Source organism: Homalodisca vitripennis, unplaced genomic scaffold, assembly GCF_021130785.1.
Source record: "Homalodisca vitripennis isolate AUS2020 unplaced genomic scaffold, UT_GWSS_2.1 ScUCBcl_1127;HRSCAF=4363, whole genome shotgun sequence".
Classification (NCBI taxonomy): Eukaryota; Metazoa; Arthropoda; class Insecta; order Hemiptera; family Cicadellidae; genus Homalodisca; species Homalodisca vitripennis.
The window spans coordinates 4788-76876 of NW_025777243.1; the positions used below are offsets into that span (position 1 = coordinate 4788).

Consider the following 72089-nt stretch of genomic DNA (forward strand, 5'->3'; position numbering starts at 1 on the left):
CTGCCATCACTCGCCCTAGTGCCAGAGACGGCATACTGTGCAAAGAAGAAGTTTGATAAATCTCACGAAGCGTCTGTGGTTAGCGAGAACGGCGTTACAAAGACAAAAACCCGCTCAAATAGAAAACGAAATGAGTTGCACCATTCGTGGCGAGGCGAACCACACGCAAAGACGGACGACAGAAACCAAAATTGTCAAACCTAACGTTCAAAAAGATAAACGTGAGCTTAACGTGAGGTTCCAAACCCCAGCTAACACGGTGAGGCGTATACGCGACGACGACACCATATGTTGGAACTGCGAAAAAGGGGGCATTTTTTCGAGAGTGCCAGAGGCCCAAGACCTTGAGGTGTTTTTATTGTAAGCGACAAGGTATAGCAACTACCGCTTGCAATTGCCAGACGGGAAACGGTCGGTGGACTCAGCCGAGAAGGGGTCACCTGAGTCCCAACCGAAGAAATTAAGAACGACCCCAGAAGACTGGCAGAGTTGGCTTCGCACAATAGCGAATTTTTCTGGATCAGTACAGAGCAGCAGAAACATGGACAGCAGACCACACATCGAAATAGAAATCTACGGTAGCATATTTTCTGCTCTAATAGATACTGGAGCAACGATTTCAATGGTGGGAAAGAGACTAGCTGAGCATTTGGGAAGAAACGGAAATGTACCATTTAAACGCCCGATGAAAATCCGGATGGCTGATGGCTTACAGACATCGTTAGAAGAATATTATACGTTCGAAGGCTTGATCTCCTATAGAGGTACGACGCATACGTTCGAGGCACTTTGCGTGCCGTCACTTACTTCGGACCTCATAGTTGGTGTCGATTCGATTGAATCGTTGGGGTTGCTGACATATGATTTCCCTCCCCAGACGCGACACGAACGTAATATCTTCTTACAGAAGAGTGATGTAGGGGATGTTAACGGATTGAATCAGCTATCAGAAGATGAACAAGAGGTCTTAGAAAAATTTCTAACAGAGGAGTTGCCTAAATTCGATGATGTTACGGGGTTTAAAAATTTAAAACAACACTAGTTGAACACAGATTCGCCTGATCGATAATACACCTATTAAACAAAGGTACTATACGAGAAATCCGGCAATGCAGGCTGTACTAGAAAAAGAGTTAGAGCGTATGATCGAAGCTGAAGTGATCGAACCGTCTTCGAGCCCGTGGAGCTCACCGATTGTACTTACCAAAAAACCATCTGGTGCATACAGAGTATGTATCGATTTTCGGCGTCTAAATGCAGTCACGGTGAAGGATGCTTACCCCTTGCCACAAATCAACCCCATTCTAGAAAAACTCAAGGTAAGCCCGCTATATTTCGACCATCGACCTCAAAGACGGATATTGGCAGGTCCCTTTATCAGAGGAAAGTCGGCCGCTGACAGCATTCACTGTACCTGGAAAAGGATTGTTCCAATTTCGCGTCATGCCATTTGGTTTGCATTCGGCTGGGGCTACCTTCCAGCGCCTCTTGGACACCGTTATAGGACCAGAATTGGAACCTAAAGTGTTCGCCTATCTGGATGACTTGGTTATCGTGAGCCCTAACTTCGAGGCTCATCTAGAGCTTCTTCAAGAGGTTTTTCAACGACTAAGAAGAGCAGGTCTGAAACTTAACCCTGCCAAATGTCACTTCTGCAAAACTGAAACTGAAGTATTTGGGTCACGTTGTGAACGACAGGGGCATTAAGACAGATCCAGAGAAAGTTCGAGCCATTGTAGAATTTCCTAGGCCGTCCAATTTGAAAACTCTAAGAGGCTTCCTTGGTATGGCCTCGTGGTATCGGAGGTTCGTCCCCAACTTCGCATCTCTGACCACCCCCCTCACGAGACTGTTGAAGAAAGATACTAGATGGCAATGGACGGAAGAACAGGAGAGTTCATTCAAGACTCTTAAGGAAAAATTAACGACTACGCCTATCCTAGCCTGTCCTGATTTTGGACAAACGTTTGTTTTACGAGTGGACGCCTCGGGCGATGGCCTGGGAGCATCGTTAACACAAACACAGAACGGAAAAGAAGTTGTGATTGCGTACGGGTAGCAGATTGTTGACGGGAAATGAACGCAAATTCTCAGTCACAGAAAAAGAATGTTTAGCGCTAGTCTGGGCCGTAAAAAATTTCGCCCATACCTAGAGGGATATCACTTTATCGCAGAATCGGACCATCAGGCTTTGAGATGGTTACAAAAGTTAGAGACTCCTTCTGGTCGGCTGGCCCGCTGGGTGTTGGAACTCCAGCAACACGATATGGAGAGATACGATACCGAAAAGGAGCCCTAAACAAAGTGGCTGACGCTCTGTCTCGGAACCCGGTATATGAGCAACAAATTGAGCATATAGGATCATTTACGGCTGAAAATTGTCCAGCTCAGAAAAGAAGGCAGGTAAACGGAAGACCACGTCAGGAAGAAATTACGGATGAATCCAATGATGTAGTGATGGTTGATAGGAACCTATGGTATAAAAGGCTATACAAGATGGCCACAAAGGGTGACTCAAATCTAATTATAAAAGATGGGAACCTCTATCGTCGAATAGTAGTAAAAGGAAAATAAACGGACGCAGACAAGCCACTGGAAAATGTGTGTGTTCGCGAAGAAGACCGCCCGAAAGTACTGCAAGAAAATCACGATAAAGAAACTGCAGGTCATTTGGGTGTTAGAAAAAACCGCCTTAAAGCTCTCACAATGTTACTACTGGCCAGGTTGGTTTCGTGATGTGAAGGCATACGTTAGAAAATGTCTTACATGTCAACGATATAAAGTTGAACAAACCAAGCCCGCCGGGAAGATGTATTTTCGTAAGCCCCAAGGTCCGTGGTACACGGTTACCGCAGATATAGTCGGCCCCTTACCAAGATCGAAGAGTGGAAATCGGTTTATACTAGTATGTCAAGATTACTACAGCAAGTGGTTAGAACTTAGTCCACTTAGATCGGCCACAGCAGCTAATGTGGCAAAGAATTTCAAAGAGATGATTTTGTTCAGATACGGTGCACCCAGCGTTTTAATAACCGATAATGGGTCACAATTTGTTTCGAAAATTTTTCGGGATCTTTGTAGGGACTGGAACGTCCGACTGTCAACTGACGGCCCCTTATAGTCCTCAGAGCAATCCAGTAGAGCGTTCTAACCGCGTCATCAAAACCTTGATATTCGCAATTCGTCGGTGAGGACCACCGATTGTGGGATGCTAAACTAAGTGAGTTTAGGTATGCATTAAATACAGCGAACCATGAATCGACAAAATTCACGCCAGCCATGCTTAACTTTGGACGCGAGCTGAGACTGCCTAAAGCAATATGTGGACCTGCATTTGAGTACTCCGTCGACCAGGAAACGACTACACGAGAAGAACGACACGAACAACGAATGGAAGAATTTAAAAGGATTTATCAAAGCTGTCATCGCAATTTAGCCCGTGCCTTCCAGAGGCAGTCACGATATTATGACCTCAGGCGACGAGATCATAACCTCCGTGTTGGACAATTGGTCTGGAAAAGACACCATACCCTGTCTTCAGCTCCTGACGCGTACGCATCGAAGCTGGCGCCTCGTTTTGTAGGCCCATTTGAAGTAATTAGGTTTAAAAGCCCAAATATCGTAGAGTTGAAAGACCGCTCGACGAACAAGACTCAAACGGCCCACGTAAAAGACGTAAAAACGTATACGGGATCCAACTGATGGAAATCAATCTGCAGTTTTCAGTTGTTTCAGAAGAGTCCTTAAGTTTAACTTTTTTCTCGTTTTGTTTCCCCGAAGTGGGTGGGGGATGTAACATGTCATTTTTATAGGGGGTTTAAATAAGGCATTTTTATATTTTTGAGAGGAGAATATTTTTTTAGTTTAATGACATGTTATGATTTTTTATTTCTTCCACCTACAATTATACTCCAGTAGCTCAACACCATCGCGGGAGACGTCAGCTGGCGGGGTCCGGCTCGACCGGGTAAGACGTGGAGTTTCAGGATACATCCGCCGGAGTTCGCTTCAAGGGCTGAAGCGCCTTACAGCGGACGACTCCAGTACTACAGTACGTAAGTACGCTGTGCCTGGCTTCCTCGCTCTCTCGGTCGCTGTCTCTCGGTCGCTGTCTCTCGGTCGCTGTCTTTCGGTCGGTGTCTAGCAGTGGAAGTCGTCGAGTCGGAGTCGCCGCCCCCACACACGCCACGATAAGGTGCAAGTAAGTAGGTACTTATTTACCTGCCAAAACACGCTTTTACCTGAATTGCCTAGTCACTAACGATAGGATAAGTACATGATATTACGTACTTAAGCTGCTAACAGAATATAATTATAGATATAAAAGTGTAAGCAAGAAAATAGATCAGTACGAATAGGATTAGATTCTATTACTAGTAAAGAAGAGTTTGAATTTAGTTTTTACTCAATTTATCGTTTCTTTTCGAGGCCGCTGGGTCGCTTGACGTACGTACGTTGGCACCAGCGCTCCTGAGCTTCAGCCTAAGAGTAATCTAATTTAGTTCTACTTAATTTATCGTTTCTTTTGGAGGTCGCTGGGTCGCTTGACGTTACGTACGTTGGCACCAGCGTTCCTGAATTTTGGACTAGGATTGAACGTAGTTTAATTTAGTTTATCGTTTCTTTTCGAGGCCACTGGGTTGCTTGACGTACGTTGGCACCAGTGTTTCCTGAACTTCGGGCTAGGCGTAATTTAATTTAATTTTACTTAGTTTATCGTTTCTTTTCTAGGCCACTGGGTTGCTTGACGTACGTTGGCACCAGTGTTCCTGAACTTCGGACTAGGCGTGATTTAATTTAGTTTTACTTAATTTATCGTTTCTTTTCGAGGCCACTGGGTTGATTGACGTACGTTGGCACCAGCGCTCCTGAGCTTCAGGCTAGGTTAAATTTAATTTAATTTTATTTAGTTTATCCTTTCTTTTCGAGGCCGCTGGGTCGCTTGACGTACGTTGGCACCAGCGTTCCTGAGCTTCGGGCTGGGCGTAATTTAATTTAGTTTTACTTATTTTATCGTTTCTTTTCGAGGCCGCTGGGTCGCTTGACGTACGTTGGCACCAGCGTTCCTAAGCATCGGGCAGGACGTAATTTAGTTAAGTTTTTATTTAGTTTATCGTTTCTTTTCGAGGCCGCTGGGTCGCTTGGCGTACGTTGGCACCAGCATTCCTTAGTTTCGAGCTCTAGGCGAGCTAGGCGCGATTTCGAGCGAGCTAGTGTTTACATTTAGCTTTTATTTAGTTTATCGTTTCTTTTCGAGGCCGCTGGGTTGCTTGACGTACGTTGGCACCAGCGTTCCTTAGTTTCGAGCTCGAGTCGAGCTATGTGTGATTTCGAGAGCGAAACTAGTGTTCGCATTTAGATTTATTTAGTTATCATTTCTCTTTTTTGGCCGCTGGGTCGCTTGTCGTAAGTTGGCTCCAGCGTTCCTCGTTTCGAGCTTCAGTTGAACTAACAACTGTCGTATTAGGGGACGTTTAGGTAGTGGAACAGTCATCCTAAAGCAAATGCTGACGCCTTCCCTTTATTCCCTTTCGTTTCCGAGTCTGCTATGATGAAAGCATGTTGATCCGTTGATCATCGGTGCTGTATTTGCTTCGGCTTTTGGTTTCACATTAATTCGGTTCTGAGCTGAAACTTGGAAACTACCTCTCCCTTTCGAACCCTGGATTTTACCCCTCTCGACTGTTCTATCCGGTGTCTTAGGGTTATATATTTTTATAAACTATCCCTGACCCGATTAAACGTTATAGTATGTGACAGCGAAAGATTTCAGGAGTCAAGTATGTGACAGCGAAAGATTTCAAGAGTCAAGTCTGTGTTCGGGACAGATTTTAGACGCTGCACACACATTTATGTTTGAAATTAATTAATAGTTACAACAATACATATCAATAAAAGATTTATTTTTCATATTCAGCCTTACTAATCAATATCAAAATGATAAAATTATTTCAAATATGCATTGTAATTGTAATATTAAACAATGTAAAATATCTAATATCCTGTCAACCGTTTACATTAGCTCTAGTCAATAAAAAAATATTAACAAAAGAATTTCAGCCACAATTATATATCCGCCAGAAGAAAGTATCCACCATAATTTTAGACTTTAGCAAATATTGATATATAAATAATAATCGCAAAATGAGAATACAAAGATTAATTGGCGGTACTAAAAGTTGGAATCCGTTTAAAAAAATAAACTTTTAGATTTACATAGTAACTTATTAGAAGCGAAGTCCGATGGAAAAAGTTACATACGTGTTTATAAGTGGAAAAGTTATAGAGGTGTTTCACATATCCAACGAAAAGGAAAGTATTCCCCAAAGTAACGGTGACAGTGACAGATCACCGTGACAATACTTGTATAAAACTTGTTATTCAAGTTAACAGTGACCGTGGGTTTTGCTATTCTACAACTACCTTATAATACACAGGCATGAATGTACATTCAAAAATTACAATTCTTAAGACTTTTAATTGATATCCAACTAAATGAGAGTATTATACTCAGTGATCCTCAGAGTGAGTTATGATCAATCAATACATCGATTCAATGCCACATTTACGAGTATTTGTATTTTAGGTCTACTACATATGAATATTATTATTGTATATTAATCACACAGATTCAGTTAATTGCGAATTCAAAAAAAATTGTATGCCGAATAGATGCACGAAAAATTGAATATTAATGTTAATTAAATATGTAACATTTGAAAAATATATTTTAACTAAGATTTGTCGGGTAAAATACACATTATAATTTTAAAATATTTAGAAGTTGAGATGTAACGATATAATTCATTTGAAGCATGTTTAAACTGTACAGGAAATAAATAGCAAACATATTTCTATTATTTTATCATTTTCACAGTTATTTACGTATTGTAGTACACAGAAATACATAATCGAGTTAACACTAATATACATAAGTTATCTAATGTTATGAAACAAAATATTGTTTTAATTATTTTGTAAGACCTTAAAATAATTAATTGTATTAAAAAAACTATTATATTAACTCAGGATAAAACATTGTCACGGTATATCAATATGGGTAATGATTCAGATGGTTCAGAGAGACCAGGGAAAAGGCGGCCAATGTCGTTAAGAGATAGAATATTTATAAAGTGAGGGAGTTAAGGAGATTGCGTCTGCAACCCATATATTTGGTTTCAGTTCTTAGATTTGTTCTTGGAGAGTTTCATAATCTAATGTGTGACGATGTCGTATTCTTTAATTCCCTAATCATGTTTATATTTATAATGAACATAAAATATACAAGATGTCCATAAATTACACTATCAAACCTTCCGGTCATTTTATTGTTCCAGTCAAAATAAGTAAGAGATGTCAAGTGTAGATCTAACTTGCCTAGTTTGCCGTCTATCTGCAAACGAGATTGCAGATATCTATAAAGTTACGATAGATTTTGTCGTGTGATTGGAGAAATTTATCTTTAAAATAAATAAAAGTACAAAATTCTAACTTTAAAAACATTTAATCTAATTAAGACCTGTTTTTTATTCATAACAATTCATCTTAGGTTACAAAACGGCGACGGGAACACATTAAAAAATTCCATTAACTCAAAAATGAATATTTTATTTAAGATTTATAAGAACATGCGACAGTAAGATACTTTTAGATAAATATTTTAATACTTCGTTTATTTCGTTGTGAAAAAACATAATACGAAGTAGTAAATGTTTTACTGAACGCCATCCCTCGCTTAAAATAGAATAATTGATTTAATAATGTTGTTTTAACCTGTTGATTATTAATCAGCTAATTGCTGCATTTCACTGCTCAAATTACCAACTCGTTGCTGTCATTTTAGCACTTGCTCTGAAATTTGATTCCCGAATTGTTATTTAAATTTCGCTTTATTTGAGCATTTCAACTAAATACTGCTTAATTAGAATATATTTAGTTAGTTTACACAATATTGTAACTATATTTCTTCTAATTTTAAATGATTTTATTTACTAAATAAAATCAACAAAATGTAACGGCTACTAATTTAAGCTAAAATATAAATATTCATACAAGGAAGTAAGTAATTAAAGTTTAACTTAATTTATTTTATTTGTTAAATCAATTTAAAATAGCTTAAACTACACTTTAACACCCTCAAACTTTCAAAACCATTGCTAATAAATCGTTTGTCTTTGTTTTATGTTTTTTAAATCCTTCATTTCCAAAACAAATTTATAATTCCAAGCCCTTGGCACAGCACGCGTGGAAAACATTTAAATATATTAAATGTGTGTGTTTGTGTGTGTGTGTGTGTGTGTGTGTTTGTGTTTGTTTGTGACGAGTGTGTTTCACTCAATCACGTAAAAGCTGATATACTGAAATTTTACATGGAAATTCTAGGATCCGTGGTTCATATATAAGCCAATTAATATTTCAAAAGGCCGTCATTGCTACGCCTCATTGGTCTCTAAAGTTGCATTACAGCAAACAAATAATATTAATTGACGGAGCCTGTTAAATGTAATTATTTTTCTGTGTAAAAATTGTTCTATTACAGAACAACCATACGCTTAATTTATTTACCACTATTTTCAATTTTTACAGTCTGGAAAGCATAGAGTAAGCTTGATAATTTCTTATTTCAATATTGTTGGCAACCCCTGCTAATTACAGAGTAAAAAAATCCAGATAAAAAAATTTAAAGTTTTGTTAAAATATTAACGCAGATACCAAAGACAAAGTTACTATCTATCGTTTACTATAAATTCGAGGACTGTCATAAAACTCATCTTAGTTATGACGAGCAACGGCAATATTTCTCTAAAGTCAAGTTGTTACATCAGTTCTTGAAACAAATCATTATTTATATTTTCGTTTATTGTAGCAAAATACACTAGTGACTATTTGACGCATCGCTAGAAGATAACTGTGAGAGTATTCCAATAAAATGAACGGGAATTAAAACTTAACTGATTTATAGGAAAGAAAAATTTAGAACTGTTCTTAATACAACTGAACGTTCTGTCTTGCTAGTTTATTGTTAACCCTTTCCTGTACGTTAATTTGTAAAAGACCTTTGTAAGACTTAAAGCACACATCTTTCTGGACATTGGTAGTTACAGAATCAAACAATGTTTATTTTGTTACTAACAATTGTCTAGTTACATAAAAAATAACTTTTTACCTCTTCTTCTTTTAACAAAATTTGGTAAAATCGTAATTTATTTGTTTATTTCAGATGGGCAGGCATTGCATTCACCAACAGTTATCACGACTACTACAACTCCAACGAAGAGAACAAAATATCTAGTAGAATGTATAAGCGTTTCCATAATCCCAATGATGAAAGTGATGGAGATATTTTTGAAAGTAGTATCAGCTGATTGTTGAAACTATGAACACTTATTAAACAAATATTACACACACCTCTTTCGTGGAAATACATATAATTTTTATATACAAATTAGTTTCATTCATTTGTAATCATTTATCAGTTCCAAATTATTCAGTTCGGTGTCCCATCCTGATACTTTATGTATGTACAAACTAAAATATTAAGAATGCGTGTAAACCACTTATGAATATTCTCCCACCCCAATCAATATCCCAGAACTTAATCCCAATTACCATTATAAAGTAATTAACTTGATTTTTTAGATTAGTTATTTTGTTTCCTGTCATCGAAAAACTTTTTAATAATTTGTTCATTTTTTTAACATGTTTACCAATATTTTCTTAGTTTTAAAATAATTTTGTTTAAATTAAGTAGTTGTATGCTTACCTCCAGAGACCAGCATAATTTCATTTCTATCTGTGTGCAGATATCTTGAGAATTAAATCTATTGTCTTGAAGTTTTGGCGGAAGATTCATTCTACATATGGCTGTATAGTGACCCATTTGTTTTGGCTGAATGTCAGCAAATATTTTACACTGTTTTTATAAGTAATTATAATGGAAACGAGAAAACTTGAAGGATAAATAAATTTTAAATCAAACTAAGTAGAATCGTAACCAAATAAAATAAACTTTGGACTAGTAATGTTACATGCAACCTCAGTGATCCCTGTTACGCAACACAAGGTGTAGCGTACTCTAGCAGTATAGTAAATAGTTACAAAACATATGATTTAATATGGTTACTTTTCAACTTACTTATAAAGAGAACATCAGACCAATTTAGAAACACTATTGCCTACTATCGTAACCTTGAATGCATTGAATGCATTTTCCTACCACATATGGTCATAATTAAATTTAAAAAATCTTAAATATGAAACGATTAATAAATTTATAAGTAATCCCACGGGTTTTAAATAGATAACTAGTGCGGAGCTCTGGAGACAAATGTTTGTACTTTTTAATATTTATTGTTACAATCAAATCTATATTGGCGTTTGGATTTACATACAAAAATGGCTTTGTCTTTACATTAACATTGTAGATATGTTAGAGATTAAGTCCTAGTTTAGGAACTCTATTGTGTCCTTGGTTTAAGCACGTGTTCACACGAATTCAAAATTAAATGTAAAAATATGTCATGCAGATAAGTTTTATGATATTTCTAACCGTATCATAAAAAGCAAAAATAATTGTCTGCTAGAAGGTTGAAAGGTTTATCTTGCTTTATCTATACTTGGGACCTATTCCAAATCAGAACTATTGTACTCAATTTTGAATCATAAATCAATTAATAACCAATTACTTATTTTGTAAAGTAAAAACGTGATAATAGAGTGTATTATGACATGTTTTTTAAATAATTTATTCATATGTTTAGTATCAAAATACCTGCTTTTTCAATCTCGTAAAAATTCAATCAGTTGACTTGTTATGGTCAGGTCTAAGTACGCTCAGCTCAACATTTGAATATTTTCACTGTATAAATCAATTCGTTTACTGGGATATAACAATAATTCTCCTACGCAGGGAACATTAATATGAATGGTTTTTAAACAGTAGTATAAAAAATGCTTTTTTTTATATATTTACTTAATAATATTTAACAAAAACTATAAGGCATCTTCTAAAACTATATTTCTGTAAATTAAAAGAAAGAGCATACAATAGAAGAACACATATAGATATGTGTGTGTATAGATTTGTAGAAGTACATTACAATTTACGAGAGGCCAATAGATATTTAAAATACATAGAAATCAAAGTAACCTAGAAAAGTATGTTACACTTTAGACTTTATCTCCCTAACTTTTTCAGATATATAATCGTAAACGCCTAGCTTGTCGTACACATCAAGAATCTGTGGATAATACATGTCAAAGTAAAGGCCTGTGTAATTAGTTTTGTAGAAGCGGCTATCCTTGACTGATTCAAATGAGAATCTGCCGCTTATATATTCTTCAAAATCCGCAGCAGAGTCAGTTAAAGTTATAGGCAAACCGCAAAGCCAAAGGAGAATTACTGGACTGAGATGAGTGATTTCTGTTTCCAACTCTTCTATAGACAACTTTTCAGGACATCCTAGTTGTGCGAGATTGCCATTCAGTGAGTCACAGTAGATTTTGTACAGGTCCTTTAACCTATGTTCACGTACTTCCATGTTGGCTGCTGATACTAAGAACATAACAAACTCGAGTAGTGGATAGTTCAATTTCACACACTGGAAATCCAAGATTTTTATTCCCGCAGCTCTTCCCGAGTCGTCATATTTAAACATCATGTTCGTGCACCACGGATCATCTTGTGTTATAGTTCTAAGAGCTTTTGATTTGCAATCGTCCAACATAGTCTTATACATAGTATAAAATACATCATTCTCACTGGCTTCTCTGATAACTTGATACTGTTTTTTGTAGCCCGGTTTATCTTCCAAATAAGCAGCCATACAAACAAGAGAGTTAGGCATAGACATTTTTAATGTTTCATTTACTGCAATACTTTCCGTACCAAAACTTTCAATCAATTCAGGATTAATTCTGTGCACAGCAATTCCAAGAGCGTGAAGCTTAGCTGAAGCCTCTGTGAAAAGTTTGCAGTGGTCGAAATCAAGCAGTTTGCGACGATCAACCATTTTAAACCCCGATACACTAAGATCTTCCATTACCACGCATAATGAATTTGGAGATTTGTAATGTTTAGGGACTACGTCATGTTTAAGAAGCTTGTACGTTTCAGAGATAAACTCACAATAGTACTTTATCTCATTGCGATACAGTTGGTGCAAGACATCTCCCATCTGTTGCACTACAACCAAATCTCCAGACAGAGGTGCTTTTAAGATTAAGGATATTGTATGTTCAGCAGTCTGCTCGTTGGGTTTCTTATACCGGATATTTGCCCTGATTATATTACTCCCATAGTTGTTCCCAGGAGCGACGGCACACTCGAGCTCGTGACTTGTCACAGTAATCCCACCAAAGTTCTCTTTGTCGGACTCGAGGCAGGATTTAAAGAAATCGGCAGTTAACCACTCAGGGAAGCTCTCTGCCGTCATGTTTCCTGAAACAGATATGCTTTGTTGTAAACTGTGGATAATGTAAGAAAACAAAAAATATTATTTTAATAACAATTTGTTTATAATAAAAATTAATATAAAGTATGTTTTATTATTTGTTACCATGCGAATTAGGGGTTAAGAGTAGCGGCAAAGGGTACATTTATTCCTTTAGAGGCCTTATTTTTTCTGACAGAATTTAAGTTTTTATATATAAATGAGCAAAAATATTTGAGACACTATTAAATTATTAATTTGAGCGGAGTGGAGTGATAGTAGCGAGTGAGATGTTCTTTATTTTTAGAAGTCCCATAACGCCATAGGTATGACATCTTATAATTCAAGGCGATTGTTATGACTTTATGAACATTATAACAAACAGGTCTCGTGTTCGAGGTTAGAACTAGATAGATTTAATAGAAATGTAAATATTGCAATGATCCACAAGACGGAATTTCCGAGAGATTTTTTTATTGTTTCTTATTACCTCCAAAATTCAAAACCACCATAATCAAAACATTTGTGTACATATAAACATATATATATATATATATATATATATACTAGCAGACCCGACAGACGTTGTCCTGTACACACGTCTCTGATTTTTAAAATTTGATTGATCTGTAACAACCTGGGCTGTTTTGATAAAAATGTCTATTATAAAGTTATTACAATATCTAACTTCAGAATATGTAATTTTAATTAAGTTACTTCTAGATAAAAATGTATAACAATGTAGACTATCTAAAATACTAAATAAGTACCTATTCCCTATAGGGCTGAAGTATAATAAGTGGCCTCCATCACAATCGAATTATTTATATTTCAGAATAGCCTATCTAAACTACTAAAGTGACGATCTGAATTAGATTATAGTTATTTTAAAGGCTGAAGAAGTATAATAAGCGGCCACTATACACACACACTGGGGTGGAACTTATCCTACAATATTGATGCCCTTACAATTAATCCAGAGATTTGCTGTTAGGAATATATGTTTATGGAAATAGGCATCTTAAATTTACAGCAACTCTATGTTTTTTCTCTATTAATGTATACAGTGAACAATAAAGAAATGTTTGAAAATAAGGGTTTTCTCAGAAATACTCGAGCATCCGTTACAAATACTCTGGTTATGCCATTCTATAAACGGGAAATTTCCAGAAAACAACTGAATTATAAATTGTTAGAAATATTTAATAAATATTCAAATGTTCTGAATGTTGTCCGGGGCAGTACCTTGCCAATTCTGAAGAGGACAATCAAAGCCATGGTTTGCAATGCATAATGATATTTTGTTGTTTATTTTTGGTTTGGTTACTAATGTTTATTTAAGTTATTTAAAGTTGCTGTGAAATGTAAAAATATTTATTATAATGTTATTAAATTAAATTCTATGATTGTTGACATATTTAAGTTTATTTGTTATGTACTAATTGTTATTGTTATGTTACTTATATTGTTAATTTAGCTTGTTTGTTTATTAATGCTTATTTATTGAAAGGTTGCAATAAAATATTAAATATTTATTAGAATGTATAAAATTAAGTTCTATGACAGTTGAGTTATAAATAAGTGTATTTGTTATGTATTAATATTGTTATTGTTATGTTAGTTATATTGTTAATTTGTTGTTATTCCTTCTTGTAAGTTATTATATATGTATAGTTTGTTGTTATAAAGTCATATTGCTTATAAAATACAGGGAGATGGTGGTACAACAAAGCCATATAGAATGAAGTGTATAATAATTAAATTATAATAACCCCGCATGTGCAAGTGCAGTTAAAAATTAACTGATCAATCGCTGCACACCTAATATTTACTAGGAATTTCAGTTAAAAGTATAGTTTACTAAAACTTCTATTTTTATATCTGGATAACCTCTATTACATTTTTAACCGAATTACATTATAGTTATTTAAAATTACAGCATAGTATCGAAACTGGCCAACAGAATATAATTGATCTAAATTACTAAATAAGTCCTCCCTATAGGGCTGAAGTATAATACGCGGCCACCATCACAATCGAATTATTGATATTTTTGATTAGCCTATCTAAACTACCGAATTTCATTATAGTTATTTAAAATTACAGTATAGTATCAGAACTGGCCAACAGAATTTAATTTAAAACCAATTTCCTATACTATTAACAATAGTTATTCACACATGTGATTTGTATGCTACTTAATTTGAACTTTAACTTCAATAAATAACTATAGTTTTTTATGCACTTCAAACATCTTCAATCTCTATTAATGTATTATTACAATAATTGTAATTATGCTAATTGCTAATTATTAGCACTTAGCACAATAATTACACGATGTTACAAAAAAACACACAAATTTGATAGCAGCACAAACTGTCGGATGTCGGGACAACCTGGAATTAAGATAGATAAACATTATGGCTATGTTGTAATATTGTAATGTTTACATAGAACAATTATTGAAACTTCACCTTTGCAATCTACATTACACTACTGGTCAAGCACTTCATAATAACAATTTTCTAAATTTTAAATGTAAACAAATATTTCTGCCTCTTTGATGAACTTCAGCTGAAAGTATTAATAGCAGAACAGCTGTTAAGTAACAGTACAGTTCGAGTTTCGTCATCATTCTGATTGGTAGTCAACGTACTGTTAAAGAACTTCTTTGCAGCCTCGTGAGATTAGTGTCCATCCCTTGTTTGTCACTGTGTGGTAAATATAGTATTAAGTATGTAAAAAGTTAACATTTATTTTTTTTTTTGTATCAGTGAAATTCTTAGTTTATATTATACATTTTAAACATATCCTTAGTCTATAAAATATCAAAAGAGAGAGGTAACCTTTTCACAAACCTGTTACGGCTGGACCTGACAAGTCTGCAGGTCTAGCCAACCAAGGCCGCACTATACACCAGGCCGGAGCCATCCACCTGTGACGTCACAGTAGAAGCCGTACCGGCTTGGAGCAGCCGTTACATTCAATGCAAAATACGCAACCTACAACCTGTCATTTGACAGCTTAAAATCTGGAGTAAAATTATGTATGTTATATCAAATTAAAGCTTACATCATCCTCTTTAAATCTGTGGCAATATTGTCTTATTTCGGCATGTATAAAAATAATAAAATTGATTTGAAAGACATGTACTAAAATTAGAACATTTCACTTCATGCTGTTTATAAAGCTACTTGATGGCTTAAACTATCAAAAGACTTATTAATTTGTTTCAATATTGGGAAGTTGGGATATAAATGAAGATTAAAAGTGAGTTCAAAAAACTTATTTTAATTTATAAAAGTATGCTTATTTTGAGTAGGTATTCACAAGTTGCAAAGGTAAAAATGACATATTAGTAAAACAGTGTATGTAGGTATCATCAGATATTACAAAGAATTATAAATACCAAATAAACATAAACAATACTTGTTACTTGTTAGAATAAAATTTTACAAATTCAATTTTGTTTAGTGTTTTGTACATTTTAGTTTGAACTTAACTTAGAAACTTTTCTCTTTTTGTTAGATTTTGTTTTTAAACTACAATTCTTTTCAGACTGTTTTCTTTTCATTGAATCAGTTGCTGATCTGGAGTAATTATTCAAAAGAATATTACAAAATGAAAAAATGAATTGTACTGTAAGTTTACTTTTTTCTACATTACAACTGTTACACTTTTCATTCTCATTTAAGGCCAAAAATTCTAAGATAGTCTGTTTTAATACTACTCTCTGATTATTTCTCAGAAGAAATTTACTTTCATATCTATCAGATAAACAAATTTTAAAAACTTTAAACGATGTAACAATAACCTGCATAATGAAATCAGAGGGGTATTTCAAGGCACCCCTATCAATTAAGTTAAAGTAAACATTATCCTTCCGTAAAGGACTGATAGAACAATTTGAGTCAGAACCAAGGGTTAACAATTCTTTGCACGATTTACATGATATATTCTTTAAAATAATATGGCTTACATAACCACCAATATATACTAAACTTAGCATATCATTCTCTGTAACTATAACTTCATTCAGATCTACTTGAAACTCGTCAAAAACTGGATTAACAATTTCTTTTTTCACATTTCTCTAAATCATCGTTCTGAGAGAATATATCTGATATACATATTTCAGAATGTTTTGCAGAGTATAATTTAATGAGACTTAATATTTTCAACTTTTTTCAGATTGTATTACCTGATTTACTGAAATGTTATAGCAGGCCCCACTCATTTGCCTAAATTGGCCAAAACGTGCTTCCAAACTATCTGCTTGAAATTTTCCTAGTAAGATGTAGGACAATTTTAGGTTCTTAGTTAAGAATTCGACTATTTCTAACAGAGTTTTTGTCGTATGTAACAAAGCTTCTTGAGTTTCTTTAGATAATTTACCATTCCTACTACCTACTTTTTCTCCTTGAATCTCTATCTTATTCCACTTAACTAACCATGAACAAAATTTTTCTAAATATAAACTGGTTTTGTCTGTCATTGAGTTAATTGGCTTGTAATATTCATCATTAAATCTTACCCATTTATAAGCTTGTTTTACATTCACAACTTTCCACCATTTTTAAAATGATGTCCATGAAATAAGCAGTACTAGAGCTTATATTGGTATTTTTTAGAGCTGCAATGTTTTTTTCGTCAAATAATTTACAACAAAGTAAAACATTTTGCCTTTCTATCGAAGTGGGATAGAGAACTTTCAGAGACAAAGCAGGTGCTAATTTTACATTTTCATTTTGTTCTTTCTTGTGTAACATTTTCAAGTCAGATATACATGCAGTTTGTTTAATATTATAATTGTCGAAATTTCGAAACGTAAATGTCTGTTTGCTATCACATTGATTCAGCCAATTGTTCCTTATACATTTAAATAAATGGACTGGATCAAAAAGAGTATATATATTTTGTGACTCACAGTATGGGTTACAAAATTTAGACATCAACTGGCCATTACAAAATCGCACAAATACATTTCTGTTTACTTTATTGTTATCGGATATTAAACATGTTATTCTAAAACCTAAGTCAGTGAGTAATTTTATAACTTGATTAGTTAGGCTGAACAAAGTATCTGTATTCAAGTTTTTGACAGGAAACCTACGATTTCTTTATATTTTGACAAAATAGAAGTTATCATAAAAACTTGTATAGTACTCGCAAGTTCAAGCTTATCGTCGTTTAGAAACCAACCCCTCTATTTTACCTGCACAGTATTTAACTTGTGGTTTTACATAAATGTCATCAAGTAAAAGACAGCATACTTTTTCACTATCATTAAGAAGGCTTGCTTTCTTACATAAGTAATTAATGTGCCCAGATTCTAATCCAGTGTTGTTAAGCGTGTACTTACTAAGATATTTTGGGTGTGGCATAGTGAATATCTTTGCCGCTCGTATGTAATTATAAGCAGCAGGATAAGCAAACAATACAGTAGCAAACCACAGAAGAGTATTTATACAATAGCTAACTTTTTCCTTAAAAGTCAGATTAATCTGTTCCTTAAAAAACATCAGTCTCGTTGTGGTTTTTGTGTTGTCAGCATGTTCTGTAATTAAAATGCCAATTGAGTTATTTATTATTTTAATGTGTTCTTCTGTTGTGCTATTTTCTGTAACAAAATCAACATTTTCTTCAAATACACAATTCAACAGAAACGTAAGTTTTTCCCAAGAGTTTAAAATATTTTAACCACCTAAAATTCTTGCAACCTTAGGATGAGTATTTATCACAATATTATTACAATAAACAGTGCAAGAAAGACATTCACTAATACTGATACACTTAGATACTTTCAAGTTACCCTTGCTTTTTATAGACACATTGAAAAATTGTACACTATCCTTAGATTGATATAAAAATACATCGTTTTTTAATAAATCACAACTTTTGTCATATTTATTTATTATTTCATTAATACTAATAATAATATCTAAAGCTGCCAATTTTTCTTTTTTTCCCTCTTGACGTTTCAAAATTTCATTTTCTCTTGTTTCCGGGGTTTTTCTTAGCTGGGGCAAGTTTACTGACAAATACGAAGGCTGATTCTTAAAAATAGTTGGCACAGCATCCGGCGTAAGTTTTACTCGGTCTCTTTTTTACTGTCAATACACTTCCGTCCGGCCTAGTTACTGAGTCTTCTCTTACAAGATAACGTTCACCAAAGTGTTTGATGCATACTACCGAGCTCTTACTTGGTACAAAGTCTTTTCTATGAATGGAACGAAGCCATTGTTGCCTAAACTTAACATCATTAGGGAATTTAAAAACTGCAATTCTACCGTCATCTTTGTAATTGCTGTCACATCCAGGTACACAGCAGGAAGTAGGCATATTTAATATTCACAGTTGTGTAATTAAATCTAACGATACGATCAATTTAGATATTTTGATACATTTTTACCTTCATACTTACACACTGTCAACTTAATAAGCACTAGGTGTATGTGGTTTAACAAGCGAAATAATACAACAGTTGCGACACTACACATATCATCCAAACTAGGAATAAATAACCACAGTCACTTAATCACGTGCAAGCGCAGGGTGGAATGGTTGGTGTTGCCTTGAGCTACTCAGCCAGTGCGCCGTGCGGCTTGTTTCAGCTGATGCGGCCGGCCACTGCGATGACGTGGCGCGCTAAGTGGAGGGGGTGACTCCGGCCTGGTGTATAGTGCGGCCTTGAGCCAACCCAGGCAACATGAATGTTGAAAATGCGGAGGGTGACGAGATCAAAATAGCGGTAAGTTCTATTATTGACCATAATTACTCTGAACTTAACATGGACGTAACTGAGACACACAAAATAAAAGAAAACGTGATCAGACAGAAAATATTTATGACTCTATTGATGTAATAAGCCAAATTAAACTAGACAATCCTTACCAGAATTTTCACAAAATAAAAAACAACATATTGTCAGACTGTATAATGAGTGGAATGTTGGTCATTTTGAAGTAATTGTTCAAGACAAAAATAAACAAAAAATCAATCCTTTTCGTGTAGGCAAAATAATTCAATCCCATCATAACGATGTTGATTTTATCACCAGAGCAGGTAAGAATTTAGTTATAACCTGTAAATCTTATCTTGCGGCTAATAATATAGTGACATTAGTACACTTGACCCAATTCAATGTATTTGTACCAACAACTAGAATTTATACAATAGGTGTAGCATTTGTTGAAAGAGATATTGCAGAAGACGAAATCCTACAAGAGACAAAATGTGAGTACCCTATTTTAGACGTACAAAGACTAAAAAAAAAGAGTTAATGGATCTCTAGTAGACACTAGTTTTGTTAAAATAACCTTTGAAACAGCCATTAAGTCTAAAACCAGAAATACATCTCCTGGAATGGATGGGGTAAGTTATACAATGATAAAGTATTTACCTGATAGTGCACTAGAATTTATGTTAAGTATTTTTAACGACATCTAGAATGGAATATCAAATATTCCGCAAGAATGGAAAAGAGTCAAAGTAATAGCCCTTCTTAAACCAACTAAAGATAAGCTACAAGAAACTTCATATAGGCCTATAGCTTTAATTAGTTGTTTTGTTAAAATAACGAATACAATGATAAAAAATAGGCTAGAATGGATCTCTGAAAAATTAAGAGTGATCACTTCAACCCAATATGGATTTAGGAGAAAACGAGGCTGTAATGATTACCTTGTAAATTTTATGTCTGATATTCTAACAGCTTTAAACATATAATGAGACAACCATGGTAGCCTCACTTGATATCACTGGAGCATATGACAATGTATATATTCCTGAGCTATGCAATAAAATGATTAGACTTAATTTTCCCAGTAAATTTATAAGGTAACATAGCTGGCTAACTGACAGACAGGTAAATGTATCAAGTAATTATATATCTTTATCCAGGACTACAACAAGGGGCCTTCCGCAAGGTAGTGTGCTATCACCATTGTTATTCGCTATATATATTTCTCAAACTAATGTAAGTCTACCCAATGAAATAAAGTCCTTGCAGTATGCTGATGACATAGTCATATACTTTTCACACAAAAAAGGAGAATTGGTAAGTAAAAACTTACAGTGTGCACTAAACAAACTGATTACTGCTTTTGATAGCCTACAATTATATTTTAATGAATCAAAATGCAACACTGTATGTTTTTCAAGGAAAAGACAAGACAATATTGAACAAGTTGAACACCTGATGACCTAGTGTGCAACAAGAGTGATGATGTAAATTCTGTATATAATTTTAAGTCTAGTTTAAGTCACAAACTGGTTAATTTGAAATCAAATAACACCAAAACTGTACGCATCATGCATTTAAATATCCAGTCAATAAGGAACAAGTTAAATGAGTTAGCTGTTATTTTAGATGAAGCCAATTGCGACATTGTCCTTATTAATGAGCACTGGCTGCACAAAATGGAAGTCTCCTTGTATGTTCCTGTAGGTTTTAGTTTAGCTGCTGCCTTTTGCAGAGAAAATGCTTATGGAGGTGCTTCTATTCTTGTTAATGACAATATTGCTTTTGAAGTAATTGATATCGCCCATTTAACCCAAATTGGTTTACTTGAAGCTGTTTGTGCACATGTAAATATTTGGAATGTAATTTTTATATCTGTATATAGGACTCCTAGCTCTATGTGCCAAATGTTTTTGGTTAATCTTGATAATCTCTTATGCTTTATTCAAAGAAAAAAGCCTAAATGTAAAATTGTATTGGGGGGGATTTTAATATTGACATTCTAAAGAGTGGAGAGCAAGACACTGTAATGTTTGTAAACCTTCTAAAATCATTCAATCTTTACTGCGTAAATAAACTCCCAACAAGAAATAACAGTTGTATTGACAATATAGCTACAGACTTAGATAATAATTTGTATAAAAACCGCTTATGGAAGGAGAGAATCTCAGACCATTCTATTGTTTATTTTGAATTCACTGCTCCACTTACTGTTCCCCAAAACCGTTAAAATCTCTTATAGGAAGCTAAGTGATGAAACATTGCAAGAGTTCACAGAAATAAGTTCTTTATTAAATTGGAACTTGTTGTATAACATAGAAGATGTAGATATTGCATATGATTATTTTTTAAGTAAATTATCAATAGTATACAATAACAGTTGTCCAAGAAAAACTAAAAATGTTAAACAGAGAAATCAAAGTAAGAATAATACTTCTTGGTCTGACAGTGGCTTAAGAAAAATGAGAAGCACGGTAATTATGTTACAGGATTTGCTAAAAATTCCTCATTACAAAAACAATATATTACTTAAGAAGTGTTACATTGCCAAAAAGAAGTTTTACAGGAGTAAAATTAAAGAAGCAAAAATCTTGCATAATGAGAACATATTAAAAAATTCAAAGAATAAATGTTCAGCTGCATGGAAAATAATAAAGTCTGAGGCTGGTAATTACTATAAACGGGAAAATCCAATACCACCTATTACAGCTGAAGAATTTAATAACTATTATATTGGCATTGGGAAAAATGTAGTTGATAGTGCTAAGGCAATTAATAAGAATAATATTAGTCATTTTTCCTTTCTAAGTAATGTTGAACAGCCTCCAGGAAACTTTTACTTGAAATATGTCAGCGAGCTTGATGTACTTAAGGTAATAAGATCATTAAAACCCTCTAACAGTGAAGATGTGTTTGGTTTTAGTAACAAAGTTATCAAACTTATTGCTGATGCTATTGTTAAGCCATTAACATTTTTGATCAATCTTTCATTTCACTGTTCTAAACTTCCAGATTGCTTAAAAAAGTCTAGGAGTATACCTCTTTTTAAGAAAGGTAATAAATCATGTATTGACAACTATAGAACAATATGTATTGTATCTGTGTTTTCAAAAATAATGGAGTCATGCGTTAAGAACCAACTGTTAGAATTCTTTGATCTATATAACATTTTAAGTAATAGCCAATTTGGCTTTCGTCCTGGTCGATCTACAACTAAAGCTCTAAATGAAGTTGTAACTAATATCATAAATAGCTTTGAGAACTGTGAATATGTTAATATGACTCTTGTGGATCTCAGTAGGGCCTTTGATAGTATATCACATGAAACTCTACTGAGTAAACTGAAATACTATGGTATTGATGATAAACCGTTGCACTTCCTTAAAACTTATCTTTGTGGCAGATTACACAAAGTCTCAGTGTCCGGTTCAGAATCCTCATTTCAGGAGGTCCTTGCTGGGGTTCCACAGGGGTCAGTTTTGGGCCCACTCTTGTTTATTATGTATATAAATGATCTGCCAACCAATATTCCATGTAAGACTATTCTACATGCAGATGACACTTCTTTTTTAGTTACTGGCAAAGTTTTCTAAGAAGTGGAAGCACAAAGTGACCGAGTGATGGAAATTGCAAACTATTTAATATATGTAAAGGAGAATTTTGAAGACTTTATCTGTTTTGATGAAATTCATGATTATGACACTAGGGGAGCTCGGGATATTGTTGCACCTTCCTGTAGACTTAGGAAAACATTAGTTAGCCATAAATATTTACAAATTAAATGTTTTAACAAATTACCTCAAACGTTTAGAAGCTTAGAACTTCAACCATTTGCAGCTAAACTGTCGAACTGGCTTATATAAGTAAGGCATTTTATTCCCTTGAAGAATTTTTTGCTACGAACTGTTACCTTCCTTAGACCTGGAATGGAGTTGTTTATTAGTTGTAATTTAATTCATTGTTTCAACTATTTATTTTGTTATGTATTTACTAATACTACAGTTACATTTTTTAAATTGACAAATTCACTGTACGAATTAGTTCAATATATTATATCAGTTAATGACATTCAAATAAATTAAGTAGCCTTATAACATTTTTATTTATTATATTAGTTATATTGACGTTGTCTATAGCAATTGTAATATTGACAAATGACAATAAAGATATTCTGATTCTGAAGTTAAAATTAATGGTCACCTGGTTCCAATTAGAGATAATGTTAGGATCTTAGGGGTTAGACTGGATCATAAATTAACCTTTAAACAACATATTATGGACCTAGTAAATAGAGGCTCTAAAGATCTTAATATTATTAAGTCTATTGTTTGTGGAACAAAGGGCTGCAACCCTAATTTCGCCATACAAGTATATAAAAGCCTAATAAGATCAAAATTAGATTATTGTTGTGCATTGTTTGGTCATGTATCAAAAAGTAATTTGGGTAAACTAGATTTAATTCAAAATCAGGCACTCAGACTTGCCTTAAGCTCCTTTTGCTCCACACCAGTTATAGCCCTACAAGCTGAAGCCGCTGTGATGCCATTGGGTATCAGAAGAAGTATTCTTACAGATAACTTAGTATATAAGATACTCTTAGAAAACAGTCATCCAGCATTTAGAAATATGTGTTACTTAAATATCTTAAGTCAAAATAATGATTATTGGCAAAATAAAAAGTTACCCTTATTTATAAAGTCATTTATTAATGTAACTGAAATGATGCCTAACATCATGGAAACTGAAGGACTTAAAAATGACTGGGATTTTGAATTACCTTTATTTAGGGAAGAAAATAGTATAAAAGGCGATACTAGATTACCAAATTTAGAAGTAAGTAAAAATAATACGAGTAAAGAAACTCTAAAAACAATTGTGGTTAGAAAAAATGTCACTATCATATTTAGGTTATGTTTATGTTTATACTGAAGGATCCAAAACTGACGATGGTTGTGGCGCTGCCATCCTGATTCCTCGGACCAATACCACTGCGTTGTATTCTCTTAGCAAATATATGTCTAGTTATAGTTCCGAATTAATAGCTATACATAAAGCAGTGCAATTTATCAATAAAACCCAATATGATAACGTAGTTATATGTACAGATTCTCAAGCTGCTGTTACAGCAATATCTAATTATGGTAAAGATAAGAGTAAAAACCAATTAATTATAAGCATAGTATATGAGTTGAAAGCCTTGAATAAAAATATAGTATTCGTATGGATTCCAGGACATGTCTCACTGGACTTTAATGAAAGAGTAGACAATTTAGCCAGGGATGCAAAAGTAAAAATTCCAGAAATTAATGTCCCGTTGGAGGACTTTAAAGTAGCAAGAAAAAGAAAGGGAATGGAACATTATCAGGTAATCTTTGAATTAACTCCAAAAGCTCACTGGTATAAAAATATTTTTAAAAAGGTAAGTTATGTTTCTTGGTTTAAAAATAGTAAACTATTAAGAAAGGAAATCGTCACAATATCTCGATTGAGACTGGGGCATGCCAGAGTTAACAGTAAGTTGTTTGCAATAAAAAATTGTTTACTCTATTATGCTTAAACTGTTCTTTAGGTGTAGAAGAAACAATAAACCATGTAGTACTACAATGTCCACATTATGAATATGCCAGAAAAGAATGTTTTAAACTAATATCAGGTAAGTTCAAACATGTAAACTATGACATAAAGGATGTTCTTAAAACCAATGATTTAAATATATATAAGGAACTAGCAACATTTTTGTTAAAATTAAAAAAGACATTTAAACATAAAAACAATCCGAACGTTTTAACAAAATAAAAAAAACCGAAGTCCAAATCTTTTCGGATTAGGAAGCTGGCCTGATGGACCCCTGGCCATGAAGATTCCAAAAGAAGCCCTGTCCTTTAAATTCACTCCCTTAATTATCACATTCCTCTTTTAAAACTAACAAACACACAACATTAATGTAAATCCCACTCCATTAACATTGAATAAAAAAATAAATAAATAAAAATAAAAAATTGGAATAACATATATTATGGAACTACGAGGCTGCATGTCTTTTACGAAGCCTGCTCTTTTGAGCAAACCAGAAGAAAAAAAAGTAACAGTTCACTTTGTATTACGTGTCGTAGCGCAGTCTGCCGGATCCAATGTAAAACACTCCAACATCAACAACAATTTATTATTAAAACACTAGCAGTTTCCCGCGGCTTCGCACGCAATTTCCTCTTGAAAAACATTACACTATATTCACGTATTCATTTTCTATCAGATTTTAAACATTCTTGGGATGATTGATAGTCGTTCCTTCGTGAGCCTCTTGGGCGCATTACGAAGGTATGTACCATATTTCCTGCCTCTATCTTTCGTGGTGTTTGCTAGGTGTTTTTATATGGATGATTCTCGATAAACTAATTAAAATAAAAAGAATCAAATTCGGTCTGTTAAAATTAGTTGTCTGTCTAAGATATTTCCAGACTTATATTTCGATCTAACGAAATTAATTACCTTATGCGCAAACATTCACGGTTTTGTACAATGAGGTGGTTTTTATAACGGCGTTTCATAGTATTTTCATTGCATTAGATAGTTTATTGATCATTGGTGCAATCTAAATTTTAAATTAGACAATAACGCCTCCTATGCAATCTGCATTACACTACTGATCAAGCACTTTAAAATAATAATTTTCTAAATTTTTAAATTTAAACAAATGTTTTTTCCTCTTTGAATAACTTCAGCTAAAAGTGTTAACAGCTGTTTCAGTATCAGTTCACTTTGCATTACGTGTCGTAGCGCAGTCTGCCGGACCGAAGGTAAAACATAAATAAAATATAAATAAAACATTCGACAGTGGATGTTTAACCCATACAGTGTTTTAAAGTATGCCTATGTTACTTCCAGGAACATGTAGAATCACTGTACAATATTTCACGATGTTTCGTGCATTGGTTCCAGAGTTATAACAGAACATACAAACAAACATTTGCATTGATATATATATATATATATATATATATATATATATATATATATATATATATATAGATTAATTAAATAAACTATTTAAATTGGACCGAATTGTGAATCTAAACCATTCTCGGATCCACCTGAAGACACACAAAAAGTTTCATTAAAATTGGTCCACCCGTTTAGGAGGAGTTCTGCCCCATACACACGCACACAAGAAATATATATATATACTAGCAGACCCGGCAGACGTTGTCCTGTACACACGTCTTTAATTCGAAAATTTTAAACTTTGATTAATCTGTAACAATCTGGGTTGTTTTGATAAAAATGTATATTAAAAAGTTATTACAATATCTAACTTTATCACATGTACATTTAATCACACTTCGACCAACCGATAGTGTGTGAGTATAACATGAGTGATGTGAAATGTAGAGGATGTTTTAAATGAAAACTTAATCTGAAGGTAAAAAGTAGAAACAAACTACTTTATAACAGGTATATTTTTTCAATTTACAACTTAATTTATCGTTAATGCCATTGAATGTACAATATTTTTTGTTAATCCTTCAGGAGTGTACACAAACAAATTAGATTCGATTGTCCGATAGGGCTAATTAGTATAATAAGTGACCTCCATCACAATCGAATTATTGATATTTCTGAATAGTCTATCTAAACTACCGAATTTCATTATAGTTATTTAAAATTACAGTATAGTATCAGAACTGGCCAACAGAATTTAATTTATCAAAAATACTAAATAAGTATTCCGTATAGGGCTGAAGTATAATAAGTGGCCACCATCACAACTGAATTATAGATATTTCTGAATAGCCTATCTAAACTACTAAAATGACGAACTGAATTAGATTATAGTTATTTAAAGGCTGAGTTATAATGAGCGGCCAACATCGCAATCAAATTATTGATATTTCTAATTAGCCTATCTAAACTACCGAATTTCATTATCTTTATATTTATATTTCTTGTGTGCGTGTGTATGGAGCTGAACTCCTACTAAATGGGTGGACCATCTTGGAATGTTTTACATTGTATCCAGCAGAATGCGCTACGATCACAGTTTCAAATGTTTTCTATTTTAATTCCAGGATTTCCTGACAGTTTGTGCTGCTAACAAATATGCGTGTTGCTTTGTAATTATTGTGTGAGTGATAATTGTAATATTACATTAATAGAGATTGAGGATGTTTGAAGTACATAAAAAACTATAGTTATTTATTGAAGTTATTGAACTAATTTTGAACATTTATTGAACGAAGTGAGTATATTGGTCGCATAACCTAAGTAGCATACAAATCAAAAGGTTGTGTTTCTATGTGTGAATAAGTATTGTTAACAGTTTGGTCACATAAGTTCAAATTAAGTAGCATATAAATCACATGATTGAATAACTATTCGTCCTCTTCCACGAAGACGTGGCATTTTTCTGTAAAAATAAAATTCTGTATAATAGTACACAATGAATATGAGTAAACTTATTGAATATGAGTAACTTATTGAATATGTAATTTTAATTAAGTAACTTCTAGATAAAAATGTATAACAACGTAGACTACGGTATCTAAAATACTAAATAAGTATTCCCTATAGGTCTGAAATACAATAAGTGGCCACCATCACAATCGAATTATTGATATTTCTGATTAATCTATCTAAACTACTGAATTACATTATAGTTTTTTAAAATTACAGTATAGTATCGGAACTGGCCAACAGAATTTAATTTATCTAATATACTAAATAAGTATTCTCTATAGGTCTGAAGTACAATAAGTGGCCACCATCACAATCTAATTATTGATATATCTGAATAGCCTATCTAAACTACTAAAATACGGATCCGAATTAGATTATAGTTATTTAAAGGCTGAAGTATAATAAGCAGCCACCACCTCAATCGAATTATTGATATTTCTGATTAGCCTATCTAAACTACTGAATTTCATTATAGTTATTTAAAATTACAGTATAGTATCAGAACTGGCCAACAGAATTTAATTTAAAACCAATTCCTACAATATTAACAATAGTTATTGACAAATGAGATTCTTTATTAATTGAATATTACAATTAGCACTCACACAATAATTACACGATGATACAAAACAACACACAAATTTGATAGCAGCACAAACTGTCGGGAAAACCTGGAATTAAAATAGAAAAACATTTGAAACTGTGATTGTAGCTGGATTCTGCTGGATCCAATTTAAAACATACCAAGATAAAAAACAATTTATTTATAAACAAAAAATTAACTGATCAATCGCTGCACACTTAATATTTACGAATTTCAGTTAAAAGTGTATTTTACTAAAACTTCCAATTTTATATCTGGATAACCTCTGATTAGCCTATCTAAACTACCGAATTTCATTATAGTTATTTAAAATTACAGTATAGTATCAGAACTAGCCAACAGAATTTAATTTAAAACCAATTCCTACACTATTAACAATAGTTATTCACACATGTGATTTGTATGCTACTTAATTTGAACTTATCTGACCAATTTTGACTGCAGATTAAAAAATGTAAATTACAACAAATTATTTTAAATCCATTAGTTTAAAACTTGATTATCTAAAATGTTAACAATACTTATTCACACATAGAAACACAACCTTTTGATTTGTATGCTACTTAGGTTATTTGAGGTAATGCGACCAATAATCTCTATTAATGTACTATTACAATTTTGGCACTCACACAATAATTACACGATGTTTTATTTTTTATTTTCTTCTTTTTGCCTGTTGGCTGGCCTTTATAAACTTATAACGTGGCCACGTAGTACACTTTTTATAACTTCATTCTATTATATTTTATTGTTATTTGCCGTATTTACTTTTGAAACATGAACCTTACAAAACAACACACACACATTGATAGCAGCACACAAACTGTCGGGAAAAACCTGGAATTAAAATAGGGAAAACATTTGAAACTGTGATCGTAGCGCATTCTTCCAAGATCAACACTTAATATTTACTAAGAATTTCAGTTAAAAGCTAAAACTTCCAATTTTATATCTGGATAATCTCTATCCTCCAAAGTGAGTACAGAATATATTGAAATAAGAAGTGATGTTATTTTTATATGTTTATGCTCTATGCTTTCAAGACTATAATTGATTAAACGTATGGCTGTGTTGTAATATTATAATGTTTACATAGAACAATTGGTGAAAATTTAACTTTGCAATCTGCATTAGACTACTGATCAAGCACTTTGTAATAACGTAATCTAAATGTAAACAAATGTTTCTGCCTCTTTGGTGAACTTCAGCTGAAAATATTCACAGCTGTTAAGTATCAGTTCACTTTGTATTACGTGTCGTAGCGCAGTCTGTCGGATCCAATATAAAACACTCCAACATCAACAACAATTTATTATTAAAAATTTAATTAAATTTGACCAAATAAATAACTATAATGAAATTCAGTAGTTTGGATAGGCTATTCAGAAATATTAATAATTCGATTGTGATGGTGGCTGCTTATTATACTTCAGCCTTTAAATAACTATAGTCCAATTCGGATAGTAGTTTGAATAGGCTATTCAGAAATATCAATAATTCGATTGTGATGGAGGCCACTTATTATACTTCAGCCCTATCGGAAAACCATCTAATTTGTTTATGTACACTCCTGAAGGATTAACAAAAAATATTGTACATTCAATAGCATTAGCCTACGATAAATTAAGTTGTAAATTAAAAAAAATATACTTGTTATAAAATTAGTAATTTAAAATTACAGTATAATATCGGAACTGGCCAACAGAATTTAATTTAAAACCAATTCCTACAATATTAACAATAAGTAGTTATTCACACATGTGATTTGTATGCTACTTAATTTGAACTTATGTGACCAATTCTGACTGCAGATTAAAAAATGTAAATTACAACAAATTATTTTAAATCCAATTAGTTTAAAACTTGATTATCTAAACTGTTAACAATATCCACACATAGAAACACAACCTTTTGATTTGTATGCAACTTAGGTTATTTGAGGTATGCGACCAATATACTCACTTCAATAAATTTACAAAATGAGTTCAATAACTTTAATAAATAACTATAGTTTTTTATGCACTTCAAACATCTTCAATCTCTATTAATGTATTATAACAATTAGCACTCACAAAATAATTACAGAATGTTACAAAACAACACACTGACACAAATTTGATAGCAGCACAAACTGTCGGGAAAACCTGGAATTAAAATAGAAAAACATTATGGCTGTGTTGTAATATTATAATGTTTACATAGAACAATTGGTGAAACTTCATCTTTGCAATCTGCATTAGGCCCGGCCTCCACTTGCGATTTGTTGTCGCGCGATTGTTTTGTCGCAGTCGCAAAACTTAATTGAGGTGCATCCACTTGCGACAGAATCGTTGTAGATTTTGATCATGGATGACATCGAAGCAAGTGTTGTGATCGCGCTTTTACTTCGTGCTAGACGTAAACGGCGAAAACATAATTACTGGGTTCACCCAATAACAAGTCAGCGATTACTAAAAGGGCAGTTTCACAAGTTATTTGAAGATTTGAGTGAACATCCTATAAAATTCTTTCAGTATTACCGAATGACGAAAAATAGTTTTGATGAACTTTTGAGAATAATTGGTCCATCAATTACATATAAAAACACAAAATGGAGATTGTCTATACCACCAGAAGAACGTCTATCAGTGACTTTGAGGTGAGTAATAATTACAGAAAATCAAATTATCTTATTTGTTTATCTATTAAAAACTCTTTATTAAATCAAAACATTTTAAAAAAACACAAGTACAAATTAATAAAAATCAAATGTTATAGGAATAACTAAGGGTTAGTAGTTTACCCATTAAAAGAGTTACGATAAATCAAAAAGATCACTTCCACTTGCAGAGGGTGATGACAAAACACTTCCTGCAAAATCGTTGTAAAAATTCTGCATTGGCCCAGTATTTTGTGGATACACAGGTTGGTTAGAATTATGTCCGTAAGCAGAATGGCTATGCTGTGGCTGTTGTGTATGTTGGGAAGAGCTGATGTAACCAGGGCGTGGATTAATGTTTCGAGCTTGCCTCATGACGTTTTAAAATTTCTATCTTAGCATAATGCTTTTGCTCTTCATTTAATTTTCCTAACATTGGAACCAACATTAAAGCGAAGTGTTTATCTTCATTACCCTCGTCACTTTGTCTTGCTTTCAAAATGTTCAATAAAGATGTCTCATATGAGTTTGCATTTTGTTTCTTACTATTTTTACGCCTTTCACGCTCGGTCTGTGCATTAATGCCAAGTGAGCATCTTGCAGTAGAATTACCTTCTTGAATGTCATCAGATGTATCATGTGGTTGCTTCTGGTTCATATCCATCCGTTTCATTGAGGGAGATATTACTAATAGTTTCTCTTCCTTTTACAAAGGGAACCAAAAACAGCAACGCATCAAAATGGATATACTTTCTTCTTTTTGTTGCTCCTTGGCCTGATGTGGTTTTTCGTTGTGCTGCAATTTCCCTCAAAAAGCAGTCCTTTAAATTCTTCCACTTTTTTTGAACGTCTGTACCTGGAATACAAATTTAGTATTAACCCCCCTAGAATAATTAAAAATTATATTTTATTGATTTCAAATGTAAAACCTATGCCATAACTTCATCATAACACTTTTGATATAGTACCTCCTTATTTTCAGAATTTATTATTTTCAGGTACCTTGCCACTGGGAACAGCTTCATTTCGTTACACTTTGAATATTTATTGGGTGCCAGCACAATTGGTCACATCATTAAAGATACTTGCTCAAAATTGTGGACATGTTTACAACCAATACACATGCCTACCAAATCAGAGGAAGATTGGAAGGAGATAGCAAAACAATTTTACTTGCGAACGAACTTCCCAAATTGCATTGGTGCCATTGACGGCAAACATATAAGAATTCAGAAGCCAAATCACTCTGGATCTCTTTTTTACAATTATAAAAATTACTTTTCGATTGTGTTACTTGCTGTAGTAGACGCAGACTATTGTTTTACAGCAATCGATGTAGGATCTTACGGTAGTAACAGTGATTCAAATATTCTGAAAAACTCCGCACTAGGTGCAAAGTTGATTGATGGCAAACTGAACATCCCTCAAGCTCAAACTCTTCCTAATGACGAAAATGGAAAACCTATGCCATTTGTTATAGTTGGAGATGAAGCATTTGCTACATCAAGAAATATAGTGAGGCCTTATCCCAGGAAGAATTTATCCATGAAACAAAGAGTATACAACTACAGAATGTGCCGTGCTCGAAGAATGGTGGAATGCACGTTTGGTATTTTAGCCAACAAATGGCGAATTTTTCCATCGGCCATTGAATGTCCAAACGAACTTAGCGGATGACATTATTAAATCATCCTGCGTTCTCAACAACTTTGTAAGAAGAAAAAGATGGTATTCGAGTTGAAGATGAATGCTATGAGTGTCCGCTGGTATGTATACAACAAGTCGGTGTACGGGGTACCTCTTCAGGTATCGAAGCAAGAGACTACTTGGCAGATTACTTCATTTCACCTCAAGGCTCATTACCTTGGCAATACGACCATGTTTAAATCAATAAGAAGAAGTTGGCATAATAATACATGGAAGTGATTTACAGAAGAAACCTCTGTTTAAAAAATTGTTTAATACATGTTAAGAGTAACTAAAGTTTAATAATTTCATTATTAATCATTTATACAACCATATCTTGTTAGCCAAAACTACATTTTGGTTTAAATAAATTGCTAATAAAACTATGAACGATGTTTTATTTACAGAAACCTATTAGGTAGACCCTATTAAAATGAAATATTGAAAAAATGTTTCTTGTGAAATAATAATAAAAAATAAACAAAAACTGTTGGGAATAAATTAAAAAAGCATACAATATTTTAATAGACGATAATATAATAGATTTATAAGATAATACAATATCAAAGACGAAAATAAATTGATAATCGGGAACATATAGAACTGCAATGAATCCGATAAGATATAAATTATAAGTTAGTGTAGGCTACATTTTTTAGATATCCTGTAGGTGGTATTTTTAGCCAATTAATGCTATCATATTTAAATCACTCACCTTTATGTTTCTTTTCTTTTGATGTAAGGTCATTCCAGTTTTCTATCACTTTACCACACACTTCAGTCCACAGTTTTTCTTTTATATTTCGGTCACTGTACTCTTTTAATTGTTTATTATAAAGAGCCGGTCTCTTTTCTACTTCACTAATTAGCAAATCAGTATCAATGACTGATAATACTAATTTACTAGTAGAGGTTTCACTGTCAGACATATTTATTTAGTTAACAAACAGCCACCGCTCGACAGTACTCAGTCAAAAATGCGACTAAATAATCGCCAGTGGATGCATGTCGATGCCTGTCCGTGTGACTCATTTTATTTCCGCGACAGTCGCGTCGCGGTCAAAATAGGTCCAGTTGCGTTTTTTAAATCGCAGTCGCATTTCTGTCGCATGTGGATGCGCCTGCATTTAAAACAATAGGTTCTATTTTTGCGACTAAACAATCGCGCGACAAACAAATCGCAAGTGGAGGCCGGGCCTTACACTACTGATCAAGCACTTTACAAATTTAAAATATGAACTTTCTAAATTTTAAATGTGAACAAATGTTTCTGCCTCTTTGATGAACTTCAGCTGAAAATATTCACAGCTGTTAAGTATCAGTTCACTTTGTATTACGTGTCGTTCGTAGCGCAGTCTGGCGGATCCAATGTAAAACACTCCAACATCAACAACAATGTATTATTAAAAAATTAATTAAATAAACTATTTAAATTGGACTGAATTGTGAATCTAAACCATTCTCGGATCCACCTGAAGACACACAAAAAGTTTCATTAAAATCGGTCCACCCGTTTAGGAGGAGTTCAGCCTCATACACACGCACACAAGAAATATATATATATATATATATAAAGATATATATAAAGATTACGTGGGGGGATGTGTGTGTGTGTTTTGTATGTATACCATCATATAACGCGAGCTTGAACACGGTAACTGCCGTATTTTTTTAAACATCAAACTTATTCTGGTACAAAAGTAGTACTTCCACATAGCTTGCATGAACATTATTCAGTCTTAACCAATAATAAATGTTTCAAGATGGCCTCCATTTACATTCGATAAAAAATGTTTACTCATCTTATTTACAATATATACCCACAGAGAAATCTTTAGATAGGATACGATATTTAGAGGGGTTCTTAGCTCCTAACTTTTGAGAACAGTTGATGGACATCTGTGTGCTACTTACCGTGAGGCGTGTCAACTATTACAGTTACTCGAGGATGATTTACATTGGGATAATACGCTCAAGGATCATCATATCTTCATCACCACATCAAATTCGAACATTGTTTGCGATTATAATATCCACATGTTTCCCTTCGAATCCGGAATATTTGTGGATGAAATATAGGGATGACATGTCTGAGGATGTGCTACATCGTGTGCGATGTCAAACTTCGAATCCTACACTACTAATTAATGCGGAAATTTACAATGAGACATTGATCATGATAGAAGATATGTGTTTATTGATGGCAAATAAAGTACTGTCGTGTTTGGGCTTGACAGCACCCAATATATAATGTCGAAGATTTTTGTTACACATGGTAAAGTATATCTTTATATATTTACGCACCGCAAAAAAGACAAAAAATATAGTTTACCAGAAAGCTTTAATTTGATTACCTGTATTTTTAACTGTATTGATTGCCTTTTGTCCGATATGATAATGATGATAATTTGACAATAAATGTGTTGTATTTAATGTATGCAAAAATGTCATTGTTTATCACTTCTGATTCCAGGTGCTGAAACCAACAAAAATTCAGTGCTATGAATTGTTATTAATAGAGGAAAGTACCCAAATACGGACCCCTGCCTTAATGTGGACCCCCATGGTTATTGTCTCTGATGAGTGCTGAAACCTAGCAACAAACAGTTTAAATACTAGTGCAAGGTTCCACCACAAAGTAGAAGAGCGCTAGCGTCACCTGCTCCAGTTGCTTTCTTGACAGTCGGCCATTACGTGTTTTTGCAATACTAAAAGTTTTTGTGAGTGCTCAGTTTTTTTTAGTTGGACGCGATAAGTGACAGGTAAGCCTTACAACCCTTATATATTCTTAAATGGTAATGTTGAAGGAATCACGTAACCATGTAATTATTTCCATGGGATATTTTTTTAATTAAATATGGCGTTTTAAAAATTCAGAAATGAGGTGCCTAAAACGGACCCCCAACAGTTGCCTAAACTGGACCCCCTGCATAACGTGTGATATTTTATTTAAAAATAGGCCTTGTTATTTTTTCCAGATTATATTCCTTATTGTATTGTTTTCAGATTAAAAAGAAGAATGGGGAAAATAGCCCAGCGAAAATGGAATGAATCTGACATGATAAAAGCAATAGACGCAGTTCGTAAAAAAAATATGGGATGGAAAAAGGCTAGTAAACACTTCAATGTGCCCAAAACTACTCTTATAAGATTATCTAATGTTAAGTACGGCACATCTGAAGAGGCAGTAAAAGTAAAGAGGGGTAGGCCAACTGTTTTGAGTAAAGATATTGAAGAGGAGCTAGTTACTTACTGTCTTGCGATGGAGGCATCATTTTTTGGTCTTACTCGTGCTGATCTCCGAAGAATCGCTGTCCAATTGGCAGAAAGAAATCAAATCGCACACCCTTTCAAAAATGAAATTGCAGGGAAAAAATGGGTACGTCTTTTCTTACAAAGGCACAAGTCTAAGTTATCAGAAAGAAAGCCAACTGGGACTTCTTATAGCAGGGCTCTTGGGTTTAGCAAGGAAAATGTTGAGATGTTTTTTGGCCTTTTGGATGAAGTTTATGAGAAGGAAAAATTTACTCCTGATAGAATTTATAATGTTGACGAGAGCGGAATAACCGTTGTTCAATCAAAAGTAGCAAAGGTTGTAGGTCTAAGGGGGAAAAAACAGGTTGCTTCCTTGACTTCAGGAGAGCGTGGAGCCCTAATCACTGTTGTAGCTTGCATGAGTGCTAGTGGTTCTTTTGTGCCCCCGTTGGTAGTTTTCCCTAGAAAAAACATGAGTGAACAACTTACAAAAGGAGCTCCAGCTGGAACTATCTTTTCCACACATCCTTCAGGATGGATTCAGACAAATTCTTTCACAGAGTGGTTTCGACATTTCATTAAGTTCTCCAATCCCACCAAAGAAAAACCTGTGCTCTTGTTGCTGGATGGGCACTTTAGCCACACCCAAAACATAGATTTAATTGACCTGGCAAAAGAAAATCATGTGACCATTCTTTCTCTGCCTCCCCACTGCTCTCATAAACTCCAGCCGTTGGACAAGACCTTCATGGGTCCTCTGAAAATCCATTACAGTGATGAAATAAGACAGTGGCTCAGAATTAACCAACGTCCTGTCACCGCGTTTGATGTGATGGAGTTATTTGGTAAAGCTTACATCAAATGTCAGAGAGCTGAAGTAGCGATCAATGGTTTTAAAGTAACTGGGATATGGCCATTGAACAAAACAATATTCTCGGACGCTGAATACATAGAAGAAGCTAACAAACAAAGAGATTCCTCTTTTTATGAAGCTGTATTGAAGAAAAATAAACCTAAAGGCACAAACCTAAGCCCACCAATAAATCAGAACCAAAGTACTTCGAATGAACAAGGTGGTTTTCAAGAGATCGATTTAAATAGGCCATCAGCATCAACAAGTTCAGTAGTTGGTTATCTTCCTTTGCCGGATGAAGAACTCGAGATGAGCCCTGCCACATCTTGTCATATCAGCCCATTTGACATAACCCCACTTCCACAAGTCAAGAAAAGAACGTCAAATAGAGGACGAAAAAGCCTGCAAGTCTACAGTCATTACTTCTACTCCTTATAAAACTCAATTAGAGGAGGCCAAAAAAGCTAAAGAAGAGAAGGAAGCACAGCAAAAGGCAAAGAACCGTATTACTGGAGGATGTCGGGGGAACCGGAAGAAAGGAAAACAACTGGTTAAGAAACGTCTTTCTTTTGATGAACGGGATGAAAAAGTATCCGGCAGTGAAGCAGATGAGAGTGTCTCATCCGGAAATTCAGAACTCGAGGTACCTCCTGGTGTAATTCCAGCCAAAGAAGACGACGCGGCTTGTATGTTTTGCGACAGAAAGTTTTCAGAGGACAATAAAGGAGAACTCTGGGTAATGTGTATCATGTGTTCTATGTGGGCCCATGTAGATTGCGCAGGAGCTGATAAGGACATTTATATCTGTGATTTTTGCCTTTAATAATCTACAACCTATTCACTGAACCCAATGTACATTTTCCCAACCTTGAATTTTCACATTTTCAATTTTCTACGTTAAAAAAAATGTTCAAATAAAAAAACTTTTCTGTCAAACCGTTTTGCAATTGATTTTCAGTTTTATTCCCTTTCCTAGTTCAGTAAATTAAGTTTTTTTGTCATTTTTACCCAGGGGTCCAGTTTAGGCAACCTTTTTGAAATTCACTGAAGTGTAAGGTTTACAAATTTTTGTATTTACTCCTGTAACTTATATATATTTTTGGCATAAATAAATTACAAATAGTACACGACATAGTAAAGTAAATATTACATAGTTTTAAAACAGGTTTTTTCAATAATTTATATATTTTATAATATAAAAACAAAATGGGGGTCCGAATTTGGGCACTTTCCTCTACAGATTCATGATCCGTGAAGGTGAAGTAAATTACATTTTGATGTGTCAACGGCTTTTTCATCAGTTTGCAGTTGACATGTACCTTCGTGATGCTATTAATGCCGATGCAAATGCAGAAAATGTGGGAGAAATGACAATTTTGCTGGTCACTTACATTGGAAGCCCGCGCCACACGCACGAATACGCGCAAGATGCGATGTCGTATGTTAGAAAATATGGCCGTCCAGACCTATTTATTACATTCACCTGTAACCCACAATGGGTGGAAATTAAGAAATAATTGCTACACGGCCAAACACCAGTTGATAGCCATGACATCACTACCAGAGTGTTTAAGCAAAAATTAAAATCTTTAATGAATTTCATTATAAAGCATCGTGTGTATGGCCAAGTACGGTGTTGGATGTACTCTGTTGAGTGGCAAAAGCGTGGTCTGCCACATGCGCACATATTAGTTTGGTTAGTTGATAAATTAAGGCCAGAAAACATTGATTCCATAATTTCAGCCGAGATTCCCGATGAAAAACTTGACCCAAAATTGCATGCAGTAGTAAGTAAACATATGATACATGGACCTTGCGGAGTTTTCAACAATAACTCACCCTGTATTGTCGACGGCAAGTGTTCTAAGCGATACCCTAGAGCATTGATTGCTGAAAACCATCTCGGGAAATGATGGTTACCCGTTTTATCGTCGGAAATCAGTTGAGGACGGTGGGCGATCTGTAATTGTGAAGATAAAAGAACAAAATTTTGATGTAGACAATCGTTGGATTGTACCGTACTCGCCAATATTGTCCAAAACTTTTGGAACTCACATCAATGTGGAATTTTGTAACTCTGTCAAATCGATAAAGTACATATGTAAATATGTTAACAAATGTAGCGACATGGCCAAGAGGTAAGTGAAACGAAGTTCACCGGGTCAGCTAGTTACAATAAAGTTTAATCTAACGTGTTTTTATATCACGTATGGTGTCAAGATAGCGGGTGTACAAAGTTTTAACTAGTTTATAACATTGCGGGAATAACTGTGAACACGATAACTAATGTATTTCTTAATAGATTCAGACCAAACTTGATATATAGACACTGTTTGTACATAGCTGTCGTTATACATAGGGTTCGTTATAATGTCTTAATTAATAAAACTCTTCAAGGTGGCGGCCATTGACATGAATTCAAAATGAATGAGAATTGAAAAAAGATTTCTCACTCTATGAAGCCTATTACCTGAGATGATTTCTCTTTTACAATCGATTAGAATGAACAATCATCTTGAAACCACAACTTATAAACCAAAATGTGCCTGAATTTCTTGAAATGTTTTCTTTAAAACGTGTTTCACAGTTCATATATATATATATATATATATATATATATGAATCTGTATGTCTAATTTTCTAGGAAATGTGACATAAAGATTCTGCTTAGTACACCACGTGAATAAAGTTTCTTAAATATGATACGTGATTACTGTTTTTGTATTTTAGTTGCGTTCCTTCGGCAAACCTAAAGTTTTCATGCTCATATAAATTCCTTTTATAATGGTCGTTGTTGAGAATGCAACTATTTTTACAAAAACTACTGTTTCCAGTAATAATGCCATTACCATTGTTTTGGACGTATTTATAAACAACCACCAGATATTTTTTTAAAGACCACTTTGATACAGCAACAATTATGTGTAATGTATATATTTGTAAGGTTAACTGAACAAATCCGTGTTTTAAAAGGTGTAGTTGATGTTTAAACTAAATGACATTTAACTAAATCATGTTACGTATCTCATAATATTAATTAATTACGGTACCTTTAACTGTCGCCATCTTTCTCGGTTGCAGACAAAAGGTTTACCCAAGTATGTTATTATATTTCATAAATAATAATAATTTTAAAAATGCAATTTGACACAACAGCTCAACACTAAAACTACTAACATGATCACAATGAAGAGAGTAGTACTCACTGACCTGTAAGTGGGAGCGAGTGGTTTAAATTTAGCGTCAGTCTGTAGATGTGAGCGAGGTCGTACGATACGAGTGGTGATACTGCGTTTTAATCTATTAAGTGGAAAGTGGAGGAAGTAAGTGGCAGTCAGCTGATGTCAGATTGAGGCACTCTGCGCAACATGTGTTCTCTGTTTGTCATGACAGAACACTTTTTGAATATAACAAAATTAATCTTAAAAAACTATCTTCACTTTTTGGTGGACTTAGTTTACTTATTTAAGAACAGTTTATTTATACTAAAAGCTGTTCATTCTTATCAACTAAAATTTTAGTAAGAAATTATATGTAATCATCGAGTATATTACTAAACTATACATAATTAGTTTTCAATTATTTTTTCAATAAATATTATTTTAGATTTTTTAGGAAATTTAACCATATAATACCGTACACATTCCTAATTAGAGGTATACAGAGACAAGGCAAATCATTGCAGTTAGGAAATATTGCGTTCTGCATATAAGATTTGTTGACTACTCTACAACACGCTTCAAGCGGTCTTTTTACAAGAGCCTGTTACATAAAACGACATATATTCTGAAATCACTGGTCTGTCACTATAATATTATCATTATTATAACATATAACATTACAATAAATCGTCATGATAAAACATCCCATTTGTTCGTCCTGGTTTTTCACTCTTTCAAGACTTATTCCACACGGTGGCCTCCAAAAAAGGACGTTTCATGGAACATGGCATAAGGTCCGTGATTTGCCATTCTGTCTCTCAGACAAATCTTTTATCAGAAGAAATTCAACATCCATACAGTTTAGATATCTTGTTGTTCTAGTTATATAAATAGTGTATTTAACTCCCAACGCTAAAGACACTTCTTGGGTAAGAATTTGTTATTTTATGATTTACTTAAAATGTTACATGTTATTAAAAACGTCTGTAAAATTCTTATCATATTACATGTTCCCAGTTTACAATACCTAACATTAACAATCAAACTACATTTTTATTTTTGTTTTTGGAATATTATAACTATGCTCTTGAAACATTATAAACGTATACTACAACATCGTTTACTTGTAATGGTTATGGAGGTTTATGAAATATATAGGGTTGATGACCTAATAGGGTCACCCCGGGACGGCTTAATATTTTTAGCCCTTACAGATGGAACTATACAAGTTTGTACACTGTTATTAGGCATAAAAGAATATTTTACTATAATTTCAATGAGCTGATACCACTTCAGGGGGACGGCCCACAAGGAGTCGGAGGAAACTCTTAAACAGAAGCATAGATTGATATGCACATCAAATTAAAGGTCTTTATTAGTAGAATACAATGCCAGAAATATGACTTTAAACGTGCAACCGAGCCCGAAATGGCAGCTATTCACAGATGGATTGAATTAAAAATTTTGTGTGCTTTTCGATCCAAATAGTTAAAAATAATTTATTACGTATTTAATTGGTTTTTAGTACCTGTCCAAATCTATGCGAAGTCTGATTATTATTATTATATTGTGGAAGATTTAAACTTCTCCATTGAACTGTTTAATGTTAAATATTATATATAATATAATATATATAAATCAAACATGTAGCTTGTGTACTCTAGAAACAAACCTAAGGAGCTTTTGTAAGTCGCAAAGGTATACGTATACAAAACATTAGTTATTACTCAAGAGTACCTAACTTTACATGTACATATATAGAGTATATTTCTAACTGACAATGATATGGGATTGACAGATTAACAAAGATCTGCTGGTGAAATCAACAACACTTAAAACGATTTAAGGATGGAAAAAGAAAACGTACGATCGGTGGATTGCAGAACATGCTTTATGACGTCTTGCTGCTGGTAGAAAACAGAGAGCAGCCGTTGAAGTTAATCTTACTATCTTCTTGATGCTGGCAGAAGGCAGGGAGTCCCTGATGAAGTTTAGAATATATTTAATACAGTATGATGCTAGCACACATATAGAAATCTTTGAAGTCGCGAATATGCGTAATGATGTTCTGTAATTGTAGAATTCAAATAATTTTGAGAGACAACAACTGAATTTCAGTTTATGTGCATATTGTCCTGTTCGTAGTAATGGAGTGTCAGTCCTTGTAAGTAATATCATATGCAAGTTAAAAACTATAAGAAACGATTGAATTCGCCCCTTAGTTTACCTTACCAGAATTTTAGGAACACCTCATTTCTCACGTTGAGCTGAATAGCGGGGAAATCGTTCGCCAGCTGTAACTCGCTAACGAAGCATTTCCGACCACTTGTTTATATAAACTTTATTCATTATTTTACTTGTAGAATGAGCTCTCTCAGTTTGTTTATATCTTCGTGAATTACCTTGTATATAAAACACTGCAATTGCGACTGTTTGAAGAAACCTCCTCAAAACCAAGGAAGTTAAATCTATTAACTAGTTTTATAAGCACTAACGGCTCAATTCTGAAAGGATTCATATTTAGCAAATCACAATAGATTTGGTACAGATCATTCAAACAGGCTTGACATACCTGTAGGTTGGCGGACATTCATAAGAATGTTACAAACTCTAGAATGGAGGACTCAATTTAATATGTTAGATATCAATAATTCTTATAGACACATGTTTTCCTTTCCCGTTGAATCTAAACATCACAATCGTGAACCAAGGATCATTGTGTATCAGTGCCTTGAAGGATTTTATTTTAAAAGAATAAATTATTTCGTTATAAAGTATTCAACATACATCATTCTCATTGTTTTTCTTAAAAACCCCAAATTGTTTCTTGTAGTCCAGCTTGTCTCTCAAATAAATAAAAGCTTTCAATAGCTTCAATCTTCTGTGAACAGTTTGCAGTGGTCCAAAACTAGAAATTTGTGACGATCAACCATCTTAAAGCCCGATGCATTTAAATCTTCAATTACCAGACACAGTGGGATTAGGGATTTGTACTCGTAATGTTTAGGGACTGCTCCATGTTTGCTCCGTTTGACCGTTTCAGAGATAAACTCATGAAAGTTCTTTATCTCGTTGAGATACAGTTGTTTGAAGCCGTGGTCCCAGCCTTTGTGTTACAGCAGAATCCAGTAATTACACCAAAGTTCTCTTTGTTAGACTCGAGAAAGGTTATAAAATTAGTTATACATTTTAAAAACCAAAGATATAAAAAGGTTGCAGGTTTTCTGTTGACATATTCCTGAAAAACTTTGAATACAACACAGAATGACATCTCTTTATATTCTATAACATTGTCTATTTTAATTTAAAACTATTTTCTATTGATTGTGTTTTTTCTAATTTAAACCTGCAAATAAGTGAGAATAATGATTGAGTGGTGGGAAAATTTCATTTGAAATATCTCTGAGGAGTAAATATACTTAATTTTTGAAATGGAACGTCTACTAATAGACATGATTTTTCTCATTAATTATATCCTAGATGTATTCAAAGCACGAGTAATTATTTCGCAATCAGTACGTAAACTAGATTTTAAGATTGGTCATGAAATATTTTTTTAATTAGTGATACCATTATATTAAACATTGACAGAGAATAGCTTGAGTGTGGAACTGTATACTTTTACAAAAATCTCTAACACAACATATATTTTACTTACTTCTGTTGTGAACTACCAGATAGGAACATATATATTTGGGCTATTATTACGCGAAGCCCAGAAGGTTCTAAGTGCAAAGAGTCCTGTTAAAAAAGAATAATGATAAAAGTAAGTTACTTACATTTTCTTATTTCTCTTAATTTTACTAACCATTTTTTAAATTTTATTCTACATGCAGATTTTTTAAATCCATACCATGAAATAAAATTTCATTTATTGGCCATTCTGGCGTGTCCTGTATCAGAAAATATGTGTCAGCCATGATTTATACTCAATTATCTACAGAATCGCTCAATCAGCTGCGGATTATACTCTAAAAAAATAAAGAACTACTTAATGTTGATTTTGTTCAGCCTCCCTCAAAATAATCATGGTTAAAATTGTGTTCTCTTGTTAGGTTTTCATATTTATTTATAATAATAAATCAAATTTACACATTAATATAGTTTTATACTAATAACCAAAATTGTATTTCATTTATACTTGCTCTTTCTCCACCATTGTTTGATACCATTTTAATTATAAGCAATCTATTTTCATGTATCTTTGTACACACACACACACACACACACACACACACACACACACACACACACACACACGGAGACGTTTCCTCAACTGACCAGGAACAAAGAAATCCAATGCCTCCCTATGATAATCATCCAGGGTGCCACCCCTCTGGAGAACTCGAACCAGACAGTCACCCAAAGGTGGCCTACAAAACGGAGGGATGACATGCAGGAAGCTCGCTCCCTGAAGACCAGGCAAGTCATGCAGTCGCAGGATCTCAGATAGAAACCGCAGCAAAGCTTCAGTATCTAGACCATCCAACGTTGGTAGTCGCTGCAGCAACGGGGTAAGTGGGTTCGGAAGCTTGTGATACTGACCAAAGGATCCCGTCACCACAGTCCCCAGTCCTCCAGATCCAGCAGGCATTTGGGTCACAGGCCCCCGGGCCCCGTCCACACCAGACACCCCCGACGCCACGCCCACATCAAAGTCTGCAACAACTGACCCAGGGATCCGGCATTCACCCTTAACAGCCGCAGCAGAGTCAATCGCAGACAAAGTTTTTTCAGGAGCCTTTGCCCCCTCGTCCCTCTCGAGTACAGTCAGCAGGCCGTCAACCAAGGTGATGCGTTCCTCCAACCACTCCTTATCACCAGAACTAGTAATCTTGGCTCTAAATAGCGACAGCCTCATATGTAGATGGGTAAGCCGGGACAAATACCTAGCCCTCTCTCGGGCAGTAGGCGGCGACTCCAACCAGTCCTCCTGACTATTCTCAAACGTCTCCAACTTAGCCTCTAAAATAGGCCTCTGCTTCTGGAATGTCAAATCTCTAGGCCAGGTAGTGTCCAGGTCTATGTTATCCCGCAGTTGCTTCCGCATGGACTCGCAGTCGGAACCCCGGAGAGTGAGCCCACGAGCCAACAACTCAAAATGGAGATCCTCCTTCAACAACTATTCAGGCACCAGAGAGACAGGCATGATAAATAAATAAAGACACAGACTAACAAGCAACACACTGACTCGAAGTCAACAACTAACAAAGCAATAACTAAGGCGACAAGTGAATGAAGTGAAACAACACTCTCAGCAGGGTCCCCAGAATTCCTGCCGTCCACGAAACACGGCAGCGAAACCAAAATACCGCAACAAAACACTACGCCGTACCAGAACAAAACCAGAAAAAAAACAACGATGACAAAGTATAACAAAAACACACAAGTAACAATAATCAGAAAATAAATAAACAAGTTCACACACTTCCTGTCGATCGGCGAAAAAATAGCACAGCGAGACGGCACAGGCGCAGGAAGTCACAATCCAACAAATCCAATTCATCCCTCTCACACCCAGTGGCAAAACAAAACCCCGGGCCCGCAGAGGGTAAAAAACACGTAACCACGCTCTGCTATCATTTTGTCCCGAGTTAGCGAAAAAAGACAGGAGGAATAGGAAGCGCGCCCCTCCCAAACTCGGAGCAAAGTAAAAAAAAATCATCACATGCCACTAGTGGGAAGAGACAAAAAGCGAGACAAGATTTCGAGTACATGATATAATTAGTAGGTGGCAAACATTTCCATGCAAAATACAATTAACTGCAGCACCACGGTGCAACCGCGTAACTTACAAACTAAATAACAATAGATAAAATTCCAATATAGACAATAACATAATAAATAGAAATAATAACATAATAAATAAATAATATAATATAATATAGAAATTTGATATATAAATACCAATTTCAGGTACGGCAGTAGTAAATATAAACATTTTAACAGGTAATTTTTTATGAACTGAGGGGAGGGAAAAGGTTTAGAATTTCCAGGCCCACTATTTTTTAAAAATAATTTGGTTTCAAGTTGGTAGCCGAAAATTAAAAAAAAATACTTAAAGCCGATTTTCGAAGGAGGCGGGGGCTTAGTTGCCTCCACGAATCCGAATTAAAGATGAAATCCTCCCCTTCAGATCATGTCACTGAACTAAATACATACTAGTTAACTAGTTAATTACTGGCCCTCCTCCAGATCTAACATCTGGCAGCGCTCCATACAAGCCAATCCTCTCAAGTGGTATAAGAAGAAGAAAAAAAAACATTTTGGATCCAACCTTGTCAAGATGAATACGGACGCTCCGGTTGGATGCTGGTACGGTAGCGAAAAAATATCCGTATAACCCGAGAAATAATAAAAACTTAATTATGTTTGCCACAAAGTATATATAAAATATTTAAATTTTATGTAAAAAACAAATTTTTAAATATATAAACATTTTACTTATAGGCTAGAACAGCCATACTAAATGATTAAGCGTGATAACATTTACTTGTAACTATAATTCGCTGGATTTTAATCATTCTATTATAATATTATAATAATTTACATTTTATCATTAAATATTAATTGTAGGTAGGCCTAATAATTATTATATAATTTACAAATAATACCAGTACATTATATCCCAAATACAATAACAATAATTAAATTATAATCCGTTCACGCTGCTATAAGGCAAATAAATAAATAAGCAATAAAATGAAAATCATTAATGTTGCCACCCAATTTTGCACGCAACACAAAACACGAGGTCACAAAATTTGCAAAGTCTGTACCGTCTCGCTTACACTAAATAAATACAAGGTGATTACTAAATAAATAATTTCCGTTCGCCGAACGGATCAATTAGAAAGCACGGCGCAAAAAATATAAAAACTTAACTGGCATAGTTAAAAAAATTAACAAATTTAGAACGTACGAAAGACAGGAAAGAACACTTAGCGACACGAAAAAACGTACACGAGGAACACAAGTTACAAAATAATAAATATAAACTACTTATAACTAATCAACGAAAATATGTGTCTGGGTGGGAGAGAAAAACCGCCAACTAATAAAGTTAAGAGGGGAAAAAGACAAATTACCTGCCGAAAGTAGTCGAGTTAGCCAGCCATGGGGAAACGGGAAGAGCAGAGAACAGCCAGAAACACAGTAAGCTTCTCCGAACGTGTCTGACCGCTCCGAACAGTAGCCGGAGCCGTTGCCGGTGCCGGTGAACAGCTGGTCGGTAAACTAGTCAAGGTCAACCAGCTGACCTCGACCAATCAGTCCAACCAGGCAGAAAATCAATACTTGACGGAGTGACTCCCCCACCGACTGACAAGAGTGGCCGAGGTGGGGAAAAAATAAAAGACACAAAAACGTTCAAACTGAGCCCCGGCTCAACACACACACACACACACACACACACACACACACACACCTGCATCCCAAATTATAGTGGTCCGACTGTCACGTGGTATGAGGTGACTTCTGTCGACCAATCAGGCATCCAGGACGCGGACAAGAAAAGCCCTCCGAGGCATCTCAGGCAGTTCTTCTACAGACTCCGTACCGCTCGGTCGTACGTCAATACCAGCTTTAACTTAGTTTGGGCCGTGCCCCCTTGTCTTGTTCTTTGTAAACCTTTGAGCCGTTCTATGGCAATTATCCGTCACCCCCAGGCCGGGCTTTATCTTGTTAACGAGCCAAAAGTAACTTTGTCCCTGTGGAACTTCAGCGTTCGTGAGTGAACCGAGGATAGTGTCTAGTGAATGTGGAATCTTCATACATCAACAAGAACTCCAACAGTTGCAACGTTCCTTGGAAGCAACCCAGGTCGAACTGCAATCAACCCAACTTCATTTGTGTCAAGGTATCAGACAATGGACGGTGCAAGGTAACAGTGCTTCATCATTCTTATGGTCTTTCGTAATTAGAGACAATTTTCTCCTCAACCAAGATTTAAAAGCCTCAACTAATTCGGACATTATTTTTGGACATTTTTTAATAGAAACGAAAACCATTTTAACACACTGTATTCTTTATTTATTTATTTATTTTATTTTATTTATTTATTAACGGACAAACCATTTTACAATAAATTACACATTAGCTGATACAAGCGATAAGGCAATAAAAAATACAAAAAAGAATAAGTGTATAAATATTAATATTATAAGTGTATTCTTTATTTAATTGTGTGCCTTTTTTCTAATACTATGTTCTTTGATCTTATTCCGTATTTTTCTTTTTCCCCATTCGAATAAAAGTTATTCTTAGAAAATCAACGTATGGGCTCCATCTGCTCAGCTATCGAAGTGTGAGTTTAATATTAGACATTTCATTGGTCCTTCATCTCTAAAGGATCACTTTATTCTCACCACTAACCTTGTTCTTAAAACAACAGAAAAAGTCTCATTAAATAAACAAAATATTCATGGTTGTAACTGTAGTTTCTATAATACCACTTTAATCTCACCATTAATCTTGTGCTTGGTACAACACACAAGTCTCATTAAATATACAAAATTATTATTCAAAATTGCAATAGCAATAAATGTATATACATTTGATCATTTATTAGAAACATAATTATCTGACAGTCGTAACTGTAGTTTCTTTTGTGATGTAGTATCAATGATCTTTATGCAACATCCAAATTAAATGATTTTTTTGTTTTATTGTCTCTACTGTAGTGTTATTTTCTTCTAACATCTTTGTTTCTCTGTAATCTATTTGGAGAAAACTTTTATAGAAGTTATGATTCATGTCTTTTTATGATGAGTGCTTGTATTTTGTTATAACAATGAGTAATACGGGTTTCCTGGCACAATGTTGCAGTGGTTCAGCAGCTACCTTACCGATCGTCAACTTGTGCGCCTTGGTGCTGGCGTCTCAACTAGCTTTACTGCAAGTTCTGGTGTTCCACAAGGGTCTCACCTTGGACCATGCTTGTTTTCAATCTTTATCAATTATATTAAGCATGCCATCAAGGTCCCCTTTCTTCTCTTTGCGGACGACATCAAGCTGTTCGTGGAAGTTGCATCTCAAAATGATTGCCAATCTCTGCAGGATGCTCTTGACGATGTTTTTGACTGATCTCGTGCGAATGATATGACTGTGGATCCAAGTTGATAACGTTCAATAGGAAATTAGATCCAGTGTTAGCCGACTACTTTCTCGAAGGCGACCGGGTGGAGAGATGCAATACCATCAAGGACCTTGGTGTTCTTATCGACTCTTCTTTTGAGTTTGATCTCCACATCAGTCAGATCTGCGCCAGGGCCTCTCGTATGCTTGGTTTGGTCTTCCTTTCTTCAAAACATGGCTTGAATACCCATGCCTCTACGATTCTCTACAAGTCCCTTGTCCGCAAGTTACTTGAGTATGCCTCTGTAGTTTGGTTTCCATATCAGCTCTGCCAGATTCATCATCTCCAGTCGGTGCAAAGACGTTTCATCAGGTTCCTGGGATGTCGTGCGGGATTTGACTTTCGTGAAGTTCCAGTCAATGAGGTGTCAGCTGCTTATAGTCTTCTGAGTCTTGAACGCAGGAGGAGGGTGGCTGATTGTATCTTCCTTTCCAAGCTTCTCAATAACCAAGTCAGCAGCCCCTTCTTACTGGAGTCAATCAACTTCCGCGTTCCTGCCAGATCCACCAGACATTAGCGCCTCTTCTAGCCTGACCATGCTGGGACCAACTATCTTCGATTTAGTCCCATACCTAGACTCATGCGTTTTTGGAACGACATTGGCTCTTCAGTCGACCTCTTTGTTGCAGCCCTGGGTGCGGTTCGGCGAGCTGCTGCTGATGAAAGCCTGATCAGTGTTGCTTCATCCTCCAATGTGCTACTTTTACAGTTTATTTTGTTGTTAGCTTGCCTGTTAGCTTATCATTTAGTTTACGTTGTTATTGTTCATACATATTTATTCCTTGTTATCTTTGTCTATTGTTATATCGTTACATTGTTATTTTACATATATATATATATATTTATTTATTTATTTATTTATTTATTTTTCTGTTAATATTTACATATTTTATTACAGTTATTTGCTTGTTTCTCTGCTTATTTTTATACTGTTAACTTATTGTTACTTTTTCTAAAGTTATTTTCCTAATGATTTTACATTTAAATTCTTGTTTTCGCTTGCATAGTTTAGTAGTTGTTTGCTTGCTTTCTTAGCATGAACTCCATTATTATATAATAGTTGTCTCACATAATTTATTCATAATTTAATTATTAATACTTACTTTTAATCTTGTTACACTTGTTGGCCATCTTTATTTTATTTTTTGTAATAGTGTAAAATGGTGTATGCCGTTGGTGAATAAAATAAAATAAATATAATAATAACAAAGCTCTTTGTTATACACGCTTTATATTTGTAATCGAGCATTAATGATACATTGCTCTGGTTAAGTCTTTGACCCTTATCTATTCAAGTACAATATTATTTATATATTTTTATAACAGACAACACAATTATCCAAATTCCCAACTTTACCTTCCAGAATTGAGCTTTTCTAGACATGAAAGTTTATAAGATGATCCTGCAGATTGTAACTCATTGCTAGGTTGCTGAGCAGATTAGTTTTGCTCTTAGCTTTACAGATCACTCAACGATGAAAATAATAAATGGTAGCTGAAATGTTATCCTATATTCACTGGCAACGAGGTATTTCATATTATAACCAAGATTCCTTTCTCTAAAACAACAGCAACATTTCCTGGCGAATAAAGGTTAAACTAAGTTGCACTAAAATATACACTAGTCTATATCCAATAATGTTACAAAATTATCTTCTAGTTTAGGCTTCTATTCAATAAGTAATAAAAAGGTTGTAACCTTGTACGTTATTTTATTTAAAATATAATGCCAGTAATCTTTCAAATATAATGTTGTGAAAACAGCAATATTTCGTGGCGAATAAAGTTTAAACTAAATGGCACTAAAATATACACTAGTCTATATCCTATAATGTTGCAAAATTATTTTATAGTTTAGGCTTCTATTAAATAAGTAATAAAAAGGTTATAACCTGGTACGTTATTTTATTTTAAATGTAATCCCAGTAATCTTTCAAATATAATTTTACGCAACACTTTACAATATAATTTCTTTAAAACTTAGATGAAAAACAGAAGCCGTCGCCTTATGGATGGAAGTGGAATGTCTCGTCAGTTGTAGATATAGGTCTGAATGAGGTTATGCAATATGACGATGTTGCTATTTTTAGTTTATCAAGTTGAATGAGTGCCAACAAACAGAATCGGAACAAGGTCATGCGGAATAAGTGTTTTCTAGTGTTACTTGACTGTAACAACACTTAGAAATTATGGCTCTAATTAGATTTTTTTAAATATATTTTATTTGTGTTGAAATATGTTGACTCATTATTTTAACAGTGAGCCTGTAAAACATTTAATACAAATAAATTAGTTTGTAACAAAGATTATATTGATAAAAAATGTATGACAATTATGTTATTCTCCTCCTTTTTCATGCCTAAGAATAAATTATATTATAAAATATCAGGTACGCTTTTATTTTACAATCAGAAGTACCCAAAGCCAATTCATTGATCGAGTAGGAAATATTAAATCTTATTAAACAAAAACAAATTTAAAAGGAAATGTTGGAGAACCAAACTACAAAACGTTAATAAGACGATCTCTAGAAATATACAAAATGAACTATCAAGAAAAAGTACGAAGGACAAATTTTGACAACAAAGTATCTAGATTCAAAGATTAAATGGAAGTTTTTAATAGTTTAATAAGAGCATTAAGTAATATCGTGAGTGGAAAACAGGAAAAGACTAACGAACAATATTGAAGATGAGATTCTCGTGTTCATTGATTTGCAATTGTGTAATTATAACAATGCAGTAACAATGCATGCAAATTTACGTTACGTTTTATGAGACTGAAGTGTGTTTCGCATGACTTACGTTAGAAATTTCCTATATTGTTATTAACATTTTCCCTATCCTTATTGTGGAAATATTATGTATGCATACAACATAAAATATAACAATGATATTTTAGGATTTAATTTATAAACCGAAGAATCTGCTCTTTAGAAAGAAATTAATCTTTGAAACTAATCCGATTTCAATGGTTCTATTGAGTATGGTCAGTCAAAATGTATCCTACTATGATCACGTCATCGACATGTTCTGAGTGCCAAACGACCAAAACATACACTCGCAACATTTCATTCTTCGCAACATTAACATTTTCCCTATCCTTATTGTGGAAAGATTATGTATGCCTACAACATAAAATATAACAATGATATTTTAGGATGTAATTTATAAACCGAAGAATCTGCTCTTTAGAAAGAAATTAATCTTTGAAACTAATCCGATTTCAATGGTTCTATTGAGTATGGTCAGTCAAAATGTATCCTACTATGATCACGTCATCGACATGTTCTGAGTGCCAAACGACAAAACATACACTCGCAACATTTCATTCTTCGCAACATTAACATTTTCCCTATCCTTATTGTGGAAAGATTATGTATGCCTACAACATAAAATATAACAATGATATTTTAGGATGTAATTTATAAACCGAAGAATCTGCTCTTTAGAAAGAAATTAATCTTTGAAACTAATCCGATTTCAATGGTTCTATTGAGTATGGTCAGTCAAAATGTATCCTACTATGATCACGTCATCGACATGTTCTGAGTGCCAAACGACAAAACATACACTCGCAACATTTCATTCTTCGCAACATTAACATTTTCCCTATCCTTATTGTGGAAAGATTATGTATGCCTACAACATAAAATATAACAATGATATTTTAGGATGTAATTTATATAAACCGAAGAATCTGCTCTTTAGAAAGAAATTAATCTTTGAAACTAATCCGATTTCAATGGTTCTATTGAGTATGGTCAGTCAAAATGTATCCTACTATGCTCACGTCATCGACATGTTCTGAGTGCCAAACGACAAAACATACACTCGCAACATGTTGCTAGCAATAACGCCATTTAGCCAAATCAGACATATTCAAAAATATTTATATCTGTAATAAACCTAGCCATATAGCTAACACATGTCATAGCAATCCACAAATCTGGTTAGTAGTAGAGCAATGAATTTTTAACACCAGAATTGTTTTCTGAAAAGAAAATCCTACAGCTATACTTAAACCTATGAAAGGTGCTATCCTATGGTTACAAAACTAGAACAAGTTGACGACTAAGAAAGAAAAACGTTATTTTAATTGGCTCGTGGGGTTAAAAAATCTCTAATCCATCCGCACGATATCTCGAATACGAACTGACTTGAAATTGTTGATGAAGCTTAATATGAGGACCACTGAGTTCAAAAACAGTAAATGTCGGCCATTAGTATTTGGCTTAGCGAAGATTTTAACATTGATGGTATGTATAACCGTGATGCAATGTGGAAATAGCATAATAAATCTATTTGTAAGCAAACTCAATACGCCATAAGAGATTTAAACATGGGGCATGATAATGCATGTAGCCTATCTATCCCAACGCATACAGCATCATTGTATAATGACTCGGTGACTTTTATTATTTAAAGACTAATAAGACACATAATTTAAAGAAAAATCTGAACGCACCATGTGGAAAGATAAGTTGAGAAATATTTCATAAACAAATCATTCTACTTTTTTATTTCTATACAAGAATAAGTTCTATAATGTTCTTTTTTATATGATTTGTCTACCTGTTCGCAGATTATCTCGAAGTTGAAGTTAAATACAGATATGAAATTTTGCTAGCAACATTAGCGAAGCCTGTTACAACACATAGCGTGGCGTACGTCTACCTTGTAAAATATATACACCTGTAAAAAATAGATGGACTAACATGAAAAAAGCCTAGCAATAAACTGGATGTTAATATTGCAAACACTATGCCAGTAGTTGAGACGCTGGTTGGTGATATGACAAAACTAAATGCTTATTATGTCTTGTAATATTAATAAAGATAATCAGTAAACAGTGTTATGAGTTTAAAAATGTCTATGTAAATAAACTTCAGATTGAATATATAAGTCAGATAGTCATGTATAATGCTTGAGGCTTTTTTATTTGGATTGAACAAACTAGGGCACAATCCTATGTTCTAGATTTGTAAAGGAGATCGGCTTCTCCTTAAAAAAAATCTAAATGCAGTTAATATTAGTTGAAAGAGACAATATGTGTTATTTTGATGTAAAAGTGTCGATAATCCCTCCGTTCGAGGAACTAAATACCAGTATAAATACAGGTATTTCCGGAAAGTTGTCTGACGTTCTAAATATCATCAATGACGTTTCATACATTTTTGCTTCTAAATTAAACAAGGCTGTGGATTTTGATGTCAAATTAACACTTACATATCCCAACCATGTAAATATTTGGACATATACGACAAATAGGTTATCTCCCAGAAAATACAATGAAGTCTGTAAAGGGTATTCAGGAACTGGCTATTCTAAGGAATATTAAGCCAAGCGTCTCTAGCTACTTCAGCTCGTAATTTTAATAAATAATGATTTTAATAATGGTGAATTACACCGATCTGAATAAAGATTTCGAAAGTAGACTCTCGTAAATATTATCTACATCTAAGCGACGCTACGTATTTCACAATTATTTACCTTAATAAATCTCCTCTCTTATGCAGTATATATATAAAAAAACATGGTGTTCACATCTTTCTGTACCATATGTGGAAAGTATAAGTGTTTGTGAGTTCCTTTCAGATAGTTGTGGCAAAGAACTTCAGGATATAAAATTTTCTTCCACTCTAAATGTTTTTATAACATATTACTTTATTCTAAAATTGGGTAATAAGTTATTTAGGACTTGTAGAAGAAGTAGACGAACTGTTTTGGGCTGTGTTGGCTTGAGAAAATATATTTCTTATGTAATACGAATATTACAAGAAATAGATTTGTGTAGATTTCTTATAAACATTATAAAAAAGCTATGCTGAAATTTATGCTCTCTTAAAAACAGTAAAAGGAAAATAGGTAGAAACGACGAAAACTTCGTTCCAAAGGTGAAATTAAATCACAGAAAAATTATCCTGCACTACAATTGGTAGATTTAAAAAGTTTGTTGTGATACCATATGCGAGCGGAATAGCCATAGGAAGCCATTTACCATAATAGAATAAGGAAAACCTATTGTTACCTATAGTCTATTATTTTGGGAACTTTACTGAGGCCGCGCGTTGATTTATACTGTTTTAACAAAATACCATTGCAGTCTCTAAAGATGGCACACATTTTTAGAAACATGAGAGTTTAACTGACCACTGACAGTCAGACCTTATCGTATCTAGCATTAACACATAGTTGATAGTTATCCGGTGGATTGAAAGGATTTCGAATTTGCCGTTTGAAGTAGAACAGTTTTTTTTTTTTTCATAACGACAAACTAGCCGGTGCTTTTACAAGAATGTTTGAAGTCGAACGATAGAAAGCGGGAGCGAGCAATTCTGCTGAGCACACAAAAGAGCGAGTATGAACGTCGGTCCGGTCTGAATTTAAATAGCGCTTTAAATAACATTTAAACATCCAACTCCAATCAATGGCCTAAAACTAAGGAACAAATAGGATTAAGACATTATCATAAAGCTGTAAATATAAATAATAATAAAGAGAGTGTTTGCTTTCGTATAAATGGTTGGTGCCTTAAAGTTATGGAATTAAAAAAAGTTGTAGAATAAACACAAAGAAATTTAGAAGTATAACATAACTTGTACAAAACAATGTCAATAATCTATGTTCTTGCTTAAGAGGCAGAAAGTATATAAAACAATAATACAGCTCTAGCTATAGCATATGTAGTTGGACTATGATACCGCTCTAGCTATACTATGAGATGATATTAAAATTATGATACCTAGCTTTATTATTTTTTTTATTATAACTTTAAATAAAGATATTAAACTTTGAATAAAAGATTATTAATTTTACCTTACGACATTCCTTAATTTTGTTACAACAGGGTTTCTGTTATAAAAACACCACAATACGACACACATCACTGAAATGGTGATATCATTGAACAGAACTGTGGAGTAAAGCTCATATTTAACGCGGTAAGAACAAGGGTTTGAGAGGGTCTCTGGTATGAAAGCATCATGATGAGACATACATCGATGAGATGGTGATATCACTGAACTGAACTGGGGAGTAAAGCTCATATTTAACGCGGTAAGAACAAGGGGTTGAGAGAGTCTATGTTATGAAAGGATCATGATGAGACATACATCGATGAGATGCTGATATCACTGAACTGAACTGTGGAGTAAAGCTCATAATTAACGCGGTAAGAACAAGTGTTTGAGAGGGTCTCTGTTATAAAAGCATCATGATGAGACATACATCGATGAGATGCTGATATCACTGAACTGAACTGTGGAGTAAAGCTCATAATTAACGCGGTAAGAACAAGTGTTTGAGAGGGTCTCTGTTATAAAAGCATCATGATGAGACATACATCGATGAGATGCTGATATCACTGAAGTGAACTGTGGAGTAAAGCTCCTATTTAACGCGGTAAGAACAAGGGTTTGAGAGGGTTTCTGTTTTTGAAAGCGCCATAATACGATATACATCGCTGTGATCGTGTAGTGCTGGTATTATTTGACTCCTTCAGACCAGCTTTGGTGAGTGTCTATTGAACGCTTTTAGATTTGAACCACCTCTATTGCATAAGCTGCTTTCCTACTATTGGGATTGTTTTTTTTTTGTTTTTTTTATTTTATTTTATTTATTTTTTTTTTAATTGTAATCAAATTAGAATAAATTAGAGTAAAACATATGAAATATATCTGAATCTATAATTATAAAGTAGTATATAACGTTATTATGTTTGTTTATGTAGTGCTGAAAACAATTAAGTATTGTTTATTTGTTATGTTGTATTTAATTATTTTTCTTATCGATAAAATATAGTATTTTTTCTAATTCAACTACATCACTCAAATTAAAAATTAATTTGAAAATTCTTATTTTTATTTACGAGTTAAAAAATACTTTTCACGACCATAATTAGTTTGGAAGAAATGAAAAGACTTATCATTATCGTTTACTCAAGCCATTTCTACAAATGTGTCGTTTTAGTTAACCAGTTTTGTACCACTATATAGTACATTGTATGAGCCCTGTTCTGCCTCATATAACGTAATATGTAACCCAGCATTGAAGTTGTAAAAATAAAATTTAAGGACTATTCAGATACATTTGCAAAGTTCCATCGCACAACAGTACAGGAAAATCTAAATAAAACGATACACCGTAAAAAACAATTAGTCTAAGTGGTTTTTTAGTTTCATTTACAATTTTTAGATAATGTTTAAACCATGAAAAACTTATATTCTGCCCATTATTTGTCATGACAACCAACATTTTCCAAAGGAGGATGAAATTAAACTCAAACTTATGAAAGCAGCGCTCAATAGAGGTGGTTCAATAGGTGTCGTATTATGGTGCTTTCACAACAGGAACCCTCAAACCCTTGTACTTACCAGGTTAAATATGAGCTTTACTTCGCAGTCAATTCATTGATAGCCTCTCAGCGATGTGTGTTGATGTGCCCAATAATTTTAATTGAGCATTGGGGATTTGTAAAAGTGGTCTTATATAGAAAACAGGTGTATTTTGTATCCACAGTTTATCCTACACTTTAAATATTAACATTTTAGAATGCGCTACAGTCAAGAAATTTATCAAAATTATATCGTAATATTTTAGGCACAAGGCGCTGGAAAATTTCATTTCTCTCAGGTAGTCCACACGATATCTCAAAAATGACGAGACCTGTAATAGTGCAGGTCTGTTTTTCGCTTGATATTTCAAGAATATTTCAAGTATATTCAAGTATGGAGTTAAAAATTATATATATTTCATAATTTTTACATTGGCAACGTCAATGTTTTATGATGGCCTTTTTGTAACTCTAAGTCTGATGTGGTTTTTACGTAACTTAAAATCCGCGGGAAAATTTAATCAAATGTTGACCAAAGCTTCATTTCTAGAATAGACAAGAGTTAGTTTGATGAAAGATGCCTTCGTATACATTGGATTTGACTAAGCGAAATTGAAGTCAGTAGGCTGGTAGGTTTTCTTTCTTGTCAGCCTCGGGGATGCAACACATTTTTCTGTCTGTCCGCGGAACCTCTTGATCGTGATATAAGGTTTACTTGAATGATGGTTTTACGCGACACGTGGTGTGGCGCATTCCTTCTTTGTGTCTATCTTTCAATAGATTTCTTTATATTTTTACAAACAGGATATTGTTGTTAGTTTTAAATTTACATGGCGGTTTTTATCGTTATAATTTTGGTAAAGCCTATCTTTCAGGTGGCTAGAATAATTTTATAGTTATGTGTCCGTCTATCTGTCCTCACGATTTGTCGAGAACAATCTCTAATGTAGATTCGAAATTTTTTATTACAATTCATTTCTATTTAAGCGACATCAGTTTATGTCACTCTACGGGATTTACCTGACCGTCAGCGGTCATGTTTACATTAGTGTAATGGGTAACCGTGATAGTGACAAAAAAGTCGCAGAAAATATAAACTTGTAACAAAATTTAATGCAGCCATATAAAATATTTTAAAATATGTCTTAGTGGCAGAATCAGCCTAATAAAATTAGTTACATACTTTAATTTACTTTTTACGAAGTCAGTTGCGTGGCACGTGGTGTGGCATACTAATATTCTTCTATTAATTTGGTAGTAATTCTTAGTGCTTCAAGTTATGTTTATTACTGAGGAAAGAATTTTTTCTTAGTTTGAACAGTTCATTGAGAATTTGTCTTGGATTTTTATTACGTAACTAACTCAAATTTATCATTTTAACGGATCTTCTTTCTTTTAGTTAGTGTGAATGAAAGCAACATAGTTACTTTCAATTACATGTGATAAGTCAGAACAATACGCTGTCAAATACACTCCGGTGTTGCTATGACAGTGACTTAGTTATCCACAGACAGTTAATATCGACCTGTTATGTTTGTGGTTGAGAAACGTAATAGTGTTCAAACAAGTCTCTTGAAACATTCCTGTCAGAATAACACATTTCCGTTCCAACTAAAACTTTCGCCATTTAAATTCGTGATTAAAAACATGGATGTGACTGACGGGAATGTAAGAAAGGTATACTAATTCACATTTGGTTATACTCTTTAATGTGATCAGCTGCTTGAAGTCGAATATAATTAATTATCTTATACCTCTAGAGTCTCAGATGTATTTACCACTAGCACATACCCACGGCTTCGCCTGCAATTTTCCGTGTATTTGTTTGAATAGCTCCCACGATGTTAGTATCTCTTGAACTATTTTAGATTAATGTAGAGGAACTCCAAAGTCGAAGTTTATTGTTTTCTTATTGAAAGCATTTATTGTGTTAAGTGATAGTGGCCTACGATATTTTAAAACTAGAATTAGTCATATATCGTTTATCAGGTACCCATTTTAAGGCCCTGAGGAACCATACCTTACATAGTAGACCTATATGTAATAAGTTTTAATTCAAAACAGAGTATTTTTCTAATTGTATGAATATAGATATTGTTACTGAAAATTACAAACTAAATTAAATATCAATAATACTAATACATTTCAATACTTACATTATGACAGTTGTCATCCACAAGTAAACTACATGATACTGTAAATTTCCCAATACATGTCCGCGATATCTTACTGTCTCCTCTGTCCAGTATAAGGATTATATCAGTATTTGTATACCCAATCAGCAACGTATATCTCTCCAGTGAGAAATGGATGCGATGTCAACTCGATGATTTATTGCCATTAAAATTGAATTTCTTTGTGATCCAGAATAAATAAATTGGTTTGCCTTGTAGCCACGATGTTGAAATAATAAGTGTTGTTACTTTTGTTACGCTTACACTCTATAAATGTAAAAAATTGAAAATATTGCTTCAAATAATAAACTTATAGTCGTGTTATCATAATACAATGTTTACGCATTACAGTTTAATATATTTCACTGGCTCTTTAAATTCACCTTACACAACTTTAGAGACGAAGATGGGAATTTTTGTTGTTTTAAAATCTAGTAGGGAGTGGCACGGAAAACTCACACAAAATAAGAATAGACCTATGTTCATCTTAGGAGCCCTAAGAATGTCCATGTAAATTTGCAGTACAATTGGTTTAAACAGTTTACAAGTGGAAACAAAACAAACATACAAACACACATCATATTATTAGGACATGTAAAAATTCTACATCACTTTTCCTTTTTTCACTAAAAATACACAGTTCTAACAATGTTTAGTTAGTTTAATTTTTAGGGAGGCCTTTATAAAATTTCTTAAATTTAAATCCTCCTTGCAAAAATGTTTTTAATAGAAATTTTTCACTCCTTTCCCTTAAACCGATAACTACGTCCAGTCCCATATTTCTCAATCATTTTGGATTGGTTATCAGATCTGAGGGTTAATTACTGTTTAAATATGTATATAAAGTGCAGTGTGTATTTCTTATTTTTTAACGGTGATTATTCAAAGATATTCTAAATGACTAGTTTCACCAAAATGCAAGCAGTAAGTGAAGAGAATTATTGGTGAACTCCAGTCCAAGAGTACAATGCCACGTATGGCGCAGCTCTGTCCCTTTCTGAGCAGCCAATTGGATGGCCAATATGACATCAGAATATGAATGAGGCAGGCTGAAATCTGGACAGCGTTATTTGAATGCATGTTCTTAATGGATGTGATCTTTCAATCGGTGTATTGTACTTATATTTATTACTAATTCGCTGTTTTGTTGATTATTTATTTTAACACTGTTTGTTATTTAATTTTATATATATATATATATATATATATATATATATATATACATTATTAGTCATATTAATCATTAATACTCTTTTTAACTTATAACGTGTACTACTGGTGTAATTCCGTTGGAAGAATAAATAAATCAAATTGCTTTATTTATATGACGATAAATAATTGTGAGAGAGGATTCGAATACGGTTGCTGCAGTAACGGACATTTTGATCTAATCAAAGGTCAAAACATAATTTCATATGTATCGAATTATATTATAATTATGTATGGTAGTCTATTTGTCCTGTTATTTAATTATTATAGTTTATCTGTCCTGTTATTTATTTATTACAGTCTATTTGTCCTGTTATTTAATTATTATAGTTTATCTGTCCTGTTATTTATTTATTATAGTCTATTTGTACTGTTATTTATTTATTAGATTGTATCTGTCCTGTTAGGTATTTATTAACAGTATTTATTCTTTTTATTTATTATATAGCTGAGCTAATTCCACAATGATTAATCAATTTTTCGAATATCAAACCATAAATGACGTATAGCATTTCTACAAAAAACTCGTATCTCGACTTTTTGGAATTTTTTAACACTGAGAATAATATGAACAACTATACTTTATTATATACAAATATAAGAAGTATGAGAAAAAACTTCAATAAGTAAAATAAAACACAAAATTCATTTTATTGTTCTTAGTGAAATTTTGATTGATACCAGTAAAATAAGTTGTGATAATATACCAGGTTATAAAATATTTGCGAATTGCAACAACACTTATAGAGCATGTGGGTTCTGTGTTTTGTAGATAAGAATGTAGATTGTAAACAGATAAACGTACCTTTTAACATGGATATTAAATTAAACCAAACTTACTTTAAACTTGTATGCTTGTATAGATTACAAATTAATATATCTAAAAACTCATTTATAGCTGAACTAGCACAAAAATTCATTCCAGCACTCACAAAAAACGTTATTTACATTGGAGATATAAATATTAATTTATTGGAGACGAACGCAATAACCAACAACTATAACAGTCTATTGAATAATAATGGTTTCATGTCTTTAATAAATACTCCTACTGGATTAACGATTAACTCAAAAAACACTTATTGATCATATTTTTATCAGGAATAGATCTATAAATCTCTTTTCCAGTGGTGTATTTGATGTCGGTATCACTGACCATTGTATTATAAGACTTGAGTTTAAAGGTCTCCCAAATAAGCAAATTAATTTTCAAAACAATAAAACGGGCAACTACGCCTGATAAATCTGTAGTTAATATGGATTTGGTTAAAAACTAAGCTAAAAAACATTGACTGGTATGAGATTTATGCTGAGGAAGATGTAAATATATGTTATAATAAGTTTCAAGGAACTTTAAGCGATATAGTTAACACTAGCAATAAGATATTTTCAGTCGATTGTAAATTAAGGAAAGCTAAGTTATTGAGTCCCTGGATTAATGAAAATATTATTAAAAAAATAGACAAACGAAACAAGCTCTATACAATTTACAAGAGAAGACCGTATGATACCGCTTTTAATAATTATTTTACACGATTTTCAAACAACTTAAAACTAGAAATTGATATTACAAAAAATTCCTTTTATTCTAATCAGTTGGAAAATTGCAAAGGTGATATTTCTCAGCAGTGGAAAATTATTAATAAATTAACTGGCAGCAGTAAAGATAATTGTATTGACCGAATTGAGCTTGATAATGGGACGGTGATAACAGACACTTGTGACATTGCTCAAGAAATTAACAACCATCTTTTCTCGGTACAGTCTGGTCAGCCGAGTACAGTCCCAGCCATAACGCTGCATCCTATCCGTGCACAACAAAACTCTTTCTTTATAGCTCCAAACTCAGTAGAAGAAGTCAACACTGTTGTTTTTAATTTAAAAAATAAAAAATCTACTGGTTTCGATAATTTTAGTGTTAATTTAATAAAACATGTAATTGAGGAAATTGCCCCTGTGTTAGTCTACATCATCAATAACAGTTTCAACAAAGGCATTTTCCCCAAAAATCTTAAATGTTCAGTTGTTCCTATTTTGAAAAAATCCAATTTATATAAATTAGATAATCTAAGACCCATTAGCCTACTTTCAGTTTTTTCCAAATTATTTGAAAAGATAATGATAGTAAGATTAAATGAATTTCTGAAAAAGATCAACTTTTTTTAGCAGTAAACAATTCGGTTTTACTAAAGGAAGATTTACTGAAGATGCATTGATTACAGTTACAGATTACATTTTTACCGGATTAAACTCAAAACAACAGGACTTTTTATAGATTTTAAAAAAGCGTTTGACATGGTAAATCATGAGATTCTTCTCAGCAAATTAGAGTCAGCTGGGATCAGAGGAGTGGCTCTAAACTGGTTTAAAAGTTTTATCATAGGAAGGAAACAACAAGTAAAAATAAATACCACCTTTAGCAACCAAACTAATTGTCCAAAATGGAGTACCTCAAGGATCAGTGATATCAGCCACCCTATTTTCTAATTTTTACTAATTATTTATTAAACCTTAACTTCCATGGACACATTAACGCTTTTGCAGATGATATAGGTAGCTCTTTTTTATGCAGAAAAAAAACCTTATTGTATTAAGTGATTTAATAAATTTGGATCTTTTACTACTCAGGAAATGGTGGTCTCACTAATAGAATGCAAGTTAATGTGAATAAGACTAAATTTGTTACTTTTGATTTTTTCGGTTTTGAAATACCCTACCCGTTAATATTTCATTCCTCAAGCTGCAATTTCCAACTATGTACATGTCAATCATTAGAGTAAAAACTATTAAATACTTGGGAATTCTATTTGATGAAAAACTTAAGTTTGAGCCACACATTCTAGATTTACACTCCAAATTACGATCACAAATAAGAAAATTTTACTTTTTGAGAAATTTTTGTAACGAACAATTATTATTAAGAACACTATATTTTGTAATTCAAGATTACAATACGCCTTGCCATGTTGGAGTGGGACATACAAAACTTTAATTGGCAAGTTAAGAATGACTCAAAATTACACTACATGTACAATCTTTAAAAAATCTAAAATAACACATTCCTTTCCATTATACCAACATTTAAAGATTCTACCCATTCAGCACCTATTCTTTTTTAAAGTCTTGAGATTGTTTTTTATTAGAAGCGTAAATAGAGAAAATATTGTGCCTAACCACCCACATAGTACAAGAAGTTGTGTAAATAATTGCTTCAAACTGCCTAAAGTTAATAAAGCTATTTTCCGACATTCCTTTCAATATTTGGGACCCAAATATTTTAATAAACTACCATTACAATTCAAGAGTACGAAAAATCTCAATCATTTTTGTAAGCAAACAATCACTTGGCTTTCTTCTCAGCAGGATGTAGAATATTTTAACAATGTATTAGTTTAAATACAGTGTTCATTTTCACAATATAAAGTATAATATGTATGTGCGAGTATATGTATGTATGTATGCGTAAGTATACAGCGTGTCCAGCAACCATTCGAACAAACTTTGCCACATTGTTTAGCAGGCCAAAACTAACAAATAATGCAATATAACAGGTGCCCTATTTCACTTTGTTTAGCGTCTGTATGTCTGTATGTGTTTTTTTGGGAAAAAATTACTACTCAAAAACCACTTAAGATACATAATTCAAACTTAACAGCTATGTTAACCTAGTGTTGGTCCTTTTCAGTGAAAAAAATAAAACAAATATCTCATTGCATTTCAAAATGGCGGCCGTTCAAAATTTTCAAATTGTATTAGCATTGAAACAGCTACTTTGACAACAAATTCACCAGGATAACTTTTTTAGCGTATTTTATTACCAATTCAACAATTTTTGTTTCAAAAAGATTGAATAACAAATAACTGAGTTACAGCACCAAACGTAAAAACAGGTTAAATCCATGGATTGCAAGTACATACAACAATGTAGTGAATTTTTTACGAATAAACTTTTTAAGGTTCTTTATTAAAATAGTGAACAATATTATAACCTGAAATTTAATATTTATTTTTTTAATTTGTTTTAAGGTAAATTAAAAAAAATTCTTAACCAATTGTGAATCCTGGTTTTTAAATCTTAAAAGAAATGTTAATAGGGCTACGTTATGGTTGGGTATAGGGTTTTCTTACATGGCAATTGTGTGAAACAGCGTAATTAAGGGGAGTGGGATGGGTAAAATTTTTTTTAGATTTTCTATTTTTAATGCAGTTTTGTAGAATGAAACTTCTTCTTTAAGAATCTGCTTTTAGAAATTAAATACGATAACTCTAAATATACTTTTTTAAATATAACAACATAGTATGTTTTAAGTTTTTTGCTTTATGGTAGCGCCAGAGTAGGCCTCACTTTGTATAGTACTACTTACACAAAACAGTTGGTGTGTTTTGATTTTGTTATGTTGGTAGTACCAGCCAGTACTGTCTACTGCTAACATCTGTTGTTTTTCTGAATTGTTTGTTTCTATTACAACTGTTCTAGTCAACATAAACAAAATTAGTGTTTCTGAGTTTGTTTCGTTGTGAGTTTCTATTCCTTGTGAGTTCAAGTCATTGTGTTGTGTTGTGTTTTTAACAATGCCTCGTTTAAATGTATCTTATAAGAAGAAAAGTACTTTCAAAGGGAATAGGTACACAACATTGCAATCAGTTGAGTTAGTGGAATCACATACACCGAGTGTTGCCTCGGAGCCTAGGCCTAGCTCTATCACTACTCCTGAAGGCCTCAGTACTTCACAAAGACCAAGTTCTTCTTCAAAAAAACTGAACAGGTTTGAGCCCAAAGGTAATGGTAACTGTATTTTTAATGTAGACAAACAAAGTGAAGTTATAAAAGGTTTTGTGCGATGTAAACATTGCGGTGGCTATGACTGTGTCGAATTGGCTGTGTAACAGGAAGAACGACATGGACTGTCTGTAAATGTTGACATTGCATGTTCAAAATGTTCCACTGGAGTTCGTTTCAGGAACTCAGACCTCTGTGAAAACAATAAATATGACATAAACCTACGATTTATTTATGGTATGAGAACTATTGGCCGGGGTCTTAGCGCAGGCAATATTCTTGTTCACTTCTTGATCTACCATCTCCACCTCAAAAGTATTCTGTATACGCACAAACACTAAATACAGCTGTAGAAGCATGTGCTAAAGATAGTATGGCCCTAGCACGAGAAGAAGCAGTCACAGAAAATGGTGGTAATTCTGACTTGGCAGTAGCGTTGGATGGGTCGTGGCAGAAGCGCGGCCACACATATAAAAATGGAATTAAGTCTGTTACTAGTGTAGACACTACCAAAGTTCTTGACATGCATGTTATGTCTAAGTTTTGCCATACTTGCACTATGGCTGAAAATACTAAGCAAGTTCCTAAGGCTCATGTATGCACAAAACATTTCCAAGGTTCATGTGATACAATGGAGGTTAGTGGTGCGGTAAAGCTGTTTTACGACTCTGTTGATCACGGTGTGCGATACGTAAAGTATTTAGGAGACGGTGATAGTAAGGGCTATCAGACAGTTGTTTCTGAACAGCCGTATGGTAAAGATGTAAAGATAGAAAAGCTTGAGTGTATCGGCCACATACAAAAATGAATGGGGACGAGACTTCGGCAGTTAAAAAGGGATTATAAAGGCAAAATGTTGGATGACGGTAAAAAGATTGGAGGTAAAAATAGGCTCACTGATCTAGATATTGACAAGTTGCAGACATATTATGGATTAGTCATTAGACAAGCAGTGTCGGATAACACTGGAGTACAAGGCATGAGAAGGAATATATGGGCCATCTATTTCCATAAGCTGTCGACCGACAAAAACTCCCCAACATGGGCTATGCCCAAAGGGAGCTGATTCTTGGTGTGCCTATAATAAATCAAAAGAACTGAAGCAGTTCGCACCATGGACAGAATAAGATTGAAGAAAGCAGAAAAGGCAACAGAAGAAGATTATTTTTGACGATGGAAGGATTGTGAAGGAAACAGGATTTTTCCGGACATTTGCCATCGTTAAGTGAAACAAGAAAACAGTAAACACTACGTTTCGAGATCTGCAATCTGATCTCTTCTTCAGGTAAAGAACTAACCTAATACATAATTACAAACTAGGTTAAAATAAACAAATCTTACTAAAGCGTTGTGGCACGCCTGAGTCAGGAATCACAACCTACATGTTGTATGTCAACTTCACTAACACTAAAGACATGCACTTAATAAAAAAACTATACAAAACACCAATCATTAAACTAAACTACGGAATACAGGTCACAATATGTCTTCACTCGTCTACTAACCATTTACGACTGACCAGAGGGGGTAGCCAATGGTAATCGTGACGGCCGGCTAAAACAAGATGGCGGAAATACAAGGGAAGGGGAACAGGAATGGGCCCTTTCGTTATTATTGGTTCATGCGAGATGAACTTCTTAAAACCATATTGTGACTCCGCATTGGTTTATTGCAAATATCCGATCCGTTTGATACTTTTGGTATTCTCTTTAGTTCATTTTTTAGAATTGGCAACCAAAGCGGCCTAATCTCGACTGATGGTTGACTGATTGGTTGGTCTGCCAATTTAATGTATGTTGCCTCAATTAATTTCCTTTTGAAGAAATGTGGTTCCCGATGTATTATGTGGGCTTCATCCCAATTCATATGATGGTCTTCGGACCAACAATGGTGTGCAATTTTTGACTTTTCTGTGAAACCCTTTCTCGTGTTTTCTTTGTGTTCTTTTATCCTTATGTTTAGTGGTCTTTTTGTCTCGCCTATGTATTCCCTATTGCAGCTACATTTTATACTGTAAACACAGTTTTTGGAATCCTGTGTGCCAATTTTTTGGTTTTGTTTTTACGAGACTTTGTCTAAGAGTGTTGTGTGTTTTAAACGCGGTTCTAATGTTGTACTTTCTACCTACTCTTCTAATTTTCTCCGATAATCCCGGCACATAAGGGATTGACATAAACGCAAATTTATCACAATTCTGTTTTTCTGACTCAGGAATGATTCTTCTGGTTCGTTTGCACTTATTAATTACTAATTGAGGGTATCCATTGCTTCTGAGATCCGATTCAATTTTCTTAAATTCTTCTTTTAGTCCATCTTTATCTGAGCACAAGCTCTTTGCTCTATCAAACAACGAGTAGGCTACTCCTTCTTTGACAGATTTTTGATGGTTGGATTGATAATTTAAATATTTTCCTGTGTGTGTTATCTTTCGAAAAACAGTTGTCTTAAGGACATCCCTATCTCTTAATACACACACATCCAAAAAGGGAAGCTTGTTTTGGACTTCCACTTCCATTGTGAGGCGGATGGAAGGAGAAATACTATTAATGTGATTCAAAAAATTATTTAATTCAATGTCTCCATGAGAAAAAATAACAAAGGTATCATCCACATACCTCCACCAAATCTTCGGTTTGAACTGAGCTGAAGCCAAAGCTTTTCGCTCGAATTCCTCCATAAAGATATTGGCGAAAATAGGAGACAGTGGAGAACCCATTGCCATCCCCTCATCTTGACGGTAAATTTTACCCTCTAACTCAAAATAATTGCATTGAGTGCATAGTTCTAACAGTTCCATAATTACTGGCACGGGAAGTTTAGTTCTATCCTTTAATGTTTGGTCTTCTTTGAGACGTGATTTAATAATTCCGAGAGTTTCTGGAACTGGTACATTTGTAAATAGACTTTCGACATCAAAACTTACCAGTTTGTCAGTTTCAGTCAACTTTAGGGATTTTGACTTTTCTACGAAATCCCTGGAATTTTTGATGAAAGAGTCAGTTTTTCCTACCAATGGTGTTAAGATGTCCAAGAGGACTTTAGACAATTCCCTGCAAGGTGAATCACGAGAACTAATGATGGGCCGGAGAGGGATGGTAGGTTTGTGGATTTTGGGAAGGCCATACATATGGGGGATTTTGGAGTGGTGAGGAGTTAATTTAGATCTAAATTTATCTGAAAAAAATTCTTTATGTTTTCTTAAGGTGTTTGCTACTTTGCGTTCAAATGAATCAGTCGGGTCTTTATTTAAAAACTGTATATTTGCCAGTATTTAAAGTTTCCGCAATCTTTTCTTTATACGCTACTGAGTCAAGTACCACAGTAGCGTTGCCTTTGTCGGCAGGTAAGATTTTGACCGTGTCATCTTTCCCAAGGATCGACCTGGCCTTTTTCTCCTCTATTGTTAAATTGGGTTTTGTGGGAGGAATTTTTCTGAGTAAAAGACTGGCCTCGCAGCGGAAGCGGTCACCCTGTTCCTCAGGTAACTGTGAAACAGCCGACTCAATTCCAGTTACGAAATCCAGTGCCTTTACCGATTTTTGTGCCACAGAAAAGTTTTAAACCCTTGGATAATACTGATATTTCCGCTTCATTCAGGATTTTCGAAGAGAGATTGATTACGTTTTTATTATTTGCATCCGTATTCACGTTGCCCTCCTTAGGCAAATCACATTTTTTAGGCCTAATTTTTTTCCAGTTTGGAGATTTTCTTTTTCTTATCTGTTTCAGAAACTTTTATACATCTATTTTGGATGCTTTCGAGAATGTTGTTGAATTCTGTAACCGATCAGTGTTTTTAATTCAGTTTTTTTTACACTCAATACTATTTTGGAGGAGGTATTTTTCACGATGATGATATGCAATTCTTTCTTTAAGTAAAGATTTAGAAGCAGAAGACAAAATTTTACTGGCTTTCCTACTATGAAAAGGAGTTTTTAGAGTTAACCCTATAGGCATAAGGTCTTCAACCTTACATTTATGCAAGAAAGTTAAATGATTAATGTGTTTAGTTAATTTAAGATGCAAGCTCTCAAGGTCTTTGATTTGTTTACTGGTTCCGGGTCCGTACCGAGAATCAATTCTTTGTTTGAAGGTTATTTTTGACGATGGAAGGATTGTGAAGGAAAACAGGATTTTTCCGGACATTTGCCATCGTTAAGTGAAACAAGAAAACAGTAACACTACGTTTCGAGATCTGCAATCTGATCTCTTCTTCAGGTAAAGAACTAACCTAATACATAATTACAAACTAGGTTTAAAATAAACAAATCTTACTAAAGCGTTGTGGCACGCCTGAGTCAGGAATCACAACCTACATGTTGTATGTCAACTTCACTAACACTAAAGACATGCACTTAATAAAAAAAACTATACAAAACACCAATCATTAAACTAAACTACGGAATACAGGTCACAAAATGTCTTCACTCGTCTACTAACCATTTACGACTGACCAGAGGGGGTAGCCAATGGTAATCGTGACGGCCGGCTAAAACAAGATGGCGGAAATACAAGGGAAGGGGAACAGGAATGGGCCCTTTCGTTATTATTGGTTCATGCGAGATGAACTTCTTAAAACCATATTGTGACTCCGCATTGGTTTATTGCAAATATCCGATCCGTTTGATACTTTTGGTATTCTCTTTATTCCTCCTCCAAAATAGTATTGAGTGTAAAAAAACTGAATTTAAAAACACTGATCGGTACAGAATTCAACAACATTCTCGAAAGCATCCAAAATTATTCCCGGAGAGGTTGAAATCTAGCTTCATTGTCCCTATCCACAAGTCCTCTGATCTTAAAAACATAAGCAATTACCGTCCTATTGCAATCCAATCAGCTATTGGGAAGGTATTCGAAAGCTTAGTGTTGGACCAGTTGTCTTTTACATTCAAGAGTATAATTTCGAAGGAGCAACATGGCTTTTTGCCTGGAAGGTCCACTTCAACTAACCTTATTCTATACGAAGATTACATCATCTCAGCATTTAGTGACGGACTACAGGTTGACAGTGCATACATTGATTTTGCTAAAGCCTTTGATAGTGTCAACCATGATCACTTGATTTATAAACTCAGAACCTATGGCATAGATGGCTCCTTGTTGAAATGGTTTAACTCCTACCTTATTAACAGGAAACTTGTGGTTAAGTTTGCGGGTGCATTATCTGAACCCTTTCTGGCCAAATCAGGTGTACCCCAGGGATCCCATCTCGGACCCTTTATGTTTAACATCTTTATTAACGACATTGTTAGTGCAATTGGTCTTAAGTGTTTATTATTTGCTGATGACATCAAGGTTTTCTCTGCAATTACGGGTCCAAATGACTGTCAACAACTTCAGGATGGTCTCGACAGGATTGAAAAGTGGTGCTCCCTGAATTGCATGAGGTTGAATGTAAGCAAGTGTGCAGTTGTTACATTTCATCGTTCAGCTGACCCTGTTATGATCGAGTATAAGCTGTGTGGTTACTGTGTTACCAAGAAAAACTCAGGTAAAGGACCTTGGTGTAATTTTCTCGGCTGATTTACGGCCGGACAAACACATTGACCATATTTGCAACAGAGCCTCTAGAACACTAGGCTTCATAATCCGCACTTCTAGAAATGGCCTTAGCACCAGAGCCTTGATGTCCTTGTACACTGCACTTATCCGCTCCATCCTGGAATATTGCTGTGTTGTTTGGGCCCCTTATCAAGTTGATGATACAGATCGATTAGAGAAGATCCAGAGACGCTTTTTGCGGATAATAGGAGTTAGGCTGGGCTATGATTATATGGCAGCACCTGTTGACACAATAGCGGAGTCTCTTGGGCTGTTGTCCCTTTCTGTGCGAAGACAACTTGCTGATGCTGTCTTCCTGCGTAAACTTCTCACCGGGCAGGTTGACTGTGATGATCTTCTTTCAAGGATTAGTTTCCGCATCCCTGGATCAACCAGATCTCGAGACTTGTTTTTTTCGTCACCAGTACTCCACATCCTACGCCTACCATAGTTGTCTGCCTAGACTCCAAAGAAGAGGAAATGCACTGTCTTCGGGGCTGGGATATGATTTCTTCTTTGATTCTGAATCAGCATTAAGAAGACTTTTTAAGTTATAAACTACTTACTAATATTTATTCTTACTTGTTATTGTGTACCAATTAGTCTTGATCATATGTTTACCATATCATGCACTTATTAACATTATTTATTGCGTCCAGTTCACATCTAAGTTTGTGATTTGTAGATTAATTGGTCATTGTTGTTGCTTATATAGTTATTATTAAATATTGTCATATGTTATGTTATTGTTTAAATTATTTATATTGTTGTTAACTTATTTATTTTTATCACTGTTAAATTTATCACACACATCAAATTATTGAATTTTTATCTATTTATTATTGTTTAAAATATCATTATTATTGTTATTATTATTATTATTGTTATTGTTTATTGTTTCTAACTTATTTATTTATACATTGTTAAATTTGATGCTTTTTTCTGTTAGTGTAACAACATAAGTAAATTGGTTGAGCAGTGTATATGGTGAGAAGTGATAGGTGGCGCCTTTATAGGGTCACAAAATTAAGTGAAATTGTTTGGTCCTGTGTGGAACTTCTTTACTAATTGGATTAGTTCGGAGCAGA

The 72089-nt window shown here is 33.9% G+C and overlaps 2 protein-coding genes across 2 annotated transcripts; one reads left to right on the forward strand and one right to left on the reverse strand.

The window, feature by feature from the left end:
• Positions 1–10993: 10993 nt before the first annotated feature.
• LOC124371218 lies at positions 10994–39944 on the reverse strand. Its single transcript, XM_046829549.1, has 2 exons — positions 39874–39944; positions 10994–12439 (listed from the first exon to the last, which is right to left on the reverse strand). Exon 2 carries the CDS (start codon positions 12432–12434, stop codon positions 11163–11165), a length of 1272 nt encoding a protein of 423 aa, XP_046685505.1. The 5' UTR covers positions 12435–12439; positions 39874–39944; the 3' UTR covers positions 10994–11162.
• On the forward strand, positions 31836–32583 carry LOC124371219 (protein ALP1-like). Its single transcript, XM_046829550.1, has one exon. It carries the CDS (start codon positions 31992–31994, stop codon positions 32544–32546), a length of 555 nt encoding a protein of 184 aa, XP_046685506.1. The 5' UTR covers positions 31836–31991; the 3' UTR covers positions 32547–32583.
• Positions 39945–72089: the final 32145 nt, after the last annotated feature.

Bases quoted from the DNA above. Each gene is read 5' to 3' on its own strand.
- LOC124371218 (XM_046829549.1), bottom strand. From the start codon at position 12,434: ATGACGGCAGAGAGCTTCCCTGAGTGGTTAACTGCCGATTTCTTTAAA.
- LOC124371219 (XM_046829550.1), top strand. From the start codon at position 31,992: ATGCCTACCAAATCAGAGGAAGATTGGAAGGAGATAGCAAAACAATTT.